The following is a 72,089-nucleotide window of genomic DNA, read 5'->3' as shown; positions in this document are numbered from 1 at the left end:
AAAAGGCCTCCTGCGGGGACAGGGGCTGGGATTAAAAATATAATAAAAATAAAGGACAAAACACACATCACGACAAGAGAGACACCACAACACTACATAAAGAGAGACCTAAGACAACAACATAGCATGGAAGCAACACATGACAACACAGCATGGTAGAAACACAACATGGCAGCAGCACAACATGGTAGCAGAACAACATGGTGGCAGAACAACATGGTAGCAGCACAAAGCATGGTACAAATATTATTGGGCACAGACAACAGCACAAAGAGCAAGAAGGTAAAGACAACAATACATCACGCGAAACAGCCACAACTGTCAGTAAGAGTGTCCATGATTGAGTCCTTGAATGAGAGATCAATATAAAACTGTCATGTTTGAGAGTTTTTTGCAGCTCATTCCAGTCGCTAGCTTCAGCGAACTGAAAAGAGGAGCGACCCAGGGATGTGTGTGCTTTGGGGACCTTTAACATAATGTGACTGGCAGAACGGGTGTTGTATGTGGAGGATGAGGTCTAAGAGGGTTTTTATAAATAAGCATCAACCAGTGGGTCTTGCGACGGGTATACAGAGATGACCAGTTTACAGAGGAGTATAGAGTGCAGTGATGTGTCACATAAGGAGCATTGGTGGCAAATCTGATGGCCAAATGGTAAAGAACATCTAGCCGCTCGAGAGCACCCGTACCTGCCGATCTATAAATTACATCTCCGTAATCTAACATGGGTAGGATGGTCATCTGAATCGGGGTTAGTTTGTCAGCTGGGGTGAAAGAGGAACGATTACGATAGAGGAAACCAAGTCTAGATTTAACCTTAGCCTGCAGCTTTGATATGTGCTGAGAGAAGGACAGTGTATCTTCTAGCCATACTCCCAAGTACTTGTATGAGGTGACTACCTCAAGCTCTAAACCCTCAGAGGTAGTAATCACACAGTTGGGGAGAGGGGCATTCTTCTTACCAAACCACGTTACCTTTGATTTGGAGGTGTTCAGAACAAGGTTAAGGGCACTAAGAAAGCTTTGTTGTAGAGCATTTAACACAAACTCTAGGGAGGGGCAAGCTGAGTATAAGACTGTATCATCTGCATATAAATGGATGAGAGAGCTTCCTACTGCCTGATCTATGTTGTTGATGTAAATTGATTAGAGTGTGGGGCCTAGGATCGAGCCTTGGGTTACTCCCTTGGTGACAGGCAGTGGCTGAGACAGCAGATGTTCTGACTTTATACACTGCACTCTTTGAGAGAGGTAGTTAGCAAACCAGGCCAAAGACCCCTCAGAAACACCAATACTCCTTAGCCTGCCCACATGAACGGAATGGTCTACCGTACCAAAAGCTTGGCCATGTCAATAAAAATAGCAGCACAACATTGGTTAGAATCAAGGGCAATGGTGACATCATTGAGGACCTTTAAGTTTGCAGTGACACATCCATAACCTGAGCGCAAACCAGATTCAATACCAGGGAGAATACTAGACATTAAAAAAGCCAGTCAGTTGATTATTGACAAGTTTTTCCAACACTTTTGATAAACAGGGCAAAATAGAAATTGTCATATAACAGTTAGGATGGGCTTGATCTCTCCCTTTAAATAAAGGACACACCGTGGCTGCCTCTCCTCAGAGAGTTTAGACAGGTTAAAAAGGTCAGAAATAGGCTTGGCGATGATAGGGGCAACAACCTTAAAGAAGAAAGGGTCTAAATCCAGATGGTTTTTGGGGGTTAAGTTTAAGGAGCTCCTTTAGCACCTCGGACTCAGTGACCGCCTGCAGGGAGAAACTTTGTAGCGGGACAGGGGAAAAAGAGGGAGGACCATCGGGGCTCGTCGCATTAGAAGGGGTGGGAGATGAGGAAATGTTGGATGGGCAAGGAGGCATGGCTGAGTCAAATAGGAATCCTGACTTGAAGTGGTGATTAAAGAGCTCAGTCATGTGCTCCATGTCAGTAACAACCACATCATCAACATTAAGGAACATGGGCAGCTGTGAGGAGGAGGGTTTATTCTCTAGGTCTTTAACCATTTTCCAGAACTTCTTGGGGTTAGACCCACAGAGAGAGAACTGCTCCTTAAAGTAACTAACTTTGGCCTTCCGGATAGATCACGGTCGAACCAGGGGCTGAACCTGTTTCTAATTCTCAGATCGGTGTGGAAGAACTTGACTGGCCTGCACAGAGCCCTGACCTTAACCCCATCGAACCCCTTTGGGATGAATTGGAATGCCGATTGCGAGCCAGGCCTAATCACTGCCCGGCCTCACTAATGCTCGTGGCTGAATGGAAACAAGTCCCCGGAGCAATGTTCCAACGTCTAGTGGAAAGCCTTCTCAGAAGAGTGGAGGCTTTTATAGCAGTAAAGGGGCGACAAACTCCATATTAATGCCCATGATTTTGGAATGAGATGTTTGACAAGCAGGTGTCCACATACTTTTGGTCACGTAGTAGCTGAGGGTAGAGTTTAAAACTGTTGTGTTGTGGTGAACAGTTGTGCTGATTGGATAGAAATGAGAAAAGATGGCACGAGACAAAGCAACCAGACGTAGTAGTGCCTGACTAATGTGATTCGCTTGGTGTATGACATGCTGACACTAGGCCTATGATTTGAGCCCCACTAAGGAGTAACCAATCACCTGTCATGTAAATCTGATGAACTGCCAACTTTGAGTGTGAAAATCCCCCCAAAAGTACACGGATAGGAAGCATCCGTAGTAGTACCCGTACTAAGAGCCAACTGTGTAACCCATAATGAGATCTGAGATCAGGCGCTATTGCGACGTTACCATAGGACCAACCATGAAAAGGCACTTGAGTAAAAGTGTTATTAAAACTGAGCACTACCCAAACCCTTGCAGGTGCCAGATGAACCTTGTACACTAGCAGTAAAGGAACCAGTGTGGTAAACCCATTCCTGGATGTGATGTAGCCTGGGATCAGTTGTAAAGATGGCTGGATAGCCACCAGTGCTGGGTCGTTGGTCATAGGAGCCGAGAAAGGGGCCCGGGTGGAAGTGGTGGAGGAGCCACGGAGGCTTCATGGGAGCAAAGGAAGCAGGAAAAGCCTGGTCAGAGGAGCCCATAGCCTTGTATCTTGGAATTTCCCTTTCGCTGGTGAAGTCGAATCTAGAGCCTTTTCTTCCGTCTGGGGGAAAACCTCTTCTCCCGCAAAGGGGATACCGTCGTCTAGGAGTTGCAGAGATAAGCCGAGTACATCCGTAGCCAGAAGAGAGGAGCTCGTGGCTACTAGATGAATTAAAAGTGACATGCCATTCAGACCAGCCTTCCTGATTGAACTTTTGTAAACTACATTTCTAACATGTATAGACTCAGGGGGTTGAATACCTAACTAATCAAGGGATATTAGTGCTTTCCTTTTCATTAATCTCAAAAAAATTATTATAATTGTTCTTCCACTTTAACATTACAGAGCATTTTGTGTAGATCATTGACAAAAAAATTACAATGAAATCCATTTTATCCCACTTTATAACACAATAAAATGTGAAGAAATCCAATGGGGGTGAATACTTATGATACCCACTGCATGGTTCATAAAGCTTTCATCATTATTGCTTGTATGAAGTGAGATGGGTTGATGACAGTAAAATGAAGAAAAAAGGGGTGTTGGTGAAAAGAGGGGTTTGATTGAGGCCTTGGATGCAGGACGTCTTGTTTGGCTTGAATGAATGGAAATCATGTCATCACTGTGGTAGTGGTGGGGAGAGGTCTAGAGCACAGGGAGAGGGGGGTGAAGAGTATTTGTGTGTATTGGGGGGAGGGTCCCAGAGACTTTTCTTCTCTTCTTACTCATCCTCTCCTCTGTCTTATCTAAGCAACACGCAGTGTCATGACAAGGATCAGTATGCAGGATGTGTGGTTTGATAGCAGTGTGTATGCATCATTGTGTAGGGACAATAGGTGTGCATTTGCACATATCTGTACACACATGCATATCTCAGTGTCTCCCTCACACATGCTCAGAAGCCTTACAGTACAAATCTCCACAGCATCCAGTCTCTCCATTCTAGTCTCCAGCATGTAGACAGACCGAGACCAAGCAGCACATCATCATGTAGAAGTACTGTATCAAGTATCTGGAAGCGTCAGTAATGTTAAACTGAGCCCATTCTGCTGACTATGTTTGTGTCCTCAAATTCTTACATTACTGGTGAGGACAGCCCAACCGTCTTAGAGTTGGCCAGAGACTTTAAACACAGCACTGATCCACAACTAAGATAGAGAAGGGGAGGGGGGAGAGAGCAAGAGGGGGGTAGAGAGGATTTTGTTTTCTGTCAATGCTGTTTATCCATTCATGTTTTAAAGAGCAGGTAGATATCAATGGTGGATCTTAGTACCTGCAGCCACAGAAGAGACAGGTACAGACCAGGGCCAAACTCTGTAAACACACTGGTGATGTCATTAATACTCAGACAGGGAGGGAGGTGTTCACTATAGTTCAGTAGCCAGGGAGAAATACCTGGCGTATCCCGTTGGAGAAAACACACACACACACACACACACACTGGCACAACCGGCGCTTTCTACATAAACACACCCCAATCCTATTGTGAAGCCAGATAATAAACCAGTACCGGCATGTGGTGGGAACGCTCCAGACTTATTTGTTTGTCAGCAACAATAATATTTACTGTATTGTATGCCCTTCTTTACCCCACCACTCACACTCTCTCTCTTTCAGCCCTCATCAGGAAAGTTTGTTCATGTTTCTAACCCTCTTCAGACCATAGCATGGGCACAGTGACCCTTCTCTCGACTCTCTCCAGGGTAAGTGCTTCTGCCTTTTAGCCAAATCTGTCAGGTCCCCTTTGACGCACGTCCGCTTCCTGTACAAGTGAGATTTTTATTGTTCCAAGGGACCCGACTCCAGAATCTCACTACCACAGCCATTTCCTGCTTCCTCTTCGGCAGGAAGTGCTGCTTCGCTTCAGTTGTTTTTGTTGGTCTCAGCAATCGGCATACAAAACTTTGCTTGCGTCAGGCCAAGCCTTGATTTCAAAGAAAGAAAATAGTTCCTTGAAAAGAAACATACACTCGCTTACACACTCGCATATTTTGTGTCTCACGGTCCTTGAACCTTTCCTGCCACTCACCCTTGGCAGAATGTCCTGAGTGTGTGTTGGTGTGTGTGGTCAACCGGGACCCCCAGCCATGGTGCTACAGCACATAAACTTCTTCGTTGTCGCAGTAAAAACAGTATGTGTGCAGGTACAGTAGAGTCACATCGCTAGGCTACAACCCAAATCACTGGGCCCTTAACTAACCTCAGGAATAAAAAGATACCTCACTTTAGCAAGTTTGGTATTTTCGTTTAAAACGCATATGTTATTATATTTCTCTGGTAGTTTTGTAACGTATCTGTAGACCAATATCAACATTTTACCAGCGAAAGGTTTAACCAAATGTTAACCTCTGAACAAATTTCATAACATCTTTTAAAGAAGCTTTGAAGGAAAAATTTTGAATAAATTCAGCATACAGTGCCTTCAGAAAGTATTCATACCCCTTAACTTATTCTACATGTTGTTGTGCTACAGCCTGAATTCAAGTATATTTTTTTCTGTCACCCATTTTATTCTGTCACCCTAGGATTAAATACTTTCAGGGTAATTTTCAAATGTTGCATCCCAAGAATAAATCCCTTTTCTCCTGGGTAACCCGGTATTTCTCTCCAAATCCGGAAGTGTTATTCAAAAGCATATAAATAGGCCTATGTCTGGATTTGATTAGAGCTTTGATTGAAGATTCAAGTCTGATGCTACCTGAGCCTGATTAACCATATATTTAATAGATTTTATGAGCCCAAGTCCAAAAAAGCCCAAATGATTGTGCTGTTATGCAATACATATTTGATATAGGCTACTGCACATTACACATGACAGAAAAACAAAAGCCCATAGATGAAGCTATATGCTCTCTTGGGTAAATACATGAAACTAGCTCCAGTAGGCTAATCCGTTTGAGTATGGACTGTATTAATGTACTGTATTGTATTACACTGGATTATATGACTGGAATTACACACATCATTCAATCCATGATAAAGCAGGGAGAGAACATGCCATTCCGGTGCAGCACATACGGCCTATAAAGTTACAAGTATAGGTTAGCGAATTTGATTTGAATTTTGAAATATAATAGGGCCTATTTGTATAATTGGTAGGCTGATGCATATACAGTGCATTCGGAAAGTATTCTGGCATTTTGTTACATTACAGCCTTATTCTAAAATGTAGTAAATTGTCATTTTTTTCTCATCAATCTACACACAAAAACCCATAGTGATGAAGCAAAAACTGATTTTTCTTTTTGCAAATTTACTACAAATAAAAAATATCATTTACATAAGTATTCTTTCCCTTTACTCAGTACTTTGTTAAAGCGCCTTCGGCAGCGATTACAGCCTCGAGTCTTCTTGGGTATGATGCTACAAGCTTGGTACAGGTGCATTGTCTTGGCTGTGTGCTTAGGGTCATTGTTCTGTTGGAAGGTGAACCTTCGCTCAAGTCTGAGGTCCTGAGCGCTCTGGAGCAGGTTTTCAAGAATCTCGCAGTACTTTGCTCCGTTCATCTTTCCCTCGAGCCTGACTGGTCTCCCAGTCCCTGCGGCTGAATAACATCCCCACAGCATGATGCTGCCACCACCATGCTTCACTGTAGTGATGGTGCCAGGTTTCCTCCAGACATGACACTTGGCATTTAGGCCAAAGAGTTCAATCTCGGTTTTATCAGACCAGAGAATCCTGTTTCTCATAGTCTGAGAGTCCTTTAGGTGCCTTTTGGCAAACTCCAAGTGGGCTGTCATGTGCTTTACTGAGGAGTGGCTTCCGTCTGGCTGTTCCACCATAAAGGCCTGATTGGTAGAGTGTTGTCCTTCTCGAAGGTTCTCCCATCTCCACAGAAGAACTCTGGAGCTCTGCCAGAGTGACCATCGGGTTCTTGGTCACCTCCCTGACCAAGGCCCTTCTCACCCAATTGCTCAGTTCGGCCGGGCGGCCAGCTCTATGAAGAGTCTTTGTGGTTTTTAAGAATTATGGAGGCCACTGTGTTCTTGGGGACCTTCAATGCTGCAGAAATGTTTGGGTATTAATAATTATATATTTAATATAAGTAGACATGCACTCATTGACTGTAGCCCATATAAAGCACCCACAAGCCACCGGTGGCTGAAAACACAATCATCGCGGGATGAACTAGTGACAAATTTACGGCCAAGGCTGGTCCATTTAAAATAATTCCTTCCTCCCTCCCTCGCCCTGCAAGTGTATACTCGTCAGACTTCATGATACGTCATCAGAAGTGTCCACTTAATTTGAGGGCTGAGGGGATAGGGTGCGTCTTTTAAGTGTTTGGACTGCAGCCTCTGTCTTTATATAACTGTAGCATAAGCTATGCTGCAGCAAATGTAGGCCTATTTGTCACAATAAAACAAAAAGTTACCATGATGAGATGATAGGTCTACATGAATTCACACCATGCTGTTCATATAAATAATTTGTTATAATTTACCAGTTATTTATCCTGGGAAAAGGGAGTGGTTTTGGTTGGTAATTCCCAGTAAATCTTGGGAACCGTGTTCCCGCCTTTCAACCCTAATGTACACACAATATCCCATAATGACAAAGTGAAAACATGTTTCTAGAAATGTTTGTAAATGTATAGAAAATTAAATACAAAAATATAATTTACAAAAGTATTCACACCCTTGAGTCAACACTTTGTAGAAGCACCTTTGGCAGCGATTACAGCTGTGAGTCTTTCTGGTTAAGTCTCTAAAAGCTTTCCACACCTGGATATTGCAACACTTGCAAAACATTTCAAAATTCTTCAAGCTCTGTCAAATTGGTTGATCATTGTTAGATAACCATTTAAAGGGCTTGCCATAGATTTTCAAGTAGATTTAAGTCAAAACTATAACTTGGCCACTCAGGAACATTCAGCAACTCCAGTGTAGATTTGGCCTTGTGTTTTAGGTTATTTTCCTGCTGAAAAGGTGAATTCATCTCCCAGTGTCTGGTGGAAACTCCCCAGTCCTTAACGATTACATGCATACACTTAACATGGCGCAGCCACCACAATGCTTGAAATTATGGAGAGTGGTACTCAGTATGGTGTTGTATTGGATTTGCCCTAAACATAGCACTTGTATTCAGAACAAAAAGTGAATTGCTTTGCCACATTTTTTGCAGTATTACTTTAGTGCCATGTTGCAAACAGGATGCATGTTTTGGAATATTTGTATTCTGTACAGGCTTCCTTCTTTTCAATCTGTCATTTAGGTTAGTATTGTGGAGTAACTACAATGTTGTTGATCCATCCTCACTTTTCTCATATCACAGCCATTAAACTCTAAGTGTTTGAAAGTAACTATTGGCCTCATGGTGAAATCCCTGAGCGGTTTCCTTTCTCTCCGGCAACTGAGTTAGGAAGGATGCCTGTATCTTTGTAGTGACTGGGTGTATTGATACATCATCCAAAGTGTAATTAATAACTGCACCATGCTCAAATTGATATTCAATATCTGCTTTTTAGGTGCCATTTTTAGGTGCCCTTCTTTGCGAGGCATTGGATAGCCTCCAATGGTTGAATCTGTGTTTGAAATTCACTGCTCGATTGAGGGACCTTACAGATAATTGTAGGTATGGGGTACAGAGATGAGGCAGTCATTCAAAAAACAAGTTAAACACTATTATTGCACACAGAGAGTCCAGCAAATGTTTACTTTTTAACTTATTTAGGATTGCCATAACAAATGGGTTGAATATTTAATTACTCAAAACATTTCAGCTTTTCATTTTTAATAAATTTGTCAACTTCTAAAAACATGTTTCCACTTTGACAAAATGGGGTATTGTATGTAGGCCAGTGACACAAAACCTCAATTTTATCCACTTTTAATTCAGGCTGTAAGACAATTATTTATTTTTTTAAGTCAAGGAGTGTGAATACTTTCTGAAGGGACTGTAGATAGAGTAATTTGAATGCATGGGTTTTACAGTCCCGTCCATAGAGAGCAGTGGCAGTCGGTGCCGTTTAAGATTATGAGCACGGCCTTACTTTTATTACAGCATATTGGATGACTGTCATTCAAATTCCATTCACCCAGCTCAATGTAGCATCGATAGGTTTAGGCTACTACATGACACTCAAATTTTCCCTGAACCCATCATGTAGTTGCTACAACCTAGCCACAAATAAAAGTTTATAATGTAGGTGCACAGGACGAGAGACAAATTGAAGTAATCAAGGTGACAGACAGTGACACATTCAATAAGGCCTTGAGGGTGAAATCATTCATCCAGTTGCAAACGAGTTTCTATTTGAAAGATTCTGGTAGGTTTATCCCCGTTTTGTTCCATTTGCTTCCGTTTAAGAAAATATTCCAAGAGAATTGGCATAATGAATACAAACCTGATTACCCGTACACACAGTTCACTTTCATAGCAGCCACATACAAACAGCAATATTATTTTGCTCGTTGTATAATTCTCACATTTACACACTCTCCTCCTCTCAACTTTTCCCTTCGCTTGTGGACCTTTCCAAGCCAAACCTTTGTACCATATCCGCTACACACTGCTTACATCGTTGTCACCATATTAGCAAACGTCATAGTCAACATAGCTACTAGAACTAAAGTGTTAGTAAACCTGCCACAATCAAGCAGTAGTGTATAGCAAGCAGCTTAGCAGTTATACCGGCGGGTCCCAGTGGCAATAAATGAATACAACCGAAAGCTTACCTTGACTTGGAGGCGTTCCAGTGTTGGGTTAGCCTTAGCTAGCTAGCTAACATAAATAGCAATCCACTCTGTTTGAGCCGGGTGTTTGAGGAGGCCTAATTAGCTTGCTAAGTGAAAAGTGGAAAAAGTGGAAAAAAATTACAACCAAATATATCTAGCTCTTTCTGCTGGTGCTGCTGCTTCTCCTTAATTTTTGAAGAAATTAATTTGTACAACTATTGTCTTTCTCTCTCTTGGAGTCAACTACTCACCACATTTTATGCACTACAGTGCTAGCTAGCTGTAATTTATGCTATCAGTACTAGATTACTTATCTGATACTTTGATTGGGTGGAGAACATGTAAGTTCATGCTGCAAGAGCTCTGATAGGTTGGAGGACGTCCTCCGGAAGTTGTCATAATTAATGTGTGAGGGGTTGAGAACCATGAGCGTCCTAGGTTTTGAATTGAAGTCAATGTACCCAGAGGAGGACAGAAGCTAGCTACCCCTGAGAGTGCTGTCGAGGCTATTGTAGACCTACATTGCAAAACAGTGTGAATACACTGCATTTATATACTGCTTGCTCTCAAAGTGCATGAAGTTTACAATCTGTGGCTTAGATTGAATTCAAAGTTGACACAAATGATAAACTAAGCAATGCATTGCAACAAACTACTACTCATATGAAAGACTAACCCACAGGCAAGTACAATAGCCTACACATGGAGAGGAACCTAAAGGCACATACAGTACCAACCAATACTACTCGCAGTGCTGCCTTGGCTGCAGTCTTCTGGTCCGCAGCTGCTCCCTTCTTCTTAGCAGCCACCGCCTTGGCATCAGTCAACAAGTTCAACTTCAACTTTAGAGTGGAGCATGCTTTATAAACTTAGCAAAAAAAGAAACGTCCTCTCACTGTCAACTGCATTTATTTTCAGCAAACTTAACATGAGTAAATATGTGTATGAACATAACAAGATTCAACAACTGAGACATAAACTGAACAAGTTCCACAGACATGTGACTAACATAAATTGAATAATGTGTCCCTGAACAACAGGGGGGTCAAAATCAAAAGTAACAGTCAGTATCTGGTGTGGCCACCAGCTGCATTAAGTACTGCAGTGCATCTCCTCCTCATGGACTGCACCAGATTTGCCACTTCTTGCTGTGAGATGTTACCCCACTCTTCCACCAAGGCACCTGCAAGTTCCCAGACATTTCTGGGGGAAATGGCCCTAGCCCTCACCCTCTGATCCAACAGGTCCCAGGCGTGCTCAATGGGATTGAGATCCGGGCTCTTCGCTGGCCATGGCAGAACACTGACATTCCTGCCTTGCAGGAAATAACACACAGAACCAGCAGTATGGCTGGTGGCATGGTCATGCTGGAGGGTCATGTCAGGATGAGTCTAAAGGAAGGGTACCACATGAGGGAGGAGGATGTCTTCCCTGTAACGCACAGCGTTGAGATTGCCTGCAATGACAACAAGCTCAGTCCGATGATGCTGTGACACACCGCCCCAGACCATGACGGACCCTCCACCTCCAAATCGATCCCGCTCCAGAGTACATGCCTCGGTGTAATACTCATTCCTTCGACGATAAACGCGAACCCGACCACCACCCTTGGTGAGACAAAACCGCGACTCGTCAGTGAAGAGCACTTTTTGCCAGTCCTGTCTGGTCCAGCGACGATGGGTTTGCGCCCATAGGCGACGTTATTGCCGGTGATGTCTGGTGAGGACCTGCCTTACAACAGGCCTACAAGCCCTCAGTCCAGCCTCTCTCAGCCTATTGCGGACAATCTGAGCACTGATGGAGGGTGTTCCTGGTGTAACTCGGGCAGTTGTTGTTGCCATCCTGTACCTGTCCCCAGGTGTGATGTTCAGATGTACCGATCCTGTGCAGTCGTTGTTACACGTGGTCTATCACTGCGAAGACAATCAGCTGTCCGTCCTGTCTCCCTGTAGCGCTGTCTTAGGCGTCTCACAGTACGGACATTGCAATTTATTGCCCTGGCCACATCTGCAGTCCTCATGCCTCCTTGCAGCATGCCTAAGGCACGTTTACGCAGATGAGCAGGGACCCTGGGCATCTTTCTTTTGGTGTTTTTCAGAGTCAGTAGAAAGGCCTCTTTAGTGTCCTAAGTTTTCATAACTGTGACCTTAATTGCCTACCGTCTGTAAGCTGTTAGTGTCTTAACGACCGTTCCACAGGTGCATGTTTATTAATTGTTTATGGTTCATTGAACAAGCATGGGAAACAGTGTTTAAACCCTTTACAATGAAGATCTGTGAAGTTATTTGGATTTTACGAATTATCTTTGAAAGACAGGGTCCTGAAAAAGGGACGTTTCTTTTTTTGCTGAATTTATATTAATAACATCTAAATGAACCCCGTACACAATAGTGATGGTGGACAGCTCTAGATCTGAATGGTAGGAGTATGTATAAGCTTTGTTCCAGCCCAGCTCATACCTGATTACATATCATAGCCTATCGCTGTGATTCGTTATTTTTATTTAAGTCAGGTGTTAGAGCTGGACTGGGACAAAACCCTTCACACACTCCTGCTCCTCGGGACTTCCTGCAATGACTGAAACAGACGAGAGCAGGAGAATAGTGTTCCAGGTTGAAACAGCTTACCTAGTTGAGAGGTGATAAGACTCAGGCACACCCATTGGTTCTGGAATAGACAAGGTGCAAATAAGATTTGCAATTTGGCAACAATAACATGACAGTAAATCTACCTAAAAAACAAACGTGTGAATACCAATTAATTTAAAACTAACCATACCAGGTAGGACTAAATAAGGTTACATAACCTTGCTTACTAGCTATACTAATGATCTGCTGTTCAGAGGGTAACAACAAACAAATCAAAGTCTTCAAGCAGTAAAGTAAGCACACTGTTGACTCAAGAGAGGATGCTAATCAGTCAATCTCTGAAACCTCACAAAAAGCCAGACCAAAATAATACAGCTAGCTAGGGTAGCTACAAGTCAAGTAGTTACTTGAAGTAGGCTAACCCACAGCCACAGACACAAACATTATAAAGAACGATACATTCACCTTCTTTAAGTTAGCTAGCTAGACTGTTGGTTTATAAAAGCCAAAGAAAGCTAAACTTGTTTTTATGAATTTCTCATTCATTTAAATGGCTGGACAAATAGACGGCTAATGTAACCATCTAGCCAGACTAATGTTGCTAACTAGCTAACCATGAGCTAACTAGCTAGATAACAGGTATTGTGTCAATTTAAAACTAGTCCAAGTCAGTTCACAGAATTGTCCCCATTTTTTTTTGGGGGGGGGGGGGGGGGGGCAATTTATGAATTACTGAATGTAGCTAACATTAAATAGTTAATCCAGAGATTCTTACCTTTGCATCGATTCGGCAGTCTCGTCCAAATCATCTGGTCCTGGTGAGTGACGTGAATCTTGAGACAGGCATATGCAGTTCAGTATGATAGTCACATTAGCAGCTAATTAGCATTTCATTTTTGGGGAGGTTAAATACAGGCGAATATATTGATGAAAGTCACCTTGACCGAGAGAGATTTACACAGTTATCAAAACGTCACGCCAGGGTAAGCCTACACAAAACACAGCCCTAATTTGAAATGTTTCTAAAATCCCATATGGGAAAAATTTATGGTGGAAAAACGATTGGAAACATTTCTGTGTTTGACCACTACGTTTTATGGGTATTATGACTCATACTGTGGTACTCTATTGTTGTTGGTTGCATTGGGCCTAGGCCTATGTTTTCACTCCATGTTCTCTGCAACCCTGAACAGGAAGTGTCTCTATTTACAGTAATAATGTATGCTGATTAAACTTACGCTGTAACGGTGTAATGTAATGCAATCTTTTGTGGGTTAAAATCTGAAGGCCTACAGTACAGTCCAGGGTTGGGATCAATTCAAATTGAAGGCAGTCAATTCAGGATGTACTGAAATGCCAATGACTTCTCAATAAATTGAAAAGTATAAGCTATTTATTTGATTCGTTTTTCAATGTCTTTTTTTTTGTCTTTATGCCTTTAATTCGAATTAACCCCGTCTGACAATAGTCAGAGTAAGACGCTTTTTCTTGTCCCCTTCAAACTCTGACCATAGACTATAGGCCTAATAGGGGCAGAGAATGCTTTAAAAAGTAATTGACAAAGTGGTTTAAGCAGGATGGAGTGTTTGTACAGTAGAACGCTTTTATCAGCGTGAAACACTCACAGGAATTCCGGTTTGGGATTGTCCATCCAATTCCTGCGTTCCACAGGAAGCTCTGGATAAAAAGCAACTGAAAAACGCCCAAAGGCATTTCATTTCTCTCCAGTCGGTTCACGGGGAGCATCTAAACATTAACCGTTGAGGTTTTATTCTAAGAAAAAACCGTGGGGACGAGCTAAAAATAAATTGCAACGATGGAAGAGTCCACTAAACTGGCTGTCAAGTGGTTGGAGTTGGTTCCCATGGCAGCATCTGCTCAGCGTGCGCGAGACGCAGCACCACATGACCCCATACTGAGGGGGTAAGAATAGTTTTTTTCGTTTATCTTAACTCATAATTTGATTAACTTTTGGAGAGAAAAAAAACGTATTTACTATACTTATGTAAGATGTTTTAATTGTGTTGACGAAACAAAGGTGGCTATTAAGCCCTCTTTTAGGCCTATTGCCAGTATTAAAAAGGACACTCAGTTTTATATTAGACATGCATAGCCTAACCTTACAACTCAAATATGACAAATCATTGCCACATCATTGGGACCCGTTTCGATCAAGCCACAGCCGACCACGACCAAGGGCGCGAAACAGAATAGCTTTATGATATGCTATGAGCATTTATGGGCCTGTCTAAATGGAAATGACCTTTTTGTCGTGGGTGTGGCACAATGGCGGAGTTGGAGGGGATTGTAGCCTATACTTGAGAAAATAGCTTGAGACATTGGGATATGATAGGCCTTCATGGTATTAACTGAATGCGCTCCCAAGCATTGTGCTAGTCAACTCATTGCAAAAATATATATTTATTAATGTATGAGAATGTGGTATGCTACAACAACAATTAGCCTACATTTAACAATCTATTTAGAAAGGTGGCATATTTCAACAAAATGTATCACATTTGATGAGAAAATTCCCACCGGGCACTGGTTGAATCAACGTGATTCCACCAAATGAAATGATGTTGAACCAACCTGAATTAGACGTTGAATTGAGGTCTCTACCCAGTTGGTTGTCATTTTCCCTGGTAGGCCTAGGCTATCAATAGCTCCGCTAGAAATGGACAACAAAAGTATGAATGTGGATGATGCTATTTTTAGGACCTGTTACAGGCTACAGCAGCCACGTATTTTCAAAAGACGCCCAAACCATATTATCTTTCTCCAATGCAACTCCAGCTTCTTTCGCTCTTGGCCACGGTAGCGCTTGTAATAAATAGCCTACAAATAAATTCAAGTGAAATCTCTGTGTAGTAACGCGGGGAGTCCCCCGTCGCGGTTGCGAGATACCCAGCTGGCTCGAGCCGGAGGGGTGCTGCGGCGGGTACCCCCCCACGCGCACTCTGACAGTTAGTAGGTTTGTAGGCTACTCACGGAGACGGAACCTGCATCTGGACTGACAGAGAGATATTACTACAAGGCTATAACACAAGACGACTCACAGGGAAACGCTCACTAGGCTTCTAACTAGCATAGCGAGTGGATTAGACCGAGGTTTTCCGTTTTGCTAGACATTTCACATTTTGGACAAGGGAACAGTGCGTTGCTACTTAGCTGCACATGGGACAGTTGTAAGTTCAAAAGTGAAAACCAATATCATTTAATTTCACTAAATTACAAGGAGCACATTGGAATTACTATATCAGACTTGTAAGTTGCACGTTTTCATTCAATTTCAGCCCATTACGCACATTAATTATATAGCCAATGCGTACGATCCGTTTACTTTTGATATGACCATATCAATGATATAATTTATATAGGCTAAGCTTGTTATACTTTGTGACTATTATTAATATCGGTAACTTTTGCATTATGTTGTAGGCTACTGAGAAGAAGTGTGTGTGTGTGCGTGCGTGTGTGTATGCGAGAGTGAGATAGAAAGAAGAGCAAGAGCATCTCTGGCTCAGAGGCAAGTTTGCGGTGTGTGATCTAATGATGAAAGTATTGTAAAACACTGCCGTCTGTTGGCCACTGTAAGAAATGTGTCGCATGTGCCAACTGATTAGTTACATAATGATGCATTGACTGGACCAGTGTTGCCCTAGCACTTAACAGCTGATTCAAATAACCAACTTTGCTAGGGCAAAAAACAAAACGTGCACCCAGGGTAGGCCCCAGGACCGACTTTGGGAAACCCTGGACTAGACCAGGGCAATGAGGGCATGTTCCATCCATTGAGTGTTGGGATAGCTGTTGTTTACTTTGAATACCAAGCTCGTTAGCAGCAATAACAATATTTGAATATCTCAACTAGATCAATATTTACCTGAGTTCACAGCCTGGTCTCATAGACTAGATGTAACATAGTAAACGTAAATCCTGGACACTGAAATTAGTAAAATATGTTAGATTGGTAAGGTTACATAAGACAGATGGTTACTTAAGGCAAAAACGAAAGTAGGGTGGTTGGTCACGGTGGATGGGTGGGCGTATAACGCAAATGTCTAACCACCTAGAGGTTGCGAGTTCGAGTCTCATCACGGACAACTTTAGCATTTTAGCTAATTAGCACCTTTCCCTCTACTTAGCATGTTAGCTAACCCTTCCCCAGTGGTGGAAAAAGTACCTAATTGTCATACTTGAGTAGAAGTAAAGATACCTTAACAGACAATGACTCAAGTGAAAGTCAACCAGTAAAATACTACTTGAGTAAAAGTCTAAAAGTATTTGATTTTAAATATACTTAAGTATCAAAAGTAAAAGTATAAATCATTTCAAATTCCTTGTATTAGGCACAATTATTTTTTTATATTTTTGTTGGATAGTCAGGGGCACACTCCAACACTCTAATGAGTCCGCCAAATCATCGGCAGTAGGGATGTTCTCTTGATAAGTACGTGAATTGCACCATTTTCCTGTCCTGTCATGCATTCCAAATCAAACTAGTACTTTTGGGTGTCAGGGTAAATGTATGGAGTAAAAAGTACATTATTTTCTTCAGGAATGTAGTGAAGTAAAAGTTGTCAAAAATGTCAATGTAAAGCCTTTTTGAAATCGGACAGTGTGGTTAGATTAACGAGAGTCTTGTCTTTAAATAGCTGTAAAATAGTCATATGTTTGAGAAATTGAAGTAATAGGATTTTTAAGGTTTTGAAAATCGCGCCACAGGCTGCAAGTGGCTGTTACGTAGGTGGGACGAATTCATCCCGCCTAGCCCAGAGAGGTTTTAAGCACACCTGAATATAAGCCGCACCCACTGAATTAAAAAAATACATATTCTTTTGAACATAAATAAGTCGCACATGTCTATAAGCCGCAGGTGCCTACCGGTACATTGAAACAAATGAACTTTACACAGGCTTTAACAAAACACGGCTTGTAACAAAAAATAAAAAAATAGCAGTAAGCTTTAGTTGTCTTTTTGCACTGAGTCAATTCCTCACGCTGCTGTTTCCAACGTCTTATCATCAACTCATTAAGACCAAGCTCCCATGCAGCAGCTCTATTTCCTTTTCCAACAGCCAGATCAATCGCCTTCAACTTGAAAGCTGCATCATATGCATTTCTCCGTGTCTGCCATGATGAGGGTGACAAAATGACTACCGTAATCAGAATGATGGGAAGTTTGAGAGCGCTCGATTTAATCTAAACAGTAAACAAAAAAGTTGTTTGACCTTAACCCGTTCGGCAATTTCATTGGTCTAATGAAAGCTTCATGCCGCCAAAAAACTGAGCACGTCACAGAATGTGTTTTTTTGGAGAATTTTTTTTGAAAGCGGGTAAAATCCATATATTAGCCGCGTCATTGTTTTAAGCCGCGAGGTTCAAAGCCTGGGAAAAAAGTTGCGGCTTATAGTCCGGAATTTACGGTACTGTGTTCTCGGCTGGGGAGAGTTCTGGTTAGATCGTGCTACGTGTGAACTGAAGATGAACTCAGTGTGAACTGTGTGTGTTTTAGGGCTCCATGCGGTCAGGGACGATACACAGCATGTCTCAGTCAGAGTCAATGGTATTGGTTTATGATTCTGCCAGTGTCAAATCCCCACCTCATGCACTCTCACACATCCCCAGGGGTATGACATAATTCTCTTAGGTAATCCATTCAGGAAGATAGAGGTGTGTGCTCTTCATCTTACAACCCACACACTTTATCTGAACATGGAAACGGCAGTGACGTTTGACCTACCCTTATCCTGCCCACCCTTCCCATTTTTATATTTGAGTAATTTAGCAAACACTCTTATCCAGAGCAACTTACAGTAGTGAGTGCATACGTTTTTCATTTATTTTCCCCTGTACTGAGAATTGAACCCACAACCCTGGTGTTTTTTGCATATCCCAACTCCGAGTGGGGTCATGGCCAGGGTCTGCCAATATCAACAGCAACCCTGGAGCAATTAGGGTTTAGAGCCTTGCTCAAGGGTACATGGACAGATTTTTCACCATGTCGGCTCGGGGATTCGAACTAGCAACCTTTCGGTTACTGGCCTAAGGCTCTTAACCAGGGGTGGGCAACTCCAGTCCTCGAGGGCCTGATTGGTGTCACACTTTTTCTCCATCCCTAGCAAACACAGCTGATTAATCAAATTGCATTCTAAACTGAGGATCATGATTAGGTGATTATTGTAGTCAGGTGTGTTAGCTGGGGCTAGGGAAAAACTGTGACACAATCAGGCCCTCAAGGACTGGAACTGCCCACCCCTGCTCTAAACGCTAGGCTACCTGCCTTCCCCTACCATCCCCTCTCTATCTTTCCACAGGGGAGGAACCCTCAGACACAGATGTGGTAGTCTCTTCCCCCACCAAACCCACCGTCCATAACCCCTCCTTGGGCCCGACCTTGGTAACCCCCCGACAGGCACGTTGTGTTGTAAGCTGATCCTGTCTGAAGCCATTAGGGAGATATCCTCCATACAGGGATTCACAGAGCCTCACTCCTCAGACTTACACTTAGACAGATAGACAGCCCCCAGCCATCGTCTGTCTGTCTGTCTGTCTGTCTGTCTGTCTGTCTGTCTGTCTGTCTGTCTGTCTGTCTGTCTGTCTGTCTGTCTGTCTGTCTGTCTGCCTGCCTGCCTGCCTGCCTAGGTGGGGTCACCTGGGACACCGCAGAGAGAAGGGGGGGCACTGAGATATTGGAGTATGGGGTAAAGGGAAAAATGTTTTTATGGGTCTTTATTGCCTAAAAGTCTTTCCTATATGGAGCTTTATCACCTGTGGAGGTGAGTGTCATGTTGTCTGTTGTGCAGGGAGAGTGAACCCAGGCATTGGCTGCTTGGTTTAATATGTTTCTATTAGAGAGGATAATGTCTGTAGAAATAGATTGTATGAAACCAACAAGGTTGTGGATTCAATTACGTGTTGATATCATCCACCTATCAGCCAGAGGTTGTTACATGTACTATATTCCCTGTGGGAGTATGACTCCGACTATTGGCAGCAGTAGCCAGTCTCACAACCTTACATTTAACTACAATCTAATCATCGGCAACACAACTGCTGACTATGATGTTCTCAAACCACACCAGGCACTTTGTCAAGCAGCAAGGCTGTGATAGATGCACACCTTAAGGTCTTCTTTGATACTTAAAATTTGCACTTCATCTACTCTAAAGATAAGAGCAGACTGGAGCTATGCTGTACTGTACTATTGCTGTGGCGATTTGTGAATGAACCCAAGCTGAGTAAGGTTTGCGTGTTTGCTCTCTGGGCGTGGAGCCAATAGAGGATCAGAGAGACATGCATGCTGTCAGCCAGGGCTTAGCGGCACCTCCAGCCTAACTCTGTCTATGTCCCAAATGGCACCCTGTTACCTATATAGTGCGCTACTTTTGACCAGGGCTCATAGGGCTCTGGTCAAAACTAAAGTATGGGTGACATTTGCAACGCAGACTTACTCTTTGTTCCCTGTCAGGCTAGCCCAAGGCTAAGAGCAACCCCCCAGGGTAACATTAGTGTTATGCTATTGGCTAGAACAAGAACCAAAGCCCTGGCCTATATAGGATCAACTCCAGGTCTGCTGATGCATCCCAAATGGCACCCTATTCCCTATATAGTGCACTACATTTGACTTGAGTCCTATGAGCCCTGGTCAAAAGTAGTGCACTATATAGGGAATAGGGTGCCATTTGGGATGTAGCCCAGGTTAACTGTAGTGCCATCTTGGAGGCTAAATCAAAATTCAGAGTACCCCCAGCTCTTCTGAAGGTTAACCAAACTCATGCTATAGTTCTCCATCAATCTAACAGAGTGGAAAGGGAGCTAGGAAGAGATTATGGGACAGAGCTGGAGGTAGACCTATCTTCACTTTATGTTCTGAGAGACGGGCCAGTTCACCCTGGCCTCACACAGGATCTGTCTCTGTGTGTGTGTACATACATGCGCGTTATGTATGTGTGTGTGTGTGTGTCGCCTTGGTATGGGTATCTGTGTGTGTGTGGGTCAATAGACAATATAACAGAGCTATAATAATATCCAGGGTTTTAGGGCGGATCAGGGGTTCAGATAAAACCACTAAACCAGCTGTACAGTCTCTCAGGGCCTCATCATCCAGACCACCCTGTTGGCTCCATGTCTGTCCCAAATGGCACCCTATTCTCTGCATAGTACACTACTATTGACCAGAACCCTATCTGCCCTGGTCAAAAGTAATGACCTATATAGGAAATATGGTGGACACCACATGATGCCACCTCTCTCCCTGGGCCTGGCTGTGGTGGGGAGTGACGGGTTAACAGCCCTCTAATGACAGGTCATCATCCAGGGACCGTAGGGGTGCCGTGTCGGAGGAGTCCACAGGATGTTGGTTAGCAGGGAACATTAACCCAGCAGAGAGAGCATGGTCAATGTTTACACCCGCACACACACACAACCTACCGCTCCGAGCGCCCGACAAACAATCTAGCTCAGACACTCAGCATGAAGCACAAACATGGCTCAAAACATCTTTACAGTCGGTAGCAAACAGTGTTCTGAGCGGAGGGGGTATAGTAACCGCCAAAGTGCTAAATCTGGTTACTGCACCCCCTTACTGCTACCTGTTGTCTGAACTCATTCACTTTTACGACAGCCATGTTTAAAATCACCCACCAGGGAAGTACAATCAAATCTATTTTAAACAAAACTCATAAAATCGGGGGATCGTTATATAAATAAATGGGTTGATTACATTAAGCTTTTAAAGATGAGGGGCTCTGCCGTTCATACAAAGAGCTGTGGTAGGGGAACTGGAGTCATGTAACAAACTAAAAAGTACATAGCTATATATTATGAATATAGTGAAAATATGACCTGTGTGAATTAAGGTTAAATATTTTCCCGGTATTTTACAAATGTTTCGTCCCGAGAATAAATCACTTTTCTCCTGGGTAACCCGGTATTTCTCGCCAAAACCGGAAGTATCATTCAAAAGCATTCTGAAGCATATAAATAAACCTATGTCTGGATTTGATTAGAGCTTTGATCGAAGATTCAGGCCTGATGCTACCTGAGCCTGATGAACCATATATTAAATACATTTTATGAGCATTTTATGACCCAAAAAAGCCCAAATGATTGTGCTGTTATCCAAAACATATATGCTACTGCACATTACACATGACAGGAAAAACATAAAAGCCTATAGATGTAGTTAGCTATATGCGCTCTTGGGTAAATAAATTAAACTAGCTCCAGTAGGCTTATTTATTTGAGTGTGGACTATATTACTGTGTGGTGCAAATAAATAATAAGTACTGTATTGTATTTTTCTGGATTATATGAGTGGAATTACACACATTGTTCAATCCATGATAAAGCAGGGAGAGAACATGCGATTCTGGTGCAGCACATGCGGCCTAAAAAGTATAGGCTAGCGAATTGGATTTTAGTTTTGAAATATAATGAGGCCTATTTGTATAATACGTTTTGTTGTCCTTATCTTCATCATTCTAATGACATCCTTGAATAATATAGGACTGGAATTAGATGCAGAAGGCTTTCACTTCTGATCACGAACATTGAATGGTTATGGGTCTGAATAAATAACTGCTATAGCCTATCGCCATCGCGCGTTCAGTCTTCTTTCAAACTACCCATGAGTTCTATTGGTTGCTGTATTTAACATTCAACAAACGAGCTTGCGTCCCTCTTCGAATAGTCTATTGGTATAAAAAATTCACAAAAAAATGATGTCCAGCAAGCTATTCTAGTCTAGCTTTTCCTGCATGGGACTCCAAGAGCTAAGGAGCCTTTTTTAAGGAGAGAGGTGAGATGATAGGTCTACATTAGAGGTCGACCGATTAATCGGAATGGCCGATTAATTAGGGCCGATTCAAGTTTTCATAACAATCGGTATTTTTGGACACCGATTTCCACCTTTATTTAACTAGGCAAGTCAGTTAAGAATACATTCTTATTTTCAATGACGGCCTAGGAACGGTGGGTTAACTGCCTTGTTCAGGGGCAGAACGACAGATTTTTACCTTGTCAGCTCGGGGATTCAATCTTGCAACCTTACAGTTAACTAGTCCAACGCTCTAACCACCTGCTTTACTTTGCACTCCACGAGGAGCCTGCCTGTTACGCAAATGCAGTAAGAAGCCAAGGTAAGTTGCTAGCTAGCATTAAACTTATCTTATAAAAAACAATCAATCAATCATAATCAGTAGTTAACTACACATGGTTGATATTACTAGTTTATCTAGCCTGTCCTGCGTTGCATATAATCGGTGCGCATTCGCAAAAAAGGACTGTCGTTGCTCCAACGTGTACCTAACCATAAACATCAATGTCTTTCTTAAAATCAATACACAAGTATATATTTTTAAACCTGCATATTTAGTTAATATTGCCTGCTAACATGAATTTCTTTTAACTAGGGAAAATGTGTCACCTCTTCAACAGAGTCAGGGTATATGCAGCAGTTTGGGCCGCCTGGCTCGTTGCGAACAGTGTGAAGACTATTTCTTCCTAACAAAGACAGCCAACTTCGCCAAACGGGGGATGATTTAACAAAAGCGCATTTGCGAAAAAAGCACAATCGTTGCACGACTGTACCTAACCATAAACATCAATGCCTTTCTTAAAATCAATACACAGAAGTATCATATTTTTAAACCTGCATGTTTAGCTAAAAGAAATCCAGGTTAGCAGGCAATATTAACCAGGTGAAATTGTGTCACTTCTCTTGCGTTCATTGCACGCAGAGTCAGGGTATATGCAACAGTTTGGGCCGCCTGGCTCATTGCAAACTAATTTGCCAGAATTGTACGTAATTATGACATAACATTGAAGGTTGTGCAATGTTACAGGAATATTTAGACTTATGGATGCCATTCGTTAGATAAAATACGGAACGTTCCGTATTTCACTGAAAGAATAAACGTTTTGTTTTTGAGATGATAGTTTCCGGATTCGACCATATTAATGACCTAAGGCTCGTATTTCTGTGTGTTTATTATAATTAAGTCTATGATTTGATAGAGCAGTCTGACTGAGCGGTGGTAGGCAGCAACAGGCTCGCACGCATTCATTCAAACAGCACTTTCGTGCGTTTTGCCAGCAGCTCTTCGCAATGCTTCAAGTCTTGCGCTGTTTATGACTTCAAACCTATCAACTCCCGAGATTAGGCTGGTGTAACCGATGTGCGCGCTAATAGCGTTTCAAACGTCACTCGCTCTGAGACTTGGAGTAGTTGTTCCCCTTGCTCTGCATGGGTAACGCTGCTTCGAGGGTGGCTGTTGTCGATGTGTTCCTGGTTCGAGCCCAGGTAGGAGCGAGGAGAGGGACGGAAGCTATACTGTTAGACTGGCAATACAAAAGTGCCTATAAGAACATCCAATAGTCAAAGGTATATGAAATACAAATCGTATAATGAGAAATAGTCCTATAATAACTACAACCTAAAACTTCTTACCTGGGAATATTGAAGACTCATGTTAAAAGGAACCACCAGCTTTCATATGTTCTCATGTTCTGAGCAAGGAACTTAAACGTCAGCTTTCTTACATGGCACATATTGCACTTTTACTTCTCCAACACTTTGTTTTTGCATTATTTAAACCAAATTGAACATGTTTCATTATTTATTTGAGGCTAAATTTATTTTGATGTATTATATTAAGTTAAAATAAGTGTTCATTCAGTATTGTTGTAATTGTCATTATTACAAATAATAAAAGAAAATCGGCCGATTTAATCGGTATCGGCTTTGTTTGGCCCTCCAATAATCAGTATCGGCGTTGAAAAATCATAATCGGTCGACCTCTAGTCTACATGCATTGTGAACTATGCTCCATACTGAGATGGGCTGTATATCCCCACCCTGAGCGTTGATCATTCATCATACAGAGGCCATAGAATAAGGTTGTAACCTAACAAAATGTGGAAAAAGTTAAGGAGTCTGAATACTTTCTGAAGGCACTGTATAATTTAACAGTTCACTTTTCACGCCATGCTGTTCATATAAATAATTTATTATAATTTGCTGGTTTGTCATCGTTATTTATTCCGGGAAAAGGGAGTGGTTTTGGGTGGTAAATCTCGGTAACCGGGTTCCCACCATTCAACCCTAGTGTAAATGTTGAACTAGTCATTTGCTGTCAAGTGAAATGAATGTCAGTGCTGGTAGGTTAATCACTGGCACATTTCTTATTATACAGAGCGAGTGGTACTGTTTCTCTGAGGCTCTGACTTTAACTCTCTCTCTCTTTCTGTGTGTCCACCTCTACCCCATTCCATTACAACATTTTAGGCCAGGATTCAATCCGATCGTCCCTTTTTGGCTATGCACCATTTAAAGGTGATGTTACTGCAGTCGCAGAGATGGCATTCAAATTAAATGCTGCAGATGTTGGCTCAATCAGAAATGTCAACCGCGCAACAACGTGGATCTTCCGGATTGAATCCTGGCCTTATTTTGGTAACAGAGCTACACTCTCCACTGCAGAGTCAACCTCGTCATAGTATTAAAACAGTATGTACATCATCTGTTTTAACTTAAAGTATTACATAACCCATTGCTCAAAGTCAATCAGTAAGTATGTAATTTGTCAGCGTGCTCAAGCCTACCTGCCCTTTAAAGCGAATTGATTATGACCAAGGTGTGGTAGATGGGGGTTGGAGACTGGGCTCTGACACTATTTAATGACCTCTATTAGGACCATTCACAACAGCTCTTCGTCTAATGCTGTCAGGGTAGCTCTGGGTGAAGCTCTAGTGGAGAGTAGGCGTGTTAACCCCAGTGTCCTGGCTAAATTCACAATCTGGCCCTCATACCATCATGGCCACCTAATCATCCCCAGCTTCTAATTGGCTCATTCATCCCCCCTCCTCTCCTCTGTAACTATTCCCTAGGTCGTTCCTGTAAATAAGAATGTGTTCTCAGTCAATTTACCTGGTAAAATGAGGATTAAAAAAATGAAGAGGGGGAGGAGGAAGAGGGGGACGAGGAGGGGGACGAGGAGGGTGGTTTGAGTGTTCTCACTGACAGGACACAGCTGACAGTAAGACTAACTCTGACCAATGAATGCTGTCAATCTCAAGTGGCCCATATTCTGCTACAGAGATGTTTTCTGGAATGGTGTGGGAACTGATATTTGGAGTGTTGTTAGGAGATGGATTCTGTTTGAGTGTTTATAATTGGGGGTAACACTTAAGCCTTCCACATCAGCTATGAGAGTGGCGAAGTAAGCTAGTACTGTCTCTGATGTTAGAACTCCGTGATCTTCTTTCTATCACGGTTTCTCTAAAAGGTTAGATGTTGATATGACTGACTGGGATTCAAACCCGGATCGTCTGCATCACAAGTGGAGTGGAAACGTCAAGTGGAAATGCATGAAAAGAGTGAACAGAAGTTACTCTTCACTTTCTGAAGCCTAACCTCTGTGTTTGTCCCTCTCTGTGTACCTACAGGTAGTTGACATCCTCCTCCTAGAAGTCTAAAACAAGGGGCTCTAACATCAGAGAGAGACACAGCCACAGCCCTTCTCCCCTTCCCCTCATCCTCCTTTCTTCTCCCATTGGACAGAGAGAGAGCGAGGGAAAGAGCGAGGGAAAGTGAGAAAGAAGAGGGAGACATGTATCAAACACTCCTCCTCTCCTCCTCGCTCTTCATCCTCCATGTGACGGCCACTCCACAGTTCCACGGTCACCACGGGTAACAGCTCCCTCATTCCATTTCCTGTGTATGTTATTGGCCGTCACCCATTATTGGTCCCTGGGATGGCTCGGTTACATGGGCCTCTAGCTTCAGTTACACACCAACAATTTACGGAGTTAATTGGGGGCTATATATTTAGAATGGTTATTTGCTTCACTTGGCATTCTCACCCTGAGTAAATGAAAAATGATTGTCCAGATAACAGTTAAACATTTACGACGGTGACATGTTGTATTAGACATATGTCAACTCTAAGGAGATGCAGGTTCCTTGAGATCTGTTGATTTGGCCAGAGAAGAAAACAAACTACAACCCTTACAAAAGATCAAAGGGTGATGAAAGGTTAGAGGTGACTCTCAACTCAAGACGGCTTCAGTGGCGATAACATTGGCCAGTCAGCATCAATTACATGTCAGTTAACTGCCACTGACAGAGACCTCGAGGTCACGTCATCAACTGAGGGTTAAAATACTTGACGGACTGATTAGTTCTCAGACTGGTTAAGAGAGACCACCACAGCAGGTTTTAAACCCAGTCTCAAACTGTCCCCTGACACAGCACATTCTATATGTGAATGCTTCAGAGGTAATCGAGAGTAAGTGGTGTAATTTCACATTTTAAACCATTACAATTCCTGTCAGTAATTTCACTTCCAACATTAAGTAAATTGTTCATTTGACATCAAAGAATTATGATTATGTTGAATTTCATGACTTGGAGTGTAGCTAGCTGTTGTTAAACCTAACACAGTGACAGACTGATGGCAGCAGAGACAGTCCTAATTTAATATAATATATGCCATTTAGCAGATGCTTTTAACAGTCAAGCATGCATTACTTTTTTATGTATGGGTGGTCCCAGGAATCGGACCCACAGTTCTCATATGTTCCAAGGAATACCTCACTAGCCTCTACCTGTGTGAGTGATCTCACCTGTGTGTTCCTACGTATGTTGCAGGAGGAGGGTGTGTGGCAGAGATATTCATCACAGCAGTGTCATCACGACGACAGAGTCGTTCGTCCAGCCCGTTCACAAACCCTACATCACCCTGTGTCAGGGGCACCGCCTCTGTAGCACCTACAAGTAAGTGACACAGCCATGACTCTCCTGACCACTACTGTTGCTATCACTGTCAATATCTCTAATGCTATCAATGTCAATATCGCTATCGCTGCCAATATCTCTTGATAGCTCTATCGCTGTCAATATCTCTATTGCTATCACTGTCAATATCGCAGTCGATATCGCTATCACTGTCAATATCTCTATCGCTATCAATATCGTGATCGCTACTACTGTCAGTATCGCTATCGTTGTCAATATCACTGTCAATATCGCTGTCACTATCGCTGTCGATATCGCTAACAATATCACTATCGCTGTTAATATTGCTATCACTGTCAATATCACTCAATATCGCTATCACTGTCAATATCTCTATCGCTGTCAATATCTCGATTGCTACTACTGTCAATATCGCTATCGTTGTCAATATCGCTGTCACTATCGCTGTTAATATTGCAATCACTCAATATCGCTATCACTGTCACTATCGCTGTCAATATCTCGATCGCTACTACTGTCAATATCGCTATCGCTGTCAATATCTCGATCGCTACTACTGTCAATATTGCTATCGTTGTCAATATCGCTGTTAATATTGCTATCACTCAATATCGCTATCACTGTCACTATCGCTGTCAATATCTCTATAATTGTCAATATTTCTATCGTTATCACTATCATTGTCAATATCTCTATCACTATCACGATAACTGTCAATATTTCTATCACTGTCAATATCTCTATCGTTATCAATATCACTATCACTGTCAATATCACTATCATTGTCAATTTCTCTGTCGCTATCACTGTCAATATCTCTATTGCTGTCAATATCTTGATCACTGTCAATATCTTGATCACTGTCAATATCTCGATCGCTGTCAATATTTCTATTGCTGTCAATATCTCTATCAATATCGCTATCGCTGTCAATATCGCTATCACTGTCAATATCTCTATCGCTATCATTGTAAATAATGCTATTACTGTCAATATCTCTATCGCTATTACTGTCAATATCGCTATCGACATCGCTATCACTGTCCATATCTCTATCGCTGTCAATATCTCTATCGCTACCACTGTCGATATCGTTGTCAATATCTCTTTCGCTATCACTGTCACTATCGCTATCACTGTCAATATCGCTGTCAATATTGCTATCGCTGTCAATATTGCTATCGCTGTCAATATTGCTATCGCTGTCAATATTGCTATCGCTGTCAATATTGCTATCGCTGTCATTATCGCTATCGCTGTCAATATCACTGTCACTATCTCTATCGCTCTCAATATTTCTATCGTTATCACTATCATATCTCTCACGATCACTGTCAATATCGCGATCACTGTCAATATTTCTATCGCTGTCAATATCTCTATCGTTATCAATGTCGCTATCGCAGTCAATATCTCTATTGCTATCACTGTCAATATCAATGTTGTTATCGCAGTCAATATCTATATTGCTATCACTGTCAATATCAATGTTGTTATCGCAGTCAATATCTCTATTGCTATCACTGTCAATATCGCTACCAATATCGCTATCGCTATCAATATTTCTATCACTGTCAATATTTCTATCACTGTCAATATTTCTATTGCTGTCAATATCGCTGTCAATATCGCTATCGCTGTCAATATCACTACCAATATCTCTATCGCTATCACTGTAAATAATGCTATCACTGTCAATATCGCTATTACTGTCAATATCTCTATCGCTATCACTGTCAATATCTATCACTGTCAATATCACTTTCACTGTCGCTGTCAATATTTCTATCGCTGTCAATATTTCTATCGCTGTCAATATCTCTATTGTATCAATATCACTATCATTGTCTCTATCACTGTCAATATCACTATCATTGTCAATTTCTCTGTCACAATCACTATCAATATCTCTATCACTGTCAATATCTATCACTGTCAATATCACTGTCAATATCACTTTCACTGTCGCTGTCAATATTTCTATCGCTGTCAATATTTCTATCGCTGTCAATATCTCTCTTGTATCAATATCACTATCATTGTCTCTATCACTGTCAATATCACTATCATTGTCAATTTCTCTGTCACAATCACTATCAATATCTCTATCACTGTCAATGTCGCGATCACTGTCAATATTTCTATCGCTGTCAATATCTCTATCGTTATCAATAACGCTATCGTAGTCAATATCTCTATCGCTATCACTGTCAATATCGCTATCGCTATCACTGTCTATTGCTGTCAATATCGCTATCACTGTCAATATCACTACCAATATCACTGTCAATATCGCTATCACTGTCAATATCACTACCAATATCACTGTCAATATCGCTATCACTGTCAATATCACTACCAATATCACTGTCAATATCGCTATCACTGTCAATATCACTACCAATATCACTGTCAATATCGCTATCACTGTCAATATCACTACCAATATCACTGTCAATATCGCTATCACTGTCAATATCACTACCAATATCACTGTCAATATCGCGATCACTGTCAATATCTCTATAACTGTCAATATTTATATCGCTGTCAATATCGCTATCACTGTCAATATTTATATCGCTGTCAATATCTCTATCGCTATCACTGTCAATATTGCTATCACTGTAAATAATGCAATCGCTGTCAATATCTCTATCGCTATTACTGTCAATATCTCTATCGCTATCAACATTGCTATCACTGTCCATATCGCTATCACTGTCAATATTGCTATCACTGTCAGTATATGTCACTGTAAATATCTCTATCGCTGTCACTGTCAATATCTCTATTGCTATCACTGTCAAGATCGCTATCACAGTCAATATCTCTATCGCTGTCAATATCTATCGCTATAGCTGTCAGTATCTCTATCGCTGTCAATATCTCTATCGCTGTCACTGTCAATATCTCTATCAATTTCACTATCACTGTCACTGTCAATATTGTTATCAATATTGCTATCACTGCAAACCCCCTGGGCGCACACTGGTTGAATCAACGTTGTTTCTTCATGAGCCTGAACCAACATGAAATAGACATTAAACTGATGTCTGTGCCCAGTGGGAACATCCCACCTAATCTTATCATAATACCATGTACAGTAGAGGTGTGCTGAGTAGTCGGACAAAACGAGTATCGTAAAGGAATATGGGCAATTTTCTGGATATGATTATGATCCGAGTATTTCTTTAAATGATCCGTGATCGGGGGAAAAAAAGTAATTTTCGGGTGCCAGAAGGCATCTTTCTCATGTCAGTCAGTCACACCCCTAATAACAACTTGTTCTCAACTTGCCTACCTGGTTAAATAAAGGTGAAAAAATAAATAAAAGATGAGGTGCTACATAGGCAAACTAGCCAGTTGAATTATTTAGACTGTCTGTAAAGAGAAGGGCAGGCTATACGTTGATTCTGCTGCTCTAATTGGATAGAATGAAGCTCTATTTCTTGGTCCACTTGCTTCATAATTTCACCCAATCGCTTTCACTTCTCTGTTTCGGTCTAATCAGTCATATTCCTGCTGCCCAATGTTCCCTCTAAGCTGCACACGTGCACGGCTGTGCACCTCCTCCAGGACTGCCGCCCAGAAGAAATTAGAGGTCGACCGATTTATAATTTTTCAACACCGATACCGATTATTGGAGGACCAAAAAAAGCCGATACGGATTAATCGGCCTTTTTCTTTTTTTTCTTTTATTTATTTATATATATATATTTGTAATAATGACTATTACAACAATACTGAATGAACAATGAACACTTTTATTTTAACTTAATATAATACATCAATAAAATCAATTTTGTCTCAAATAAATAATGAAACATGTTCAATTTGGTTTAAATAATGTAAAAACAAAGTGTTGGAGAAGAAAGTAAAACTGCAATATGTGCCATGTAAAAAAGCTAACGTTTAAGTTCCTTGCTCAGAACATGAGAACATATGAAAGCTGGTGGTTCCTTTTAACATGAGTCTTCAATATTCCCAGGTAAGAAGTTTTAGGTTGTAGTTATTATAGGACTATTTCTCTCTATGCCATTTGAATTTCATATACCTTTGACTATTGGATGTTCTAATAGGTACTTTAGTATTGCCAGCCTAATCTCGGGAGTTGATAGGCTTGAAGTCATAAAGAGCTGCTGGCAAGCACAGGAAAGTGCTGTTTGAATGAATGCTTACGAGCCTGCTGCTGCCTACCACCGCTCAGTCAGACTGCTCTATCAAATCATAGACTTAATTATAATATAATAACACAGAAATACGAGCCTTAGGTCATTAATATGGTCAAATCCGGAAACTATCATTTCGAAAACAAAACGTTTATTCTTTCAGTGAAATATGGAACCGTTCCGTATTTTATCTAACTGGTGGCATCCCTAAGTCTAAATATTGCTGTTACATTGCACAACCTTCAATATTATGTCATAATTATGTAACATTTTGGCAAATTAGTTAGCAACGAGCCAGGTGGCCCAAACTGTTGCATATACCCTGACTCTGCGTGCAATGAATGCAAGAGAAGTGACTCAATTTCACCTGGTTAATATTGCCTGCTAACATGAATTTCTTTTAACTAAATATGCAGGTTAAAAAAAATGATACTTCTGTGTATTGATTTTAAGAAAGGCATTGATGTTTATGGTTAGGTACAGTCGTGCAATGATTGTGCTTTTTCGCAAATGCGCTTTTGTTAAATCATCCCCCGTTTGTCGAAGTTGGTTGTCTTTGTTAGGAAGAAATGGTCTTCACACAGTTCGCAACGAGCCAGGCGACCCAAACTGCTGCATATACCCTGACTCTGTTGCACAGAACGCAAGAGAAGTGACACAATTTCCCTAGTTAAAAGAACTTCATGTTAGCAGGCAACTTCATGTTAGCAGGCAATATTAACTAAATAGGTTTAAAAATATATACTTGTGTATTGAGTTGAAGAAAGGTGTTGATGTTTATGGTTAGGTACACATTGGTGCAACGACAGTGTTTTTTTTCCGCAAATGCGCTTGTTAAATCACCCGTTTGGCGAAGTAGGCTGTGATTCAATGATAAATTAACAGGCACCACATCGATTATATGCAACGCAGGACACGTTAGATAAACTAGTAATATCATCAACCATGTGTAGTTAACTAGTGATTATGTTAAGATTGATTGTTTTTTTATAAGATCAATTTAATGCTAGCTAGCACCTTACCTTGGCTCCTTGTTGCACTCGCATAACAGGTAGTCAGCCTGCCACCCAGTCTCCTCGTGGAGTGCAATGTAATCGGCCATAATCGGTGTCAAAAAAATGCCGACTACCGATTGTTATGAAAACTTGAAATCGGCCCTAATTAATCGGCCATTCCGATTAATCAGTCGACCTCTAGAAGAAATACCAGGCTGCGCAGAGATGCAAGAGATTGAACTTCTTTGAGTTAGCCCAATTAGTTTGCACTATATAGATCGATTTTTCTGTGATCGAATCAACATTACATCATCCCCTTTTCAATGCAACAATCCAAACCAAATGTAACTTTGCAAGATTGAGTCTATGATTATTTTTTCGTAGGCAGAGCCAGAGCGCAACGAAGTAGAATTCTATTGGCTGGGTAGCCCACGAGCAGTCTTTCAATCACCTGAAAGTGAATGTGCTTTTCAGATCAGTTCAGATCAGAGTACAGAGCTGCGCGTGAGCACATTTGTTGATATTCTTTGCTAGTTAGCGAGTTATTAGCCGGGTTATAGATGCGTATAGGTCAGCAATGGGGAGTTACTGCTTCCCACAAGAGCACAATCTGTAGGCTACATTTCAAGCTGTCTTTAAAAAGTCAGTCAGGTAAAAAGCTTATGTCTTAATTAAAGGGGCAGTGTTGTATTTTGAGACCGGCTTGAATATGCTAATAGGCAGAGGGGTTTCCTACATTGTCTAATTCTCTGTATAGTAATAATAATACATTGTATATTGTAAAGTGGTTTCTTGCATTATAGACAATACAATGCAATTTACAGTCACCTATTTGGCCCATGGTGTTACAGACCAAGTAAAAAATCATTAACTAATGTCAAGCCCTGCATAATATAAAAACGTTTTTAAAAGTCTCATGCAATGTAGGCCTGCATTGAACACCACAGGCTACTGTAAACTATATCATAGAAATCCAAAGCTATTTCCACGTGAAAATAGCTTATTGGCTACTGTCTAAAACTGTAAGGGTACAGCCTCACTGTTCACCTTAAACTCGCATTCAAGTTTCCGCTCACAAGAACAAAAATTTGCTCAGTGCCCCAAAAGAATTGAGGGAACATTGCTGCTGCCTCTTGTTAGCCTGCAACTATGGTGAATCAAATGGCAAGGATGTTTGCTATCACGCTATCAATGTGCATAATATCTAAAAAGAAGGGAAAGTTTGGGAACAAAGATTCTGATTGATAGCAAACTGCCCGCTACAATTTGAGGACACAGAGCCCTCCACGGCTCCTCATCTGCAGCTTGTTTGGTCTGGAAACGTGCAGGGAGGGAGCTTATTTGCCAATATCTACTTAGGCATATTAAAACATTTCATTTTTTTCCCGATCACAAGTAACATCCAATCCAACTATCAACTGTCTATTTACAGATACGATTATGGCCATGTCAGCACACCCCTAATACCACCACAAGGTCCATATATCACTGCCTAAACAGGACATCATTTATTAACAACACAAGCAGGGACCTTCATCCAGTCTGTTTCCAGCTGTACCATATTTTATATATGCCATTTAGCAGACTTAGTCATGCGACTTAGTCATGCGTGCATTTTTTTTTTTTTATGTATGTATGGGAATCGAACCCACCGTCCTGGCATTGCAAGAGCCATGCTCTACCAACTGAGCTACAGAGGACCACATATTTAGCATTGTCTATACAGTCTGACCTCAGCCAACCTCATGCAATACATTCATCTCTGACACAGAAGATGTTAAGGTGAGTTTATACAATGTTCTACAATGTTTATTTGTTAGCAGGGCTACACTCTAAAGAAGGTAGACAGCTCCTGATAAGTTTTGACAGAGGAGTCTTATCCCTCCAGCAGAAGACCTGCCACTGTCCTCGCTACCGCTGTCCTCGCTACCGCTGTCCTCGCGACCGCTGTCCTTTCTGTTGTCTCACTTTCTCTGTTCATCTCTCTCTCTACCCCCCCCCCCCCCCCCGCCTCCATGTCTCTCTCGTGCTTTCCCTCTTTCTCTCCTCCTTTGTCTCTCTGGCTCACTCCCTCTTTCTCCCCCCTCTCTCTATGTCTCTCTTTCATATCATATTCATACACAGAAGTGGGTCATGGCGGTACATATTTTGGTGGAATATAAATATCAAGAAATTTGTGTAACTACGGGAAATGAACAGCCAGCCCACAGAGACCACTGCTGTGTTTATCTTGGACAACCTCTCCCTCTGTGCTTACGCACTCTTTCATTCTTTCCCTCCTTCATCTCTCTCTCTCTCTCCACAGCAGACTGCTCCCAGCCGACAACTATAATTATAAACTTTTTTTCCCACCATGAGACTGATGTTATTGATTAATTTGTGAGACATCTTTCGTGAGGCTATTTTTCTCTTTCCTGCTCTCTTTCCCTCTTTCTCTCTCTCTCTCTCTCTCTCTCTCTCTCTCTCTCTCTCACTGAGGACAATGCCAGGAAACATTTCAGCAGATTTCAGTGAAACTGCAGAACCCAGAACTGGCTTGGTGTCAACCTCACCCCCTGCCATCCTTTCCACATCCTCCCCCTCTTGTCACACACACTTGGTAACCATTGGTCCATGGTCCAGCCTAATATACCTGAGCGTCCATGTTTGCTGACATGGAGAAAACTCTAGGAGCTCTGCACGCACACACTATTTCTCAGAATCATTACTCAAACCTATTTAAGTGGCTCTGTCAGACCTAGCTGTAACGTTCTGTTGTGTGTTTCTCCAGGACAGTGTACAGGGTGGCGTACCGTCAGGTGACCAGAGCCGTGCCAGTCTCACACTCTTACCCAGAATGCTGCCCAGGTTGGCGACGACTCCACTCACACAACTGTAATCAAGGTAATAGGGGTTTACACTTTCCTAGCATCCCGTATGTGTGCATGTTCATTTTTTATTCTATTTCTCTCTGTCCTCCAGCGGTGTGTGGCCAGTCCTGTGTGAACGGAGGAACATGTTTAATACCCAACCACTGCGCCTGTCCTCTGGGATGGATGGGTCGCCACTGCCAAACAGGTACACACACGCGCGCTCTTGCACGTACACACAGTCTTGTACAGCTAACCTTGTGGATAGCTGTACAATTCAGTCCCATTCAAAATCCAATTTTCCCTAACCTGTACTCTTACCTTTATGTTAACCCAAAAACCTAACCTTAAACCTAACCCTAGCTCTTAACCCTAAAACTAACCCTAGCTCCTAACCCGAACCCTTAACGTAATTCTAACCCTAACAGGATCAGTGACACCCAGTGTCTCCTCCCTCTCTCTGTCAGATGTGGATGAGTGCCGTGAGCAGCAGCCCTGTTCTCATCAGTGTGTGAACATGGCAGGCAGCTACCACTGTGTGTGTAGAGAGGGCTACAGGCTGGCAGGAGACACACACTCCTGTGAGAACCTTCCTCCTCCTCCTCCTGCCTCTTCCACCCACCCCAGTCAAGAAGCAGCAAACGATCACATACCCCCCTCCAGTGATACAGGTACACCTCCACCATTTTCTTTATCCGCAGACATGATAGCACACGCACATGATTGATTATGTATGTGTGTGTGTGCACGTACATGTGTGCTGTATGGGTGTGTGTGCTGTGTGTGTGTACGTGTGTTTCAGCAAAGTCTCCAATGGGAGTGAAGAAGAGGACAGCCAGGCTCTTGGTCCATTATTACTTTTGGTACGCGCTATGCCAAACTCTACTCGTACCGTGAGTAATAATGCACTGAGACTGGTACAGACTGCAAAGTGGACCGCATGCAGTCAACAAGGTGTGGTGGTGTATGTTATGGCCAGATGGACCACACTGATAACCAGTATAAACAAAGATTGATAGACCAACTGCAGTCAGCAACCAACAGTTTGTGGTCATGTACGGTATGACCCGGTGAACCATGCTGATAACCACTGTTTGAACATCAGCTAGCTGTTTGATGTAGACCAGGGATGGCCAGCTTTGATGGGGGTGGGGGCCACAAAAAATCAGAACTCATCATGAGGGGCCGCAGTGGCTCGTGGGTCACATTCCATACCCACACATGCAGTCAGAGCCAGCCCTAGGCTTTTGGGGCCAGGGGCCCTAAGCTAAATGTTGTTCTACTATTCTAACTATCCACGGGTGGGGGGCAGTTGCCCATCCCTGATGTAGACCTTTCTTCCCCATCTTTAACATAGGAAAACTTCCTACCATTCCAAAACGTTCCTTTAGTATCCAGTGAAACATCCTCCTCTCCCACACTTTCACACACTCAAGCTATTCTCTAAACTGCTGCATATCACTGAAGAAAAGGGGAAAAAACAGCTCCCATAGATGTGCTGTGTTTGGCGTAACTTAGCAACAGGCTAAAATAACCTCCCCTGTCTAGAAGTGGCTGGATGGAACCCAAAGAAATTCCCATTTCTCTCAGACTGTAGTACGATGAGCATACAGTACTGTACACACATAAAACAAGACTCATCATTTCCTCTACTTTATGTCTGTCTGTCTAGATAGAGATGAGATATACAGGATAGATTGTCTTACACACTAAAATACACAGAGAGAGAAAAACAGCAGTAAAAAAACAGATATGAGAGATTGTACTTGGTGTAGGTGACGCAGGGGGAATATGTGCAGGCTCAGTACAGTTCTGTTCTCCTGGCCAACAAAGTGCAAGGCCAGCAGGCTGCTGCAGCATTAACATCAGCAGCAGTATTGTCTTGGTTAATGGCCCTATTATATCAATGAACTGTTCATATCCAGGCTGACGTATGATGTTGATGAAGATCACCAAGATAAAGAAGGGAATAAATGCCCTGCTCAGACCTTAACAGCTCTCGTCTGAATCCCTCCATATTTTTTCTTCCTTCTCGGTCTCTCTTTTCTTGGCCGGAACTTGCGCTCTCATTCCAGCTTCGTCAACTTCATCTGCTGGGGGTCGCCCCCCACCTCCCTCCCACCCCCCCCTCCCTTTCGACTCTTGTCCCAATAGTCCACATCTGGGAGAGATTGAGCTGTTCTCAGCCTTAGCTCCGTGGCTGACCGGGGGGAGACGTGGGGTTTGTACCCAGCTCTGAGCCCATAGCTCTGGGGACCTGTCATGGTGAGCAGGGGGACACTCGGTGGCTGGTTGGACTCAGGCCAACTTAGCTCACCCCTCCTTGTCTTGTAACTGATACAGGACAACATGTTTAGCCATGATGGACTGTGTTTAGCCATGATGGACTGTGTTTAGCCATGATGGACTGTGTTTAGCCATGATGGACTGTGTCTTATTCATAGTGCCCTCTCTTCCGGTTACATGGTGTGTGTGTCATTTCCCCATATCCTCGGCCCCTTTTGCAGTCTTAAGTTATGGATTTGTTACCGGCTTCACCCCTAGCACTGAATTCCCCAGCCAGCTTGTGGTTCAGTGGTTCTCTTCCCATCTGTTTCATAGCTGTGAGACTGAGGCCCCCTGTCTTCTTATGAATCACTCAGGAGCAGGATCAGAGTAAGATGCTGAAGTCATTATCTATCTCAAAGACATGTCACAAGTCTAAGCTTTAGACAGAATTGGAAGGATTAACCATCGCACTCTAAAAATTGTCAGACTCCAGCCACCCTAGTCATAGACTGTTCTCTCTGCTACCGCACAGCAAGCGGTACCGGAACGCCAAGTCGAGGTCCAAAAGGCTTCTTAACAGCTTCTACCCCCAAGCCATAAGACTCCTGAACAGCTAATCAAAGGGCTACCCAGACCCCTCTTTTACGCTGCTGCTACTCTTTGTTCATAATCTATGCATAGTCACTTCAACTCTACCTACATGGACATATTACCTCGACTAACTGGTGCCCCCGCACACTGACTCTGTACTGGTACCCCCTGTATATAGCTTCGCTATTGTTATTTACTGCTGCTGTTTAATAATTTTTTACTTATCTATTTTTTTACCTAACCCTTTTTTATCTTAAAACTTCTTAAAGCATTGTTGGTTAAGGGCTTGTAAGTAAGCATTTCACTGTAAGGTCTGTTGTACTCGGTGCATACAATTTGATTTGATCTGTCCCCAAATCTTTGTAAACTAACCCTACTGGGTCATATTCAGTAGGGTTCACTGTAGCAAAACGTTTTGCAACAGAAAATTAAAATCTGTGTTCTTATTGAAGCAGGTCAGGTAGTACCTCATAGTTTTCAAAAAGTTTTCTCCCAATAGACAACACCATTGTGCAGATAGAGGGTGTCTTAAATACTGGTGATCCACAGTGTGATTGTGTGTGTTGTCTACAGGTGGAGGGTTTGGGCTGACTGAGAACGTCACAGAGGAGGTCCAGAGCCTGAAGAACAGAGTAGAGCTGCTGGAACAGGTACGACTGCACCCCCTGTTCTCTACCATCACCTGCACACACAGCTTTGTTTTGGGGAATTTTCAGGACTTTCTGGGAAGTAAAAATGTATTCCCATTCAAAATTCTACTTTCACTAACTCTAAACCTAACCTTAACCTCAAACCCTAAACCTAACCTTTCAGCCAAAAATAGCATTTTAACAAATTCAGGACATTTAAAAAATATATATATATTATTTTCCTACCTTGTCAGAACATTCTGGTGACTTGTCAGGAGATTGTGGTCCTGATAAAGTAGGAAAATGTGTACACACACATTCACACGGTCTCACAAACAGGTGTACATACCCTCTCCCTCCCTATCCTTGTAAAGTCCCCCTTAAACCCTTGCCAGTACCCCTCTAGCATCTCCCACCCACTCTGAGCCAGCACCAGGCAGATACACGTTAGACTGTTATGCTGGTGTATTATCAAATACCACTCAAGATGTAATCATGAACTTTGTTAACCAACAGAGAACACACGCACTCACAAAACCCAGCATCCTTTGAAATGCCAGACTGTCATAGTGACCTTTTAAATGTCTTTTTAGTTTTTCATTAGAAGTCATGTCGTTAATGCTCCGTGGATTACAGTAAAAGTAAATGAGGGGATGCAGGCAGCTGAAATGGGAGGATCCGTATAATATAGCAGTACTTTCACATTACAGCGACCGCTGTGATGGCAAGACGGATTGTGTTGGGATTTGTTGCCAATAGGGAAATAAATGACTTTATTTCTCTGTATTGCTGTCATCCTCTCTGTTGTTGTGTTTGTCACATACACTAAACCCCCTCATCTTTTCTCCCTGCCACTGCCCTTCTCTTCCTCTTTTATTTCTCTCCCTCTCCCCTCACTCTTCTCTCTCCTACCGCCCTCTTCCAAACCTCTCTCCCTCTTCCAAACCTCTCTCCACTCTCTCTTGCCTCCCTCTTCCAAACCTCTCCTCTCTCCCTCCCTTTTCACCTCTCCAGAAGCTCCAGTTGGTCCTGGCCCCTTTCACCAGTCTGTTCCCCATGTCGCTGGACGAGGGCGTGTCTGAGAAAACCAGCTTCCTGTCCCACTCCTTCCAGCAGCTGGATCGCATCGACTCGCTCAGCGAACAGGTCGGCTTCCTCGAGGAACGCCTCGGAACATGTGAGTGGATAAAGTCAAAGTTTAAAACATTTTATTGTACTCCTCTTGTTGGACAGGACAAAGTGGCCATATAAAGGCTTGAAGTGGATGTGAAGTGATTTGGTTGACTATGGATAGTAACATTGATTTGTCCTTTGTTGCTAAAGGTTCCTGCCAAGAGAATTAGAAACAACAGGACTGGGTCACCCTCACCAACTAGATATCTCCACACAAGTCTGAGTCCACAACACAATAACAATAGGAATGGAATGAATGCCCCAGCCCAGCGATATGGAGGAGGAGCAATATTAGTAGAACATAGGCCTACTCAGTGTTTTGTGTATTCCTGTTCCTATACCAGCCCAAAGGCTAACTTGAACACTAGCTCTATGATGGGCAACCCTGTCATGTGCTATATGTCAGTGACACATACAACCCATTTAAGTGTCCCTTTCTCCCAACAGCATAATTTCATGTCATTGCTGTATTACGGAGACATAGAAGAGCATATAGCATCACCACCTGTGACGGTTACAGGGGCCTCAGCACATTACCTGAGAGTCAAAGTTCAAACTGCCAATTTCACTCTGAAGGATCTGGTTTCCATGTTTTAGGTTCACATCAGTCCACTGTCAGAGCCCCCATGGTGGGGTTTGCATGGACATCTGTATTTATGTATTTAAGTTAGAATTCCTTGTGCTTATTTCATAGAGATACAATAGACAGTTTACTTTTTTTTTTACCTTGTTTTGTAACTTTTTGTAATAAAATTGATTAAATCAAAAATGTCTGGTAGAAGATTTGTGTGTGTGCTCCACGTGGAAGAACAAGAGATCTCATTTGAACACATTACTCGTTGCCGATTTCAATTCTATGGAGAGTTAAGAAACAGTCACACGGGGTCCAAATCCCATCTGCAAAGCCTGGGTCTCCACTGCTAGCAAACACACAGCAATAAAGCACTACAACAGCTCCTTAAGAAACAAAATGACATTTATTATTTTCCAAACAATTCATCAAACATGTTTAATCAATATTTCTGTGAAATCAAGAAACACATCGATATTAACCAGATACTACAATGGGCTTATATGTTGTCGTGTGTGTACGTCTAGGCCACACAGACAGCTCAGCAGGATGTCGTAAGACAGACGCCTTGGCCAGCTCAATGGTTCATAGTCATCTAAAGCCAACAGATTACACTTTAATTGCTTTGGTGAAATTCATAGAATATTTTGATAAGATTTGTTCTTTTTAAATATAACCACACAAACTCAACATGAAAAGTGCTTTATTCATATTTAGAATACTTTAAATCTTTCTCCAATATCTTAAATATAATTTTGTAAACAGCCAGATCAACCAACCAGGCTCCCAAAGTAGTGCTGCAGAGCCTGTTGAGTTAACATATGACGTTTTTAGCTGACACACTAGAAAGTTAAGCTACAAAACATCATGAAAATAATCAATAGGCTAACTATTGACCATGGTCTAAAAATCAATGACAGTATACATTTGGTAGCATCTTTGATGAACATTCAAACCTCTAAGATTTTTAAAAAGACACCACTGCATTTTAAGATAACAAAAACCATGAAAGGCTTACTATTGTTAATATATACTTCTATTAACAAAAATGAATGTCACAGATTTATTTGATGTATTCAGACTGACTGGCGTATGTATATTCCGTACATGGTGGTACTGGCCTTCAAGAACATAAAGATGAGGAAAGCCCGAGCCTTGAGCTGATTTACTCCTCGGAACCAAGTAAGCCAAAAGCCCAGCAGGTGCCGGTAAAGCTACTGTAGACAATCGACTATGAAGAGGCCTCGTATACAGGGTTATTACCAGACAAAGCATAGATGTTTTCACTTCTACAGCATGAGCGCCTCAACAGGGTTGGAGTTAATCAATTCCATTTTTCAATTCAGTCAATTCAGGAAGTAAACTGAAATTCTAATTTCCGGTAAAAAAAAATCTGAGAAGCACTGAGGATAATTGAAGTAGATGTTTTTTTTGGATTGACTGAATTTAAATTGATTGATCCTCAACACTGTTCCTCAGGAAGTTTGGGTGCACAACAAAGAAAAATGCTGGAGATAAAATTAAGTGTACAATTACTTTACCTTAATTTTAAATAAAAACAATTAATCATTGACATTTCTTTGTGTCAGAAACAGACTGTATGCAAAACATAATTCCATTGAAATAAGTTATACTTAAAATTAAAAAGATTGAAAAATAAAGAGTTAAATGCAATAAGTAGTACACAAATAATCCTGAAATACATTCTCAGACCGGTGTTTTTGACAGGCAAAAAGCTGCAAGCGACTTCATTTTAGCCAACTGTAATGTAAAGGCAGTGAATATTAAAAATGTCAAGATCTGGATACAAATTATAATAAGAAGCTGCGTTGCCATACATTAAAAGTATGTCATTCCAGTTATGTCTATTAATTACAAAATATAAAACCTCTCACAAGTTTACAAACTTCACAATCCCAACTTTGATTATTACTACCTTGAATACAAGGCCAAAAACATTCAGCCAATTCCTCGCTTCCTTTAAAAATAGACCACGCCTTTTCCCCACAGTCAGTTCTACATATCATACACCATCCATCGATAAAATCATCAAATTTAATATTCTCAGTTTTGGGTATCATAATTGGTCAGAAAACCACAGTATGTATTGATAGGAGATGTCTATGCGTGTATCCCTCCTCTTCCCCATTCCCCTATAATAGGAAAAGCACCGGTTCATCAAGTATAAAGCTAAGGTAACCACTGACAGCAGCCCTTCTATACTGAATATAAATGTAACATGCAAAGTGTTGGTCCAATGTGTCATGAACTGAAATAAAATATCCCAGAAATGTTCCATTGGCACAAAAAGCTTATGTCTCTCAAATTTTGAGCACAAATTTGTTTACATCCCTATTAGTGAGCATTTCTAAATTGTCATGGTAATTTATCCACGTGACAGGTGTGGCATATCAAGAAGCTAATTAAACAGCATGATCATTACACAGGCACACCTTGTGCTGGGGACAATAAAAGGCCACTAAAATGTGCAGTTGTCACACAACACGATACCACAGATGTGTCAAGTTGAGGAAACGCGCAATTAGCATGCTGACTGCAGGAACGTCCAACAGAGCTCTTGCCAGAGAATTGAATGTTAATTTCTCTACCATAAGCCACCTCCAATGTCAATTTAGAGAATTTGGCAGTACGTACAACTGGCTCACAACTGCAGACTATGTGTAACCACAACAGCTCAGGCCCTCCACATCCGGCTTCCTCACCTGTGGGATCGCAGGGGTGCTGAGGAGTATTTCTGTCTGTAATAAAGCCCTTTTGTGGGGAAAAACTGATTCTGACTGACTGGGCCTTGCACCCAAGTGGGTGGGCCTATGCCCTCCCAGGCCCAACCATGGCCGTGCCCCTGCCCAGTCATGTGAACGCCATAAATGAATTTCCTTCTATGAACTGTAATTCAGTAAAATCTTTAAAATAGTTGCATGTTGCACTTATATTTTAGTTCAGTATAGTTATCATGTAACAATAAGGAACATTTGGCCAAGCAAAGAACGCACAAGACTTAGCTAATAAATGTTACTGTGGTGAAAGGATGCAGCAATTGTTTTAGCATTTGATAATTTACTGGGGAAAAAAATAATTGTACAACATATCAGGGTATATGTTACTTAACTATGGGGACTGCTATCATGATGGTTACCAAAATACAGGTTGGTGTTCAGTTTGAGGAGAATTTGATTCACATTTCACCTCTTCTGAGATGTGTTTTTGGGGTGTAGGTTGGGACAAGCAGGGTTTATTAGTAGTTAGTAAAAACTCAACATTAAAACAAAACTTAACATCTGAAATCTGATCTCGTTTGATGTGGTTAAGCCTCCTGATATCATCACGATACCATCGTCTCCGCAGTGCAGCAAGGACTCCAGACTTTTCATTGGAAACCGTAAAACCGATCAATCACTAACAGAGCACAGGGTTACATTTAAAACAATCCCCTCATTAGAACACTTTGTACTGTACCCGTGTTACATCTAGATCACTTCCCAATGTGTTACTTTTAAAGCACTAGCACACTTTTTCCAACAAAAAACAGAGTTCCTGTTGGACAAATTCAAGTAGGCCCCTCCCTGTTTCATTCAGTTTGCTCCATTTGCTTTGTTTGGCTCTTAAAACGGTTTCCGTTGCAAGATGTAATGAATACATCCTAGAACTCTTGCACTTTGGAGCAGTTTAGATTGAACAGTTGGACATTGCACTTCATAAAATCGCCTTTTATACATCTTAAATAGGTTCTCCATGCACGAAGAACAGAACTTTAAGACATAAAAGTCACATAAAAAAAAAATAACAAGACCATATGATGTAGATATAAATAAAGAGAAATATAGAACACAGCTGAAAAAAAACAAACATTTTGCTCTGTTACATGCATCTTATTTCTTAGGTGGATAGAAAATAAAAATGAAGAAAATCTGTGTAGTACACCAAAAATGCACAACATTTGGAAACTGATAAGTCCAGTAAAGTCCATGAATTCACTGAGGATGGTTCTTGTCTTCGTTGTATCCCTTGGTGTTTGGCGTGGTACATTATATCATGGTACAGTATATCAAGCATGGTACAGTATATCATTGAGCTATTGTGATAAAGTGGTTGAGAAGCCAGTGTGGTTGGTATGCATGTAAGTAAGTAACAATATAGAGTGGATTCCACTGAGACACATAAGGAACAAGTCCCTAAGTCAACTACTGTTGATCTGGTCTCGTTCCTCTGTTGCCCTCCACCTCCCCTCCAGACCCCCTGGTCCTCCAGAGCCCCTGTTCCCCCTCTTCTTCAGAGACAATAGGCTGGAATGCAGAACAGGGGAGGATTCACTGGGGTTGGGTGGGATGTGGTGTTGGGCAGGGGGAACTGTTGTGTGTGCATGTTAAAGCCGGGTGGTTGTGTGTGTCTGAGAGCACATTAAGAAAAAAGATTAGGCAGCACCAGAAGAAGGTATAAATATCCACTGGTGACATTTACGAAAATCTAAAGTCAAGCCGGAGGAAGGGAGAGGGAAACAAGCGAAAGCACAACTACTGCCATAAAATCAGACAACCATAAAGCCACTTAAAAACAGATAAACAAAACAAAATGGTGGACAACAGAGCTATCCAAAAGGAATGCATGATGAACCCACATCACATCCATACCATTCTAACCTGCAGATCAAACAGAGCTGCTGCAGTGAGAGGTCAGGGCTGGAATGTACTGGCTGGGTCAGACCAGGAACCAAACTGGACCAGGCCAACATCAGAAAACTTCATGACGTAGACCCGGTGTGTGCGTTCTGTCCTGGTAGAGATACACTCAAATATATTGGCACCCTTCACTATGTCTTTTAAGATAAGTTGACATTTAAAAAACATTTGGTGTACACACATGTATTTGTTTGATTTACAACTGCACAGGACCAATACATTTTTTTTCTTCTAAAATTGAGATTTTTCACTTAAGTTAAAAATATTGCCTGGACTAAATTATAAAAAATTAATTTGGTTGGTTGGAAGCAATTATCTTGTTTACGGTGTCATTTCTCTCACCCGTGGTAAGTTGCAGGTGTCTTAAGGGTAAGACATAGCCATTCAACCAGTTTTGAAAAGAGAAAACAGAACATTCTGCACCATTGTAAAAGTGCGAGGGTGCCAATATATTTGACTTAATTTGTAAGTAGGTAGGTAGGGAGCTGGGACGATGTGGAGGGGAGAGAAGAGGGGAAGAGTTTGGTGTCTCGGACAGGAAAATGAGGAGGGAGGTTGTTCATGTTTAGTGGTGCAAGGAGGGCCCGTTGCTCTGGGTTACGGGGGCAGAGCCAGAGATGTCCAGGAAGACGGAGCGCATAAGGTCGTAGGACTTGTCGGAGAGGTCGGCCACGTCGTCTGACGTCATGCCCTTCGTCTCAATCTTCGGAAGGATCTTCAGTGTGATGGTCCCTTGTTAGAGCATAGCGTAAACATCAATATCATCATAAACATCACAACAACCCTCATCTTGTCTGCATGGACGCAAAAGACAACTTCTTTCTATAAATAATATCATGAGCCATTAATGTCAAGAGTAGCTGTGGATAACCCCTTTCAATATGAACTACAAACATCTGTACCCGAGTTGAACTGCTTTTCTTTCCGTAGGTAGAAGTTACTGTAGGAGGAGAACACGATGGGAATGATAGGAGCCTGAAACAGAGACAGAAGCAAGAAAGAAAGAGAGAGAGAAGCAAGAAAAGGAATTACCATGACAGTTCGTTCGACATTCGATTTAAGCCCAGGGTACCAAAATACCATTCTTTTTTCCAAGATCAAACCAACAAGTATAATCTACTTTAAGGATGCTTCCCTCCCTCAGGCAAGACAAACATGAACACACAGACAAAGACATGCATGGCTGACTGGCCTACACAGACTGTCTGTACACATATCTATGGGCACGCACGCACATGCACCATCTCCTCCAGCGGCAGACCTAGAGATATCGTTAGCTCTGCATTGGAGCACAACAGTCATGTGTTAATGATATGGGAAACACAAATATACACCATTCTGCAGAGATCTACTATACGGATGAGTGTTTTGTGTTGACCCTTCTGTAGACCAGAGATTCCTCAGATATTTCTGTGTTAGTTAATATGGACCAGCAGGTCTTGGTTACTGTGTTCCATCTGTTTCTCAGATCTATCCACTGATACACATCTACACACAACCTTTGAGCATGCAGGCGCACAAGGCCTACATTGAATACAGGCTACACAGACAAACTACAATAAACACACACACTTCGACACCTCATAACCTGGAGTGAACCTGCGGTGTCTGTCTGGCTCTGTTTCATGTAACGTTCTTTACATTTATTCCATCCATTTCCCTCCCTCAGTCTTTCACTCTCCCCAACACTCATCCTATATCGCCCTCCATCTATAACTTTAGAAACCCTTTCCATTAGGCGCCCTCTCTCCCACTGTATTGCTCCCTCGGTCTTTGCTTCTCTCAGTCCCTCTTACTCTAGCTCTCTTTGTCTTCCATCTATGCCAAAGGTAGTGAAAATGTCCTCTGCAATTCATGGTGTTCAGTCAGTATCCATGCTCGGTTGTTAGGTCCCCCTTGTGAACACCGGAATAGAGGCATGCACGCACACACTCAAACACACACGGCCCTGTGGCTCACTTGCGCTTGCACTGCCAGGTGGAAGGCTCCCTTCTTGAAGGGCAGCAGGTCGCCCCTCTGGTTCCGCGTACCCTCCGGGAACACCCACAGACGGATCTACAGGGGGCAAAGGTTAGGGGTCAAAGGTGAGGCCTATGCGGAAGCATGGAAACAGTATTTAAATATCAGTGGTGGAGATAGTTCTAGACACTAAACCAGAAATAAGCATAGACAAAAACATCAAGTATTCAAACTTGGGTTAAGTTTCAGGATATACTGGCTTGGGAATGAAATTAATTTGTTGTTCAAAGTCTTATGATCTAACAGTATGTCACTCCCTGACATCATTACCAATCATACATTATTGGGCTTTCAGAATGGAGTTAGTCATTAGATTGGAAGGCTCCAGAGCACAGCACGAGTTTCCGAATTAATCCGGGTCCAATTGGTTAGTCCTGTTGAATTACCTGGTCATCCAGCATGGTCTTGGCAGCGTCGGCCATGACACTCTTGGCGTCTCTTGTCTTCTTGCGGTTGATGAAGACGATGCCGCCCAGCCAGCACACGATGCCCACAGTGCCAGCGTACACCAGCTCCTTCTTGGCAACCATGGTGCAGCGATCTGGGAGGACCTCCATTAGACCTGGGGAATGGAAAGGATCTGTTACAGGATCTGGTAGGATCTCCATTAGACCTGAGGGAGAACATGATATTTGAAAGGATCTGTTAATGGATAGGATCTAGCCTATTAGATCTGTCAGGCAGCCCAATATTTTTTCACTAATTAGTCTTCGGAACACTCAGATCAGCACTGAAAAAGAGCGGATGTGAAAAGATGTGTTTTGATTGGTCAAAAGACCAATTAGTGAATAAATATCAAAATTGGGCTGCCTGTGTAAATGAAGCATTCAAGGACCTTTTAGATCTGATTGCTGGGATATTTCATCTGTATGAAATCATCATGTGGGGTTGAATCTAAAACTCAAGAACCAACCATGCATGTAACTGAATTAACGGTTTTGCACAACGATTTAATTGACACCACTGAATGATTTGTAATGAGACTAATACCCTGACTACACGCGAGCGTTGCAAAATAAATGTAGAAATCTGTGTTATTCAATTATTGCACCCACACTGCTCGCAAGCATCTGCGTTGCCAAGGGCTAAAATATAAGTCCTTTCTGACGCAGATCGCACTGCAAGTCCTGCCTCTCCCATCTCCTCATTGGTTTATTGAAGCAGGTACCCACGCGCCATCTCATTGGTTATACCCACGTGGGTGATTGAAAGACGAACTGTGTTGCCGGTCGTCGTGGCAATACTATGAAAGTTTAGATGCCAATCACCATATAAGTTCAAAGAAGAAAAAGCCTGGAAGGAGGAGAGATGACTAGAAACGATTCGGTTGACCGTTTTGGGTGTGGATTAATTGTCGGAGTAGAGGACCTTGTGCATTTCAGGTAAAATAACAACTCAATGTTCATATCCCAGGACAAATTAGCTGGCAACAGCAAGCTAGCTAAATAGGACAAATTAGCTAGCAAGTGCAAGCTAAATTGCTAAATTGCCGTACATGTTTAATGCTTTTCGTCCTGTCCCCAAATTAAATGTAACTGGTTCAGAGTTTGTTTTGATATTTTAACCTGCGTGTCGTGATTGCGTTGTGTAGGGGGACAAAATAAATGTATGCACGATTGCGCACGTGCGCAGCCGGTTTGGGTTCCATGTTAGGCCTTTAATGCACAGTGGTCTGATTATTAGACTTGGGCCTTTAAAACAAATTAATCTAAATGTTATTGGTCGTGTACACATCAAAAGGTGCAGTGAAATGCTTATGTTTCCATCTTCAACAGTGCAGTAACACCCAAGAATACAAACAAATCTCCAAAATAAAAAGAAATTAAGAAACATCGGAAGGAGCAATGTCAGAGTCTGGAATATGTAAGGGATTATCAATGAGCGGATGTGTGTTTTATGGAAAATGGTGAACAACGTAGAAGGTTTGTTCCACAACGCACTACCGGAGTGGAACTAACCATCCACAGAGTTGCATTATTTTCCAGAGGACGCATAGCCCCTTGTTGATTATTCCTTACATATTCCAGACTGTTAAAATATAGCCATGTCACATTTGCCCCAGAAATGTGTACACTTGCCGGTGACAATGAACTACTGCCATTCAATTATTCCGTGTTTGATATACTATGTGTTATAGGAAAATAGTGCACGCTCTAGAATGTACTTCAAGCAAATCTGAAAAAAGTATTCAACAATGCCATGGTATACAAATATGTACACCGAACATAAATGCAACAATTTCAATTTACTGAGTTACACAGTTCATATAAAGAAATCAGTCAATTGAAATAAATTCATTAGGCCTTAGTCTATGGATTTCACATGACTGGGAATACAGATATGGATCTGATGTTCACATACAGTACCAGTCAAAAGTTTGGACACCTACTCATTCAAAGGTTTTTCATGGCAACCATGAGGCAGAGATCAAACCCAATCAAGTAGGTTTGGGATGAGTTGAAGGAAAAGCAGCCAACAAGTGCTCAGCATATGTAAGAACTACTTCAAGATGGTTGTAAAAGCAATCCAGGTGAAGCTGGTTGAGAAAATGCCAAGAGTGTGCAAAGCTGTCAAGGCAAAAGGTGGCTACTTTGAAGGATCTCAAATATATTTTGATTTGTTTAACACTTTTTTGGTTACTACATGATTCCATATGTGTTATTTCATCGTTTTGATGTCTTCACTACTATTCTACAATGTAGAAAACAGGAAAAATAAGGAAAAACCCTTGAATGAGTAGGTGTGCCCAAACTTTTGACTGGTACTTTATATATTGTGGATTGTCCAACATCGGGGCATGTTTGGAATGGGGGTGTTTAAGTTACAAAAAAAATTACTAATAATTAAATGTAAAAGGGTAATATTTTATTTTTATGATTGTATTGCCGTTGTGACCCAATAAAAATATGTTTACTTAATACATTTGCAAAACTTTATAAAAACCTGTTTTTGCTTTGTCATTATGGGGTATTGTGTGTAGATTGTTGAGGAAAACATTTTATTTAATCCATTTTAGAATAAGGCTGTAACATGAAGTGTGGAAAAAGTCAAGGGGTCTGAATACTTTCCAAATGCGCTGTATGATGGTGTGTGTATAGACAGAATATGAATTGAAAAGGTGTGTACAACAGTAGTTATATAGGATGAGCCTTGACTAGAATACAGTGTATACAGTGCCTTCAGAAAGTATTCATACCCCTTGACTTAATCCACATTGTTGTTTTACAGCCTGAATTAAAAATGTATAAAATATGTTTTAAATCTCACCCATCTACACACAATACCATATAATGAAAGTGACAAAAACACTTTTTTGAAAATGAAATATAGAAATCTAACTTAGTTAAGTTCTCCCACACCTTGATATGACACTCCAAATTGAGTTCAGGTGCATCCAATTTCCTTTGATCATCCTTGAGAACCACTTGTGGCCAATTCAATTGCTCGGACATGAATTAGAAAGAAACATACCCATCTATATAAGGTCCCACAGTTGATAGTTTCTGCTCTGACATGCACTATACCATGAAGTGCAGGGAACTGTCCGCAGATCTACGAGATAGAATTGTAATGATGCATATCTGGGGAAGGGTATACACATTTCTAGAGCATTTTCAAAATGCAGATCTTAAAAAATAAAAAAAATCTGCATTTTAAACCATTTCACATGCATTTTATGTTAGAATTCAAGTTAGTGATCAGGGACGCGCAACTAACGTTCTCCACAAAAAAAAGTGAACTTTGATGTGAGTGCTGTCTGCCTGTTCGTGAATTCTCATCGGAGTGCAAAAGTGCAACTGAAGCACAAAATGTGTCTAATGCCAAGCAGAAATCACAAGAAGCATTTTAGATCTGCGTTTACAAAATGCAGCAATATTATTTCTTATGCGTGAAAAAAACTGAATTCTGCGTTAACGCGACCCCGGTAGAGTGCGCCTAGAGCTGGCCTTCAGACCAAACTGAGTAACCGGGCAAGAAGGACCTTGGTCAGGGAGGTGACCAAGAACCCAATGACAGAACTACAGAGCTGCTTGGCTGAGATGGGAGAACCTGCCAGAAGGACAACAGTCTCTACAGCACTTCACAAATCTGGACTTTATGGGAGAGTGGCCAGACAGAAGCCACTCCAGAGAAAAAGACACGACAGCACGAAAGATAAGGCAAAAAAGCCTGTGGTCTTATGAGACAAAAATATAACTCTTTGGCCTGAATGCAAAGCACAATGTCTGGAGAAAACCATGAAGCGTGGTAGTGGCAGCATCATGCTATGTGGATGCTTTTCAGCAGCAGGGACTGGGAGACTGGTAAGGCCAGAGGCAATAATGAAGATCCAGCCAAATCATAGATGAGAACCTGTTACATAGTGCAAACGACCTTAGACTGGGGCCAAGATTTGCATTCCAACAGGACAATGACCCCAAGCAACACAGCCAAAGCAATGCTGGAATGGCTTCAGAACAAGAATGTGAAAGTCCTTGAGTGGCCCAGCCAAAACCCAGACTTGAATTTTATTAAAAATCTGTGGAAAGACTTCAAGATTGCTAATCACCCCATATAACGTAACAGAGCTTGACAAAATCTGCAAGGAAATCCAGATGTGCAAAGATGATAGACATACCCAAGACGACTCAAAGCTGTAGTCGCTGCCGAAGGTGCTTCTACAAAGCATTGACTCCGGGGTGTCGATACTTATGCAAATGAGATATTTCTGTATTCACTTTGTCATTATGGGGTAGTGTGCAGATGGCTGAAATAATTATTTTTTTAATCCATTTGGAATTCAGGCTGTAATACAAAATGTGGAAGAAGTCAAGGGGTATGAATACTTTCTGAAGTGGTTAAAACAGTATGTTAACATTAAAGTTACCAGTGTTCAATGACTATGGACATAGGGGCAGCAGTCTAAGGTGCAGAGTAGAGTACCGGTGGTAGCCAGCTAGTAACAGTGACTAAGTTCAGGGCAGGGTACTGGGCGGAGGCCGGCTAGTGGTGACTATTTAACAGTCTGATGGCCTGGAGATGGAAGCTGTTTTACAGTCTTTCGGTCCCAGCTTTGATGCACCTGTACTGTCCGCCTTCTGAATGGTAGCTGGTGAACAAGACGTGGTTCGAGTGGCTGAGGTCCTTGATCTTCTTTGCCTTCCTGTGGCTATAGATGTCCTGGAGGACAGGCAGTGTGGCCCTGGTGATGTGTTAGGCTGACTGCGCCACCCTCTGGAGAGCCCTGCTGTTGTTGGTAATCAGGCCTACCACTGTTGAGTCAGTGGTCTGATCATTCGACGTCACCCTTTAATGCACAGTGGTCTGATTATTATTGTGAGGAAATTTCTGACCTTGAATGGTGTTCTCTCACCTATCTGGGATGAGCTTTGGCCTTTCGGCCATCTTATCTCACACTGGCCTTACGAAGGCACGGTTAATATGTCATCTATTTGCAGGGCTCTACAGTCGTGGCCAAAACTTGAGAATGACACAAGTATTATTTTTCACAAAGTTTGCTGCTTCAGTGTCTTTAGATATTTTTGTTAGACGTTACTATGGAATAATGAAGTATAATTACAAGCATTTCATAAGTGTCAAAGGCTTTTATTGACAATTACATGAAGTTGATGCAAAGAGTCAATATTTGCAGTGTTGACCTTTCTTTTTCAAGACTTCTGCAATCCGCCCTGGCATGCTGTCAATTAACTTCTGGGCCACATCCTGACTGATGGCAGTCCATTCTTGCATAATCAATGCTTGGAGTTTGTCAGAATTTGTGGGGTTTTGTTTGTCCACCCACCTCTTGAGGATTGACCACAAGTTCTCAATGGGATTAAGGTCTGGGGAGTTTCCTGGCCATGGATCCAAAATATCACATGTTTTGTTCCCCGAGCCACTTAGTTATCACTTTTGCCTTGTGGCAAGGTGCTCCATCATGCTGGAAAAGGCATTGTTCATCACCAAACTGTTCCTGGATGGTTGGGAGAAGTTGCTCTCAGAGGATGTGTTGGTACCATTCTTTATTCATGGCTGTGTTCTTAGGCAAAATTGTGAGTGAGCCCACTCCCTTGGCTGAGAAGCAACCCCACACATGAATGGTCTCAGGATGCTTTACTGTTGGCAGGACACAGGAATGATGGTAGCGCTCACCTTGTCTTCTCCGGACAAGCTTTTTTCCGGATGCACCAAACAATCGTAAAGGGGATTCATCAGAGAAAATGACTTTACCCCAGTCCTCAGCAGTCCAATCCCTGTACCTTTTGCAGAATATCAGTCTGTCCCTGATGTTTTTCCTGGAGAAAAAAGTGGCTTCTTTGCTGCCCTTCTTGACACCAGGCCGTCCTCCAAAAATCATTGCCTCACTGTGCATGCAGATGCACCCACACCTGCCTGCTGCCATTCCTGAGCAAGCTCTGTACTGGTGGTGTCCCGATCCTAAAGTTGCTTCAGCTGCGGGAGACGGTCCTGGCACTTGCTGGACTTTCTTAGGCGCCCTGAAGCTTTCTTCACAACAATTGAACCGCTCTCCTTGAAGTTCTTGATGATCCGATAAGTGGTTAATTTAGGTGCAATCTTTCTGGCAGCAATATCCTTGCTTGTGAAGCCCTTTTTGTGCACATCAATGATGACGGCACGTGTTTCCTTGCAGGTAACCATGGTTGGCAGAGGAAGAACAATGATTCCAAGCACCACCCTCCTTTTGAAGCTTCCAGTCTGTTATTCGAACTCCATCAGCATGACAGAGTGATTTCCAGCCTTGTCCTCGTCAACACTCACACCTGTGTTAACGAGAGAAATCAGTGACATGTCAGCTGGTCCTTTTGTGGCAGGGCTGAAATGCAGTGGAAATGTTTTTTTTTGGGGGGGGGGGATTCAGTTCATTTGCATGGCAATTAATTGCAATTCATCTGCTCACTCTTCATAACATTCTGGAGTATATGCAAATTGCCATCATACAAACTGAGGCAGCAGACTGAAATTTCGATTTTTGTCATTCAAAACTTTTGGCCACGACTGTACACTGACCTTTTTTACAAGGAGCACGTGTGAGCCTAAGTTGAAAAATGTAGACAAAGAAATTAGGAGCACAATGAAACATTTGAAATATTAAAGGGTAGGTAGTAGGGCTGGGCAATATGAACAAAATGTTTGACATGTGACAGTATTTTATGTTTCTGAATAATAAAAGTTCTAAATATGCTTTACGAGTTGTTCCTGACCCTAGGGTGGCAACACAAATGATCAATGGGGCTTTCTCCATTTATACTTTTCAATCTAACTCCAAACAAAAATAATATTCAGCATTTTCAATCAATTTCCACACATTATGATGTTGGCAAAAAAATATAAATTCCTAGTTAATTGGTGATCTGTTGTAAATATGATTATTCTAATTTATAGTTGGAATATCGTGGGCAGGACCAATGATTAAACCAGGGAGGAATTATTGACAGGGTAGGAACCAAAGTGTTGGTCAGTGTTTCCAGGTGACCCTTACTTCATGTAGCTAGCTAGTCAGACAACATATTAATGCTTCGCCTATTTCTCTCTGATAAGATACCGTTGCACAAACATGCTGTAATGGGAATTTTAATGTTTGTGCTTTTCTTATAACTAAATTTCGGTGTTTTATTTATTCAGTGCGCTAGCACCAAGCCAAGGTAGAAAAATGTACACAACTCCCATAGCCTACTTCACAGAGAACATGTCGAAAAGTTAAAACAAAAAGGAAAACATACGAGGTACTACACAAAGAGAAAGCAGGCATGATTCTCTTACATTTTGAGCTCACGGCAAGAAAGCACCAGAGCCTGCCATTCTAACGGGTTCCCACTAGATAACAGCTACAAAGTCATGAATAGCATGAGGTGTGGCTAACGTAAGCCAGCTTGAGCTAGCTACCAAGCTAGCCTACGAACTATGTAGCCACAATAGATCCTCCATACGACTGAGAAATAGTGCATTGTGGGTAGTTTAGAAGTGATCCGTAAAAAAGTTTACAAATATGTAATAACCCCAAAACATAACTATGTTTGTACTTATAGGTAACCAGATCGTGTAAGTCACTACGTATTTGACCACACCGTGTTACATTGGCGAGTAAAAACTCATGCTACCTACCCTTTAAAGCTAGAATGGTGCTCCTAAATCACAATTTCAGGTCGCACAGCAAAAATATTTAGGCACATAGTCGAGTAAAATGGTCACACTGTAGAGCCCTGTATTTGTTTGAGGTGGCTGATGTAATCAGTAACGTTTTGCATTTGATTGGTCTGGAGTTTGGTACTGGGTCAAGTCGCCATGCCTTGTAGTGAGAGAAAAAAAAAAAATCTTGGTCGACCAAGAGTCGTCTGTTCCTTCGACTGGTCCAAAATTTTACTTGTATTTTTTGATATGTAGACACACCCTATGCGTTTTAATTAAATCAACTACACTACTGAGCTTGTCTGATGCTTTAAGCAGACTTAATTATTTAAATCAGACACAAAGGACTCAAGAGGGAGGCGTGTGGCTCAGTTGGTAGAGCATGGTGTTTGCAACGCTAGGGTTGTGTGTTCGATTCCCACGGGGGACCAGTACGGGGGAAAAAAATGTATGAAATGTATGCATTCACTACTGTAAGTCGCTCTGGATAAGAGAGTCTGCTAAATGACTAAAATGTAAATGTAAATCAAGATAGCTTAACCAGAAGAAAAAAACCTGTTCCCTAGCCACTTCCTCCAGCTGCTTCTGGCCTTCGCAGATTCTGTCATTAGGCTACTGAAGTGGCCGCTAATAGGCTACACTAGGGGTCGGCAACCTTTTCCATTTGGAATGGCAATTTTTCTTACCCAGGGATGCAAACTGGTGAGGGCCCAAAAGGTGACACTTTTTTTTGCACTGAAACATGCAAACAAATCACAGGTTTTAACTAATTAAACAAATAATATGATCTACATGATCAGTCTCTGTGTGTAACATAAAAAGTGGTTAATGTGAACCTAACTCGCAGCTTACATTTTTTTTTAACAAAAGCAAATGTTATTTGTTGCCTAGATTTTACGAAAAATGACACTCAAGTCTTGACAAAAAAACAAAAAACAGTACACTAATATTGCAGTTAGCCATGACAGCCTTTATAATAGAATGTTTGTGACCCCACACACCTAAATATCACATTTGGGAAAAAAACATCTTAAAAGCAGAAATAGAATGAAACAAACAGGCATTCCACTTTTGCTCTATTATAGTGGCAACTATAGACGTCGATCAAGTGCACAAGGCTACATGTATGCAAAAATAACTTTCACAGAGTACAAATGTAATAATCCCCCTCAAATCACAAAAAAGTGTTACTTTCAAGTTCAACACAACAAAAGCAATACCTTTGAGCTACACTGCAGGTTATTACATTGTACACTTTCTGCCTGTGGACATCTGTCTACAATGTGCCAGCAGAGCATGATACCCTTTGTTGGCATAATTGATCTCTTTCAGGCAGAGTACACACCTGGCATACCACTTTTTATCCACTATATTGAAAATGACCTCATTCTGAAAATTAACCACATACTGTAGAGGGAAAACATTAGTTCGTTAGCTAGTTAACATTTTACACCGTTTTTCCTAGCCACCGTGCTTCTACACCTGCATTGCTTGCTGTTTGGGGTTCTAGGCTGGGTTTCTGTACAGCACTTTGAGATATCAGCTGATGTAAGAAGGGCTATATAAATATATTTGATTTGATTGCCAGGGTCCAGGCAGTAAGCAACTAACGCGTTAAAACGTGAGGAACGGCAAGGAGTTGTATACCAGTTAACGTTAATACTATAGCAAATTGGTTAGGTTACTAACGTTAGCTCATCTGATATTGTAACGTTAGCCAGCTAGCTGTCGGACTTTATTAGCCAGCTAAATTTTACACAATAAACTTAATTACTTGATGTTGCTCAACATTTCTCTGGCTAGCTAACGGAGAATTTGGTCCAGCTTCTATAGCAAGATACTTAATGCTAACAATACTTGTTCCACCACACTTTCTCCCTCACCTCAAACTTTCCAAATACCAGTTGTTTTTCGGTTACAGCTCATGAAGTACGCTTCATCACCCCGTCTACTTGGTCAGGCTTCTCACCTACCTCTTCGTTATCGTTCGGCAAACTGATTTTACACCCGACTGCTGTCTTTCCAGAGCGCTCGCTGATTCTGTAATTAGCAAAGTGGTTGTCTCTTCTCTTCAGTCGCGCGCTGCATTCTGTTATATGAACGATTGGCTGAGCCTTAGATACAGACAGTATCGCTTACGCACGCGCATCACTCGTTCGCTTACGCACGCGCATCACTCGTTCGCTTACGCACGCGCATCACTCGTTCGCTTACGCACGCGCATCACTCGTTCGCTTACGCACGCGCATCACTCGTTCGCTTACGCACGCGCATCACTCGTTCGCTTACGCACGCGCATCACTCGTTCGCTTACGCACGCGCATCACTCGTTCGCTTACAGCCAGCAGTGATCCAAAGCCCCCCTCCCAAACGTTTCTCATCGGATCTACACAATGCACGTAGGTCACCAAATTTGGATTCAAAACGGCAAATTTCACCGAAAAGATGACTAGTTTGCATCCCTGCTTACCATTTCTATCGATCTGTGTGCCAGTTATGATTTTCATGTGAACATTTGTGGAACAGTTTCATTTATTTTATAATAAAGTCTTTGTATCTCAAAATCATTGTCATGTGATTAATACAAATTCTATCTAAAAGTAACTTATTGCCTATGAAAGATTGCCTATATAAAGCCAACAAATAAAAACAATGCAGCCTACAGGTAGAAAATATCCTGATAAAAATAAATCACATTGGCTAGGCATGGCCTGTCTACAAGGAACATGAAAAATTGTATTAACTATCAAATTGGTCCAGCCACAAGCTTGCACTAACAAACTTGCAGCATTGTATAGAATATTCTGGACCCTCAGAGTTTCCAGAGCCAGTGAGATCCAGACAGACACAGCTGTAGGCTATTAGCACAAGGGATAAGAAGTAAACAAGTACGCCCCTTATGACTTTCCACCAGATCAGAGCAGGACTTTCTTTTCCCCTTTCACCCCGAGGGGTTATCGAAAGGGAGAGAGCTGGAAAGGTTAAAATTGGCTACATTGAGGAACAATTGTCATTCTCAATGGATGTAAAAACAGACTTTGTTTACTTGCCGTTTGATGTGAAGATGAAATTACTTTGAGAAGCGCCACAGCTCATTAGTGGTGGTGAGTCAAGACACTCAGAAATACTATCAGATCCCCAAATGGGCACATCTATAAACATACATTTGCATACATAGGCCTACTTCTGCGCATAATCAGGTGTGTGTCCTTACTCAACATTGAGAGGAGCGCTCCAAAACAAAACAACTCAAACTGACAACTCGTAAATGGAATGAAATAAAACTTGTGTAGCCTAGGTTGTGTGCTCTGCAAACAACGTGTCCACTCTGAAAATGACAACTGTAAAAGACTAATAATAATAATAATAATAATAATAAATTGAATGCATTAACAGAAGTTCCGGTAACCAAACAAACATTGTAATAAGAAATTATGGGAATTAACGGTAACTGTACTACTGGTGAGCCAATCTTGTGGCCTACACAATGGATTAGTCCACTGAGACAGGTGTCAATCAAAACAATTATTTTAACAACTGCCAGATTAAGTGCTCTTTGAGGCCAGGAGCAGAGAGAGAAGCTAGAGGCAAAAGGCCGGGATTGTTCATGGGGAGCGAAGCTAGGGACAGAAGGTCAAGGTTGTTCATGAGGAGGGAAGCTAGTCACAGAAGGCTGAGGTTGTTCATGAGGAGGGAAGCTAGGGACAGAAGGTCGGGGTTGTTCATGAGGAGGGAAGCTATGGACAGAAGGTCGGGGTTGTTCATGGGGTGCGAAGCTAGGGACAGAAGGTCGGGGTTGTTCATGAGGAGGGAAGCTAGGGACAGAAGGTCGGGGTTGTTCATGAGGAGGGAAGCTAGGGACAGAAGGTCGGGGTTGTTCATGAGGAGGGAAGCTAGGGACAGAAGGTCGGGGTTGTTCATGAGGAGGGAAGCTATGGACAGAAGGTCGGGGTTGTTCATGGGGTGCGAAGCTAGGAACAGAAGGTCGGGGTTGTTCATGAGGAGGGAAGCTAGGGACAGAAGGTCGGGGTTGTTCATGAGGAGGGAAGCTAGGGACAGAAGGTCGGGGTTGTTCATGAGGATTGGGATCAGCAGGTGGAGCAGTAGATTATCTATTATGGAAGGTTGGTATGGTAACTCCGACCCTAGATCAGCCTCCTGCGGTGTGTTCTCAGCTCTAATGAAGCACCTCTCTCCTTCACTGTCACACTCCTCTCCCTCCCCCTGTCAGACACAATCACCTCCTCTCTTTCTCCCTCCCACACGCTCCCCCTCCCTTTCATTCCTGCTGTCAGTCTCCTGGCTTGCAGCCAGCTCATATCACTCAGTCACCACCAAGATAGATACACACTGACTACTCCAGCCAGTTGTTAAAGTGAACACCCCCCCACACACACGGAACACAACCTAGGCCCTATGAGAATCCAAGTGGGAGACATACTAAGAATTCCTCTCCTCTGCTCACTGACCAGCATAGTGGGAAAGAATGACTGACCAACTCTCTGAATAGACATTTCATTCAAAGACCTTTACAATGTAAACAAAATCTCCCATGAGGGGATACCAAAGATGATCAATTTTGATGTGAAAATGCATAACACATTCTGCATTCAATAACTAAATACAGCCAGTCAGCCTCAAGGCACTAATTAAGGCTAGTGCTGCACAATCCTCTGGTGCCAAGCATAATGCAGTTTATATTGATCCATGCCTTTCTCTAATGTTAAACATTCGTAACCACATTATTTACAAAATACACCATCTTAAAATAGTGCTGTTGATTGCACCAGTCTAGCCCTAGAGTTAAGCTACACAGTCGCTGTTGGGTTTAGAATTAGACAGCCATGTCAGTGATCGGAGCTTGTGTGATGGTATACCAAATGACAGTTGTCAGTCTTCGCCCACTGAAACCATGCATATCATACCCACTAGCCTCCTCCCTCAGAATAGAGTGCTCTGTGACTGGCAGCACTCAAACCATTACTAGAAGATTCCCTTAGGAAGTGAGCTATGGAGGGTAAAGTTGAGTTAGTGAGAAGGGAGAAACCCAGTGTTTGCATTCAATACAAGAAGGAAGAGACTCAGAGAGATCAGGGAAACGCCTCGATCCTATTCAAAACTGTGTGTGTGTGCACGCGTAAGCTTGCATCTGTGTGTGTGTGTCGGTCCGTTCATTCGTCCGTGTGGGTCTCCTACCCAGTACGTCCAGGGAGCTCTGGTGGTTGGAGATGATGACGTAGGGTCCCTCTGTCTGCAGATGTTCCAAGCCGCTCACGTCAAACCTCAGACCCAGGAAGTATTTCACGTGATGAACCAGAGCACGGATCACCCTGGAAACCAAGGAAGGAACAACAATAATAATCAATTCAATCTTTATTTGAAAACCATTTCAGTGTCAAACGGTGTGACTAGAAACAAAACATTAAACGGCAGTGTTTCAGAGCATCAGTTCTGCTCAGTCCATGTTCACCAGGTGAGCAGACTAACTACCTCCTAACCATAATGAGTAGGCTAGTTACACTACAAATACACATTTTGTGTATGTATTTGAACACCCCTTGAAATTAGTGGATTTGGCTATTTCAGCCACACCCGTTGCTGAATCGAGCACACAGCCAAGCAGTCTCCATAGGAAAACATTGGCAGTAGAATGGCCCATTCTGAAGAGTTCAGTGACTTTCAACGTGGCACCGTCATAGGATGCCACCTATCGAACAAGTCAGTTTGTAAAATGTCTGCATTGCTAGAGCTGCCCCGGTCAACTAAGTGCTGTTATTATGAAGTGGAAACATCTAGGAGCAACAACGGCTCAGCCGCAAGGTGGTAGGCCACACAAGCTCACAGAACAGGACCGCCGAGTGCACTCACTACAGACTGCCTCTGGAAGCATCGTCAGCACAAGAACTGTTCATTGGGAGCTTCATAATATGGATTTCCATGGCCAAACAGCCGTGGCACACAAGCCTAAGATCACCATGCGCAATGCCAAGCGTCGGCTGGAGTGGTGTAAAGCTCACCGCCATTAGACTCTGGAGCAGTGGAAACGCGTTCTCTGGAGTAATGAATCACGCTTCACCATCTGCCAGTCCGGTGGACAAATCTGGGTTTGGCGAATGCCAGGAGAACGCCATCTGCCCAAATGCATACTGCCAACTGTAGTTTGGTGGAGGAGGAATAATGGTCTGGGGCTGTTTTTCATGGTTCAGGCTAGGCCCCTTTGTTCCAGTGAAGGGAAATCTTAATGCTACAGCATACGATGACATTCTAGACGATTCTGTGCTTCCAACTTTGTGGCAACAATTTGGGGAAGGCCCTTTCCTGTTTCAGCATGACAATGTCCCCGTGCACAAAGCGAGGTCATTACAGAAACGGTTTGTTGAGATCGGTGTGGAAGAACTTGACTGGCCTGCACAGAGCCTTGACTTTAACCCCATCGAAAACCTTTGGGATGAAGTGGAACGCCGACTGCAAGCCAGGCCTAATCGCCCAACATCAGTGCCCGACCTCACTAACGCTCGTGGCTGAATGGAAGCAAGTCCCTGCAGCAATGTTCCAACATCTATTGGAAAGCCTTCCCAGAAGAATGGGGGCTGTTACAGCAGCAAAGGGGGGGGGGGGGACAAACTCCATATTAATGCCAAAGATTTCAGAATGAGATGTTCGATGAGTAAGTGTTCACATACTTGTACCATGTAGTGTATATTAAAAGTATAGTTCCTCACATTATGCTATTTGAAAAAACTATCCAACAATCTCCACATCGATAATTGCCAATCCTCAGTGTGAAAGAGCAGTGGAAGTTATAGGTCTACTGCTGCATTGACCTATGGACAATGAGTTCCATGTGCTCATTTCTTTAGCCGCCAATGGATCACGGTGTATCAATGTGTCCATATGGCAGAACCTGGTGATCTCGCATTAGTTGACTTATCAATTTAATTCAGATTTTTATGATTAACCACGTGAAAATGATTTTGAGAAACGAAAATGTTATTATTGAAATGAAACTGTTCGACGTAAATGCACATATGAAAATCCTAACCGGCACACAGAACGGTAGAAAATCGTAGGATAAATTGTAAGCTTCCCCAAACTTGAAACTCACTCACTGCCCATGAAGTCTTTATGAAATCATTGCCTCCATAGTCAGAATCTGCCTATAGGCTACTTTGAAGCAAGGCATGCCTCATAATATGAAATAAAACATTCAGGTTTTAAACAATTAAGTATGCTTTTCGAAAAGCATACTTCCTCCAGCTCACATTGTAAAGTGGTGGGTGACGTACTGATAAAAGCACATGCTTTCCTCCAGTAGCACCCAGCTGAGGAGTTGCAGGAGAAATCTCCCTCAAAATAGGCTCTGATTTGTATGCTGTGCGCGTGTGATGGTTGTGATGGAGAAATAAGATACATGATGAGTAACGAAAATACACACAGGCCAATTTAATTCCACTAAATTAACCTTTAGACCAATAAGCATGACGATCAAATGTATTTATATTGAGTGGCATTTCCATCTATTAATAAAAAGCATTATTTTGAAATGGTCTTTTTTTTTCACCTAGTCATTAAGGCCAGCAAAATTTTTATTTCAAATCGCCTTCTCATTTTATTACATTTTTCAGCCAAAAGCCGGCGATTACCAGCTAATGGAAACCCTGACCATCACATACAACTGCATGGTTAGACTCACCATCACATACAACTGCATGGTTAGACTCACCATCACATACAACAGCATGGTTAGACTCACCATCACATACAACAGCATGGTTAGACTCACCATCACATACAACAGCATGGTTAGACTCACCATCACATACAACAGCATGGTTAGACTCACCATCACATACAACAGCATGGTTAGACTCACCATCACATACAACAGCATGGTTAGACTCACCATCACATACAACAGCATGGTTAGACTCACCATCACATACAACAGCATGGTTAGACTCACCATCACATACAACAGCATGGTTAGACTCACCATCACATACAACAGCATGGTTAGACTCGTCTGCTGTTCTTACAACCATAATAAGTGGAAAGAAATGGTTCTGTTAGAGTTGGGGTCAGTTATAAAATAGCCTTCCCTACATAACATATGAATAATGATAGCCTGTACTACACCATAGGCAATGGTATTTAATCAGAAACACAATGTTGTCTACTTCTACCCTAATACAATTTAGTTTCACACAAAGTAGACTGGCCTGAGATGTCTGTTTTTCTCATTACTGACTATGCATCTTAGTTTAAGGTAGGCTGAGGCTCTCTGTAAGGAAAGCAATAACAATCATGCTGAAGAGAGGAGGGCAAGGCAGGCATAGCATAAACTCCCAGATCTGTCCGGGACACAAGGCTAGCAGCGCATGCTCTCTAACAGATGGCCTTCATTACTGGAAGACTACAGCCTCTGTCCCTAAAGGATGAAGAAGTGTGTGGTTCTGTTTACTCCAGTCTAGCATTCAACATACTGTCCACTTTACTCTCCACTGGCCCCTCCCTGTGTGGGTTTAGAATACGACCAACACCGCTCAAGACACAAGAATGAATGTGTAGAGTGCAATGAGTGCAAACTAGAGACTGGATCTGCATGTCAAAATATGATCTTTAAACCCGAATAAAAACACTATCTCCTCACTATCACAACGATAAAACCGTCCAATCTTGTGCAAAAGCATGCGTGATTGTGCAAGGCCTCGATCGACAGGCAAGCTGCTACTCTTATTCGACTACAGCAGTTGTAAAGAGGAAGAAAATTGCCTTAAATTCAGTTGCAGTCGCAATGTCAACAACTGACATATCACAACGGTTATCCTCTAATGATCCCGTTTAGGTTGTCAGCTTCCTCCTGTCATTGCATGACTGCTCTCTAAAAGACTCATTTTAACCCTTGTTTTGAACAATTTCAAAACCAGCAAAGCCAACAGTATCTTCGACAAAAGTCTTTACTGTTTAAGTGTTTCACAAAGTGTTTAAATTAAATATTAATTGAGCAAGGTCAGGGTGACCTCAAATCTATCCCAATGCATTGTTCCAGTTTCAACAGATAAACGTGCCAAAGTTCCATTCTAAGCAGTCCGAGAGACAGTTGACATAACCCAGAGAAAAGAGTTGACAACACACTGCAATACACTACATAGCACATCATGGTTCACTAGCACACTGACAGGTCTGTAGTACCGTTGACATCTAGAAGCCATTCCCCTTGAGCAGTGTCTAAATCTCATCTGTTTCCATCCCAAAACTCCTATGTGACGATTCAGGTTGGAATCTTGCAGCAACATTCCTACAGGGATGTAGACAGTGCCATCCCTGTCCTGGCTGAGAATAAAATGACTCTACAAAAACAGTCTCTCATTCTAGACTAATTGCTAGAAATGCCTTTTGCCATGTGATAATGCTCAACACACCGACACTAGTTTGGCAGGAAAACATGGCCAACCTATAGGCTTTCAAAGACACTAAGCATTGAGTGGGTGTTTGACCTGGGGCTGTAAACCAGGGTCATTCACACAGAGTGAACCTGGTTCAGGAGTCCCAGTTCCCACTAGCAATTTGAGGGTAGATGACCGTGACAGGCTGTGTCATCCTTCGTGTTGAATCAGTCAACTCTTTCTAATACGGCCTGCCCCCTCTCAGTCTGTGTCACTGTGTATCTGGATCTCCATCTTCCACTTCTTCCCACACGCTCCCTCACACACTCAATCTCTCTGTCTCTCACACGCATGCAAACACACACACTTGTTGGCGACTGTGAAAAGGCTCCAGCTGCAAGAAAACCTTTGGGTTAAGAGAGAATACTGCCAGGTGCAACATGACACCACAGCCAATACTTCTGGTCTGCACACCTGGCTGTGAAACAGTTCTGTTATTCCAAGACCACTGAACCAAGTCAGTCTGCCAGTTGTGTGATCACTAACATAAAGGACAACAGGCAGCACAAAGCTGAGGAAGCCATACACTGATTTCTAGGGGACCTTTCGGAAGAGAGAAGTTACAACCAGTCGGAAACACGAATATGAATGGGAGGGACAATCTGACCCCTACTCCTCTCTTATTGTGTCCAACCGGCCATGTCTCACTAGCCACAGTAAAATATGTCCCAATCCTCCTGGCCTGCAGACCAGTTGACTGACAGTCCCTGTGCCCAAGAATGCAAAGGTAACCTGTCTAAATGACTATGGCCCCTTAACACTCACATCTGTAGCCATGAAATGGTTTTGAAAAGCTGCTCATGGCTCACATCAACACTATCATTCTAGACCCACTCCAACTCACATACCGCCCCAACGGATCCACAGATTACGCAATCTCTATTGCACGCCACACTGCCCTTTCCCACTTAGATATAAATAACACCTATGTGAGAATGCTGTTAATTTACTACAGCTCAGTGCCCTCCAAGCTCATCACTAAGCTAAGGACCCTGGGATTAAACACTTCCCTCTCCAACTGGATCCTGGTCTTCCTGACAGGACACCCCCAGGTGGTGAGGGTAGGCAACAACACATCCGCCATGCTGACCCTCAACACGGGCGCTCCTCAGGGGTGCGTGCTTAATCCCCTCTTGTACTCCCTGTTCACCCACGACGGTGGTAGGCCTGATCACTGACAACGATAAGAGTCTATAGGGAGAAGGTCAGAGACCTGGCAGTGTGGTGCCAGGACAACAACCTCTCCCTCAACATCAGCAAGACAAAGGAGCCGATCGTGGACTACAGGAAATGGAGGGCCAAGTACGCCCTCATTCACGTCGACGGGGCTGTAGTGGAGCGGTTCGAGAGCTTCAAGTTCCTCGTTGTCCACATCACTAAGGATCTATCATGGTCCAAACACACCAACACATTCATGAAGAGGGCACGACAACGCCTCTTCACCCTTAGGAGGCTGAAAAGATTTTGCATGGTCCCTCATATCGTCAAAAAGTTCTACAGCTGCTTCAATGACAGCATGTTGACTGGCTGCATCTCCGCTTAGTATCACAACTGCATGGCATCTGACTGCAAGGCGCTACAGAGGGTAGTGCGGACGAGCCAGTACATCCCTGAGCCAAGTTCCCTGCCATCCTGGACCTCTATACCAGGCAGTGTCAGAGAAAGGCCCTAAAAATTGACAAAGACTCCAGCCACCCTAGTCATACATTGCTGTCTCTGCTACTGTATGGCAAGTGGTACCAATGCTCCAAGTCTGGAGCCAACAGGATCCTAAACAGCTTCTACCCCCAAGCTATTAGACTGCTAAATAGTTAGTTAAGTAGTTAACCAAATAGCTACCCGACTATCTGCATAGACCCTTGTTCCACTTACACTGCTGCTACTGGTTACTGTCACTTTATTCCTAGTTATATGTACATACAGGATCTACCTCAAATACCTCGTACCACTGCACATCGATATAACACCTGGTACCCCTTGTAAGTTAACGTAACTCATTGAGTACTTTTACATGCACAGTAATAATTCGATATTAATAACCCCTTGAAATCTACGTGCACGCCCCGCGAAAATCTAATCTGCATAATAATAATAAAAATCCATCAGTTTAAGCTAGATAGGGCCGGACGATATGGCCAAAATATATCACTGTATTTAAAAGACACTTTTTAACAGTAACTGTATTTTAGGTTTTAGAATACAAATTCTCTTTAGGTGTAGTGCGTGACCCTTTGGTGGCAACACATACATTCTAAGTTATTTCAATGGATATTTCTCCATTCTGACTGCTATTCAATTCAACTTCATACATTTTCATTTGCATTTCCACACTGCCACGTAGGGCTGGACAATATTGAACCAAATGTTGCAATTGCGATTTGAATTGCGATTTACACCTTACAGATATGTAAAACTCAACAATTTCTAAGATTTTACTGAGTTACTTCATATAAGGATATAAGTCAATTGAAGACGTTTGAGGAACTGATTTGACGAACTGAAATAAATGTGTAAAGATGTCTAAATGTCTGTTTTTGCTTTGTCATTATGGGGTATTGTTTGTAGATTTATGAGGGGGGAAAAAACGATTTAATGTATTTTTGTAATGTAACAACATTTTGAAAAAGTCAAGGGGTCTGAATACATTCGGAATGCACTGTGTCCAATGACATTAAACCAACTGATAAAATAAAACATCATCTTGCCTTGGTCCTGTTTAGACTTGAGACACAAAATCGATGACAATGCATGGATTAAAGTGGCATTTTTTTGCAGTTGTTGGTTTACATCTGTGCAAAGAAAAAAAACACGCCTGTTGGATACATGTTTCGATCTGGTTTCCATCCACGAAAATGTCGGGCCCTGAGGCCATGTCTGAATGCCATATGTAACGACAACGTTAGCAAGCTACCTAGCATTAGCCGCATGATACCGTACAGAAAGTCCACACATCTGGCAATGCATTGGAGCTAGCTCGCTAGCCTTCTTACCAACCGCTGGATAGCCATCTCGCAGTCCGTTACAAAATGCAACAACGAATAGGTGAAAATATCTGCAAATAGCTTTTCTGAAAGTAGAAACAAATAGTGATGCTATGGTTGCATTATTTCAGTCTTTGGCAAGCTATCTAGCTACTGTAGCCATCTTCCATTACCATGAGCAAACGTTAGCTAGCAATGCACGGCTCGCGTTGTTGTACAACCTGGAACTTACCTCATGTTTTCGATGTCTCTGCCGCCGCTTTTCAGAATACTAAGCGGAATCGCAATCGCAGCCAAAATCATCATATAGGCCACGTAGAAACACTTTTTAAAATAAAAAACAAAAGTGCTGCTGGTCCATAGCAGGAGTGGGACCAGCAGCAGTAGGAACACCAAGAGCGCATCCATACTGATTCCTCCACTGATACTGCCAGCAAGAGTCTCTGATGGTGCTAGTTAGTGTTGTGCAAGCATTAGCAGCACTGTGTGGCACCGACTGACATTACAACTGCCAAAAGGCAACACAAAACTTGTGCAACTTCGGTGGTGCACGACTCGTTCTCTAGATGAATATAACTCGTGGACAACACTGTTCAGTCAACGATTGTGAAAAGCAGCCTCATGTAGAGGTTCCGAAGGTAAATTGACATGGAATTCGATGTTTATTCTGTTTCCGGTTGCACCTTATATGGTTCCTCGGTCACCGCTCTCAGATCACATTCAGTGATGACAGCCCAGCCCAAAGCAAATACTGTAGTAACGGTTTCCAGAAGTAGGGAATGTAGAAGAGCAAGCTTTGTGCTGTGACTAATCTTTTCTAGTAAATAAGTTGTACAATATTTTTTTTAAATAACATTAGGGTTTCATTAGCAGGCTGCAGTTATGCATCCAGCTAATGACTTAGGCTGCTGATCTCATTGAAAAATGCATTATGTTGCTGTTGATGCCTGGGGCCAAACTCAGGTCAAAACTTGTGTTATTTGTCATCCTCTTAAAATCTTCATAAAATATTTGTTGGGCTGAGCAGCATCTTATTCTCTCTCTCTTTCTCTCTCTCGCTCTCTGCATGTGTGTGTAACTATTTAAAGGAAGAAATACAGTGCCAGTTAAAGTTTGGACATACCTACTCATTCCAGGGTTTTTCTTTATTTTTACTATTTTCTACATTGTAGAATAATTGCAAATACATCAATGCTATGAAATAACACATATGGAATCATGTGGTAACCAAAAAAGTGTTAAACAAATCAAATAATATTTTATATTTGAGATTCTTCGAAGTTGCCACCCTTTGCCTTGATGACAGCTGTGCTGGTGTGCCTTGTTAAAAGTTAATTTGTGGAATTTCTTTCCTTCATAATGCGTTTGAGCCCATCAGTTGTGTTGTGACAAGGTAGGGGTGGTATACAAGTCCATATTATGGCAAGAACAGCTTAAATATGCAAAGAGAAACAACAGTCCATCATTTCTGTAAGACATGAAGGTCAGTCAATCCGGAAAATTTCAAGAGTTTCTTCAAGTGCAGTCGCAAAAAACATCAAGTGCTATGATGAAACTGGCTCTCATGAGGACCGCCACAGGAAAGGAAGACCCAGAGTTGCCTCTGCTGCAGAGGATAAGATCATTAGAGTTATCAGCCTCAGAAATTGCAGCCCAAATATATGCTTCACAGAGTTCAAGTAACAGACACATCTCAACATCAAATGTTCAGAGGAGACTGTGTGAATCAGGCCTTCATGGTTGAATTGCTGCAAAGAAACCACTACTATAGGACACCAATAAGAAGAATGATCTGGCCTCCACAATCACCAGACCTCAACCCAATTGAGATGGTTTGAGATGAGTTGGACCGCAGAGTGAAAGAAAAAAGAAGCCAACAAGTGCTCACCATATGTGGAAACTCCTTCAAGACTGATGGAAAAGCATTCCAGGTGAAGCTGGTTGTGAGAATGTCAAGATTGTGCAAAGCTGTCAAGGCAAAGGGTGGCTAAATACATTTTGATTTGTCTAGCACTTTTTTGGTTACTACATGATTCCTTATGTGTTATTTCATAGCATTGATGTCTTCACTATTATTCTACAATGTAGAAAATAGTAAAAAATTAAGAAAAACGCTTGAATGAGTAGGTGTTTCCAAACTTTTGACTGGTACTGTATATACAATATCTTTGTTGTTCTGTCCTTTTAAACATGTCTGAAATAGGATAATGTATTAAACATATGACACAGAAAACACAGACTTTGATTAGCATCTGAACCAGGATGACTCATGTTTGACTCACACACACCGTGGGACTGAGGATGCTCTGAAATACATGTTGGTGGACTCCATGCCAGAAGTACTCAATACACTCAACGAGATGGATCTCATGGTTTGAGGTCTTCAAAAGAAAAAGCAGGAAGATGAGCGGAAAAGCCAAACATGTGTGTATGCAACAAAACCCTTTTCAGCTATGGTCCAAGCGTAACCAGATTTCAGCATTTCTGACAGTGAAGAGACATTTACACGTTTATCCCTCTTATAGATCAAGATGTTAAGGCGTCAATATGCCAGATTAAGACTCCAGATAAAACAGGATTAGTTGTGATAATCCAGGAGCGTAATCTAGCCCTGCCTGGTGCCTCAGGCTTTAGACCGTGTATCTTCTGTTTGTTAACTAGTGACGCTTTGGACCATGGCCAGATAATTAATCACTTAATGACTGCAGTGATTCTTACTATACCACTATTAGTGTTGTAGTCAGTCAAAAGCTGTAACCCTGCAGCTTCAGGAGTAGACAAAACAGCATTGAAAAACACCATTGAATCATTATGATTGTCATTCACTGTCATTATTTACAAAGTCAACATTGTTTTATGTTTTTTATCAAATCAGTAGTTGCTGTAATCTGATTGTAAATAGTTGCAGTAATCTGATTGGAAGAAGCCTCAGAAAGTTATTGGATGATTTATATTTAGGGCTACTCCATCATAGAAAATAGTTTATGCTTGCTTTGCTTGCTGTTTGGGGTTTTAGGCTGGGTTTCTGTACAGCACTTTGAGAATATCAGCTGATGTACGAAGGGCTATATAAAAATAAATTTGATTTGATTTGATTTATATGTTTTGGACAAGAGCCCAAGGATTTCCGTAGAAAATTACAGTGTTTTTTATTGCTTATGTATCAATACATGTTTTATTGTTCATGTTGAACTGAGTTGTTTTTTTTCCCCAGCTTCTTCTCCTCATGTAAGATCAACCCGGTACCTAGCAGATAATTCTTATTGTGGAGTTGAGAATTCTCAGCATGTACCCTATTTTTGTCAATCATTTAAGGTGCTCTGTCTCCACCTACTGGAGATCAGATGAACTGCAACCCATTTAAGTCTTCAGCTCAGTTACAAGAACGAAATGTGACTCATTACACTGGTGTGACTCGAATAGCGTAAATCCTTTTTTGTCCCACTGTGGATGTCTGTTTATTACAGTAATGTCTGTTTCCCTGAATAATCTACAGTTATCATTGGATCTTATTTTGTTTTTGTTTTACCTTTATTTAACTAGGCAAATCGGTTAAGAACACATTTCTATTTACAATGATGGCCTACCCCGGCCAAACTCCCCTAACCCGGACAACGCTGGGCCAATTGTGCGCCGCACTTATCACCCTCTCACTTCACAATAATCAAACCAGAGAGCAACTGTAGCCTACATGTATAGGAGTGTCACCTAATGCTGTCAGTATGCTCAAGGAAGCAGGAGGGTTGAAGTCAGGCGCAGGAGACACAAGTCCGTGAACACACTTTTAATAAATAATCCACACTTGCCAAAAACAGGTAGGGTAGGGCAGGGCAAAGTAAAACAAATACCCATAAACAGCCCGAACTCAGCGTAGGGACGCAGCCCAAAACACGCTGCCACAAAACCCACAGGCAGAGGGAAAAAACACCTGTTCCCCAGACGTACATCCTGACGAAAATAATCACGCACAAAAACAAATCTACACAGAAAGACTAAATAACCCCCCCCCCCCCACTAATGAACTAATACTAAACAGGGGCAAACCTAAACTAGACCTGACCAACAGAAAATAAACAGAGGATTGGTGGCAGCTAGTAGGCCGGCGACGATGACCGCCGAGCGCCGCCCGGGCGAGGAGGGGCGCCACCTTCCGTCGATGTTGTGACAGTACCCCCCCCTTGACGCGCGGCTCCCACAGCGTGCCGATGCCAGCTTCGAGGACGCCCCGGAGGATGAGGTGCAGGGCGATCCGGATGGAGGCTGTGGAACTCCCGTATCAGCGATGGGTCCAAAATGTCCCCCACCGGTACCCAGCACCTCTCCTCCGGACTGTACCCCTCCCAGTCCACGAGGTACTGCAGGCCCCTTACCCGGCGCCTGGAGTCCAAGATGGACCAGACTGTGTACGCCGGGGGCCCCCCCCCGATGTCCAGGGGGGGCGGAGGGACCTCCTGTACCTCAGC

General features: G+C 42.2%; 2 protein-coding genes across 9 annotated transcripts; one reads left to right on the top strand and one right to left on the bottom strand.

Moving 5' to 3' along the window:
• Nucleotides 1-14,052: 14,052 nt before the first annotated feature.
• Nucleotides 14,053-40,554, top strand: LOC106568866 (epidermal growth factor-like protein 7). Of its 8 annotated transcripts, XM_014139657.3 has the most exons (9): nt 14,056-14,267; nt 25,797-26,040; nt 27,001-27,126; nt 35,046-35,158; nt 35,237-35,332; nt 35,592-35,795; nt 38,557-38,633; nt 39,627-39,789; nt 39,936-40,554. In XM_014139657.3, the coding sequence occupies exons 2-9, from the start codon at nt 25,961-25,963 to the stop codon at nt 39,953-39,955; spliced, it is 879 nt and encodes a 292-aa protein (XP_013995132.1). In that variant the 5' UTR covers nt 14,056-14,267; nt 25,797-25,960; the 3' UTR covers nt 39,956-40,554. The 8 variants fall into 8 exon arrangements, with proteins under 8 accessions (XP_013995122.1, XP_082811992.1, XP_013995132.1 ...); XM_014139647.3 differs by lacking the exon at nt 25,797-26,040 and having other exon boundaries at nt 14,053-14,267; XM_014139620.3 differs by having other exon boundaries at nt 35,046-35,332.
• Nucleotides 40,555-40,743: 189 nt separating this feature from the next.
• Nucleotides 40,744-68,313, bottom strand: agpat2 (1-acylglycerol-3-phosphate O-acyltransferase 2 (lysophosphatidic acid acyltransferase, beta)). Its single transcript, XM_014139607.3, has 6 exons — nt 67,859-68,313; nt 60,396-60,529; nt 47,459-47,634; nt 47,013-47,108; nt 45,956-46,028; nt 40,744-45,785 (listed from the first exon to the last, which is right to left on the bottom strand). Exons 1-6 carry the CDS (start codon nt 68,032-68,034, stop codon nt 45,619-45,621), a joined length of 822 nt encoding a protein of 273 aa, XP_013995082.1. The 5' UTR covers nt 68,035-68,313; the 3' UTR covers nt 40,744-45,618.
• Nucleotides 68,314-72,089: the final 3,776 nt, after the last annotated feature.

Source organism: Salmo salar, chromosome 01, assembly GCF_965601325.2.
Source record: "Salmo salar chromosome 01, fSalSal1, whole genome shotgun sequence".
Taxonomy (NCBI): Eukaryota; Metazoa; Chordata; class Actinopteri; order Salmoniformes; family Salmonidae; genus Salmo; species Salmo salar.
The sequence above is the reverse complement of the archived record's forward strand: the minus strand, read 5'-3'. Positions and strand labels throughout refer to the sequence as shown.

What these genes read in the sequence shown, in the direction of transcription:
- LOC106568866 (XM_082955866.1), top strand. Translation starts at nt 14,161, where the DNA reads ATGGAAGAGTCCACTAAACTGGCTGTCAAGTGGTTGGAGTTGGTTCCC. An exon ending in CGCCTCTGTAGCACCTACAA is followed by an intron (nt 27,127 to 35,045) that starts GTAAGTGACACA and finishes GTGTTTCTCCAG; the next exon opens with GACAGTGTACAGGGTGGCGT. An exon ending in GGGTCGCCACTGCCAAACAG is followed by an intron (nt 35,333 to 35,591) that starts GTACACACACGC and finishes TCTCTCTGTCAG; the next exon opens with ATGTGGATGAGTGCCGTGAG.
- agpat2 (XM_014139607.3), bottom strand. Translation starts at nt 68,034, where the DNA reads ATGGATGCGCTCTTGGTGTTCCTACTGCTGCTGGTCCCACTCCTGCTA. An exon ending in ACCTGGCAGTGCAAGCGCAA is followed by an intron (nt 46,029 to 47,012) that starts GTGAGCCACAGG and finishes TCTCTGTTTCAG; the next exon opens with GCTCCTATCATTCCCATCGT. An exon ending in AGAAAAGCAGTTCAACTCGG is followed by an intron (nt 45,786 to 45,955) that starts GTACAGATGTTT and finishes TGCTCTAACAAG; the next exon opens with GGACCATCACACTGAAGATC.